This window comes from Cibotium barometz, chromosome 49 (genome assembly GCF_041138505.1).
Source record: "Cibotium barometz isolate CiBa-2024 chromosome 49, ASM4113850v1, whole genome shotgun sequence".
Taxonomy (NCBI): domain Eukaryota; kingdom Viridiplantae; phylum Streptophyta; class Polypodiopsida; order Cyatheales; family Cibotiaceae; genus Cibotium; species Cibotium barometz.
Genome location: NC_141094.1, coordinates 45478055 through 45550143, shown reverse-complemented (window position 1 = coordinate 45550143; position 72089 = coordinate 45478055). Strand labels below are relative to the sequence as shown.

The 72089-nt window shown below is 44.0% G+C and overlaps 1 protein-coding gene across 1 annotated transcript; it reads left to right on the top strand.

Annotated features, from left to right (window-relative positions):
- The first annotated feature begins 19302 nt into the window (after positions 1-19302).
- LOC147610638 (mitochondrial import receptor subunit TOM20-like) lies at positions 19303-63391 on the top strand. The gene is made up of 7 exons (XM_086786154.1): positions 19303-19443; positions 19524-19656; positions 20899-20977; positions 47299-47468; positions 48386-48433; positions 62292-62387; positions 62933-63391. The coding sequence occupies exons 2-7, from the start codon at positions 19546-19548 to the stop codon at positions 63059-63061; spliced, it is 633 nt and encodes a 210-aa protein (XP_086642280.1). The 5' UTR covers positions 19303-19443; positions 19524-19545; the 3' UTR covers positions 63062-63391.
- The last annotated feature ends 8698 nt before the right edge of the window (positions 63392-72089 follow it).

Genomic DNA, 72089 nt, shown 5'->3' with positions numbered 1-72089 from the left:
AGAAAAGTTATGCATAATTTTTCCCTCATTGCTTTACCTTTGACCTTGCTTCACAAGAAGTGCATAGTTTTTTTTGGGGTGATGCTTAACAAATATCTTTTGATCATCTTAAATACCTCTTGACTAGTGCCCCTGTCCTCTTGATCTTTCTTCTTAGTTGTCACAAGTACTAGTGGATTGGGCATAGGAGCTGTTTTAATGCAAGATGACCGCCCCATAGATTTTGAAAGTAGAAAGTTAAAACCTGTTGAGCTTAATTATAGCACCTATGATAAAGATCTTATGGCGGCCGTACATGCACTTTACATTTAGAAGCACTACCTCATGGGGGTTCTGAATTTTTGATCAAGACGGACCAACAAAGCATAAAGCATTTTCTTAGTCAGCCTTTGATCTCAGACCACCATATTTAATATTCAAAGCTTCCACCCTATGCTCCAGACAACATGCCCGTGCTAATGTTGTTGCTGATGCTTTGAGTCATAAGCTTGTTGTTGTTAATAACATTTCTATTGTTCAATCACTTCTTTTGATGAGATGCGTGATACTTGCATTGATGATCTTGATTTCTCTACTTCCTCGGCCGTTTTAATGCATAATAGTTGGTTCACTTTGAATGGTTATTCTTACGTTGATGGTTTCCTATATCATGCACTCAATTATGCATAACTGCACCATTTAGGCAAATAGCTTTGCAAGAAACGCATGCACTTGCATAAATGGGACATTGTGGCATTGTATCCATGTTACCTACTTGTCAAGAGTACTTCTTTTGGCCCACACTTTAAAAGGATGTCACATACTTTGTTTCCATTTGTATTATATGTTAGCGCATTAAGCATCATCATGGTAAAGCACAACGTTTATTGATGTCCCTACCAATTCCAAATGGTTCTTGGGAGGATATCTCAATGGATTTCATCACAGGATTGCCAACTACCTCATCACATAATCACATGATTTAGACAATTGTGGATAGATTTAGCAAGCAAGCATGTAAGAAGACCTTGAATGCTCCTTTTGGCTACCAAATTATTTATAAAAACTATTTCCACTCACCATGGCTTTCCAAAAGTTATCATTTTTTATAGAGACTCTCGCTTTTATAGTTACTTTTGGGTAGCATTATTCTCAAATCTTGGATGTAAAATGGACTTTCGTTCTGCATTTCATCCTAAGAGCAATGGCTAACTAGAGGCTACCGATAGCACTATCATGGATCTTTTAAGATCTTCTACTATAGACAGACCTTCAAATTGGGATGAGCATTTGCATATTTTGCAATTTTCTTACAACAATAACACTCCTCATTCGGCCACAAGAAAAGATTCACTCAAGATTGTCTATGGTAAGAAGTTGCCTACCTGTGCCTCTAAAATTGGTAGTGAAGTTCGGCGATGGCTCAAAATCACACACAAATACTCACTAAGTAATTACTGCTATTCAACAAGCTCAAGAAAGATACACAAAGCAAGCCAACAAAAAACCAACCAATGCATTTTAAGGAGAATGATTTTGTCCTATTAAGAGTTAAAAACGTAGACTAAAGAATGTTGAAAAACACCCCAAAGTCAAGCTTGTTCCACACTTTTATAGGCCTTTCAAGATAGTACATAAGATCAATGATAATGCATTTCGTTTAGACCTACCTGCCCATTGGCGCATACATAATTCCTTCTACATCAGTTTATTATGCCCTTTCAAGGGTACCCCCTTGCTTCACCTATTATAGATGACCCTCCTCTTTTTGAGGAAGACTCCAAAATTTTAATTTTAAAAACAATGATTGACCATAACCAAACCACCACTGGGTGAGGACATGTTTACCATCGATACAAGTACAAGAATCACTGAGTTGTTGAAGAATTACAATGGATGCCTGAGTCATTACTAGCTGCTTACCCTACCCTGATTACTGCATATCATAATCATTCACATTGATTTTATTCATAGTTGTTTACTACATAAGGTGATATATGTGGTGTAGATTCGCCGCTTGAGGCAACACACAATCCTCACTATGGTGTAGATTTGCTACTTGAGGCAACACGTGAACAGCCTGTGTAGATCGTTCCTTGAGGCAACACACTTGTACTTCATGTTGATTTGCCGCTTGAGGCAACACGATTGCTTATATCATTAGTAAATGTCGATCGTTGCCTGAGGCAACACACTTCTACTTCGTATCAATTCACTGCTTGAGATAACATGATTGGTTATATCATTAGTATGTGTTGATGTCGCCACTTGAGGCAACACACTTCTACTTCATGTCGATCCGTCACTTCACAATCTTTGAAATTTATGAACAATTGAGGGCAGTTGCTCCTTAACCCCAAGGCATGTTATGGATTTATTTTTATGGAGATATATTTTAAATGATTATTTGGATTGATTTGTTCATATATGGATTTAAAATATATCTCCATATATGAACAATTTATGGAGATATATTTTAAATAGGGCAGGATCCCGTGTGGAACCATTGAACAATTTATGGAGATATATGAGTGTGCAAACATAGTTGTATATGGATTAAAAATATACATGTTTCTATGACAACTGTGTTTGCACACTTATGTAACAATTGTCCATACTATATTGTAAATCCCGTCATTTGATGAGAAAAATGCACTAAAGATCCTCCCGAGTCTTGAGCTTCAAAGGATAGACAAGAGGATCTCGGCTAATTGGCTAAACCATAAAAAAAAGCCCTATAACTATGTTCCGAGTACCTCGGGTCACTTACTCCCGGGCGAGCCTAGTGCGAAAAGGCTTGGAACCATAAAAGCCAATTTCTCTTGTTTGCAACTCATTCTCCAATTTATGTAATAGAATTGGAGTGTTCATACTATATTTGTTCATATATGGATTTAAAATATATTTGTTCATATATGGATTTAAAATATACATGTTTCTATGACAACTGTGTTTGCACACTTATGTAACGATTGTCCATACTATATTGTAAATCCCGTCATTTGATGAGAAAAATGCCCTAAAGATCCTCCCAAGTCTTGAGTTTCAAAGGATAGACAAGAGGATCTCGGCTAATTGGCTAAACCATAAAGAAAAGCCTTATAACTATGTTCCGAGCGCCTTGGGTCACTTACTCTCGGGCGGGGCCTAGTGGGAAAAGGCTTGGAACCATAAAAGCCAATTTCTCTTGTTTGCAACTCATTCTCCAATTTATGTAATAGAATTGGAGTGTTCTCTCTCCCTCTCTCTTGTAACTCTAATCTAACATGTGTAGTATGCTTATGATTAGGGTTTGGGTGTGATTAGCACTAATCGTTCGTTCTCTCATGCTTCCCTCCTGCTTCTTCTCTCCCTCTTTCTTAAGTGATTAGGCTATCACCGTGATTGGCTTCCGCAGAGATCCCACATGATCTTCGCAAGAGTGGTTGCACCACCCCCTTAGTATTAGGAACCACCTCGGTGTGATAATGAGTGTGGGAGGATCAAGACGACGAGTGTCTATCCACACACGATGGTGGAGCTCTTGAGCATGGCTCAAGCTCAGCGGATTGGCAACTTCCCATGACAAGTTTTGGTTAGGTTACCATCTTTGGCGCTGCTATGGGGAGCTCCAATTCGCTTCTTATCAAAGCTTTCCTAGTTCGAATATGACGGAGTCTCCATGCCCAATGTCAAGTAAGTAATTATGACATTTGGTTTTGGGTTGTTTGATTTGTTTTATTGATTATTTTGGTTATTTTTTATTTTTATTTTTGATTTTGTGCATTGCTAATCCACCTATCAAATCCCCATCTCAAAACTCGTTATCATTAAGGAGTAATTAGAGAGCAAAGAAAGAGGGTTAAAGGGTGGTTAATAGTGAGATTAGGCTGGATTAAATTTTAGTCAAGTAAGAGAATCTCTAGATACCACTAATTTGAAGTCGACCTCTAACTTTAGCCTCTTATCACCTATTTGTCATTAAGAGGGAATCTTACTTGCCCCCCACTCAAAAATTCACCACCTCTCAATTCAAAATTGTGTGGCCGTTCACTCCTAAGCGTGCAGACGTACCTACCTAAGAGTATGGATGTACCTACCCAAAAAAATCTTTTAAAAAAACATTCACTCATAAGAGTACGGACGTACCTACCCTTTAAAAAAATGTTCAGTCACAAAGCCACGACCATTTGTTCACAAAGACACACGACTACATTGCACACATTAAGTATCTCGATTCGCGTTACGAAAAAAGGGAAAGATTGAGTGACAAGCAATTAATGGACCGTTTCCTCTTGGGTTTGCACAATCCAAAGCTTCATGACCATCAGCTAACCTTTGATCAAGCTTGCAAATGGGTGATCTTTTTCGATGACTATATGCGAGATATTGGTAACCAAGCCAATGACAACCCAAAAGCTCATTTGTAACATTACCCTTATCTCCTCTTGGGCACCATGCATTAATGGTGGTGGCACTGCCCCCAACCCCTCACTCGCACACATAGAGCCACTACAACCATCTACAATGCCCATCTTTCCATTCCAACCATCTACAATGCCCATCTTTCCATTCCAACCATTGTCTCTAAGAGCAAACCCCATTGATCATGGAAAGATCAAAACTTGGTCCATTGCCAAGCCCATGGAGCCCATGCACTCTGACACCTCTGAGGCACCCATAACACGTCATCTTCCTTTGCTTGTACCTCACATGGACCCTAAACCAATTGTGGACACCATAGGTGTGCCCACATGGAGACCACCTCTTCAGTGTTTCCTTTGCCATAGGCCCCATAGAGTGTCTAACTACCCTCACAAGAAAAGCTTGCCATTGGACACCACAATGTCACGGCTGTGGGATCGACCATTACTTTAGGGATTGCCCTTTGCAATCCATTTCTAACTCCATGGTCGAAGGCATGCCAGCGTGTTGAGCGTTCAACATGGGAAGATATCCACTATCCCAATGAATGTAATCACACGGTTGTTTTTGCAGGCCAAACTCAACACTGTTGGTTTGTTGGACTTTTCTTTTGTCAAAGTTCAAGACTAGGTTTGCAAGCTATGCAACTGAGGACAACTACTTTCTTAACCGGGAGGACTATTATGTGAGTGAACTTTCTCGATCAAATTAGAGTTAGAGATGAGAGTATATGAATATCTCTAAATAATTAGAAAAATCTAAAGAAAATAAATTTGTGATAAAAATAGCATCTTTATGATAGAGATCCCCAAAAGAAGGCCGGCTTTTGCATTCAATGAAATTTAGTAAAACAGCCCACATTGAGTTGTGGACTAGGTCTATTCCCGTAATTTTTAGTACCAACTCCATTATATTCTAGCAAAAAACCAAACAGTTACAGTGGATGCAAGTTGCAGGCCTATATCTATATACAAGGAGTCCGGAGACAGGCTGAGATAAGCAAACGTCTACAAGGAGTATTAGTTTCTCTTATTGTTTCCCTTATATGGTTTAATCATTTTATGAGTGTGTGTTTGAAAGAGAGAGATATTAAACATGGTTTGTAAGAATTGCAGGTTCCTTGGATGAAGCTCTGTTTTCTTTCCATCTTCTCTATATCAAATTACTTCATACCTTAATAAATCATCGAAATACTCATATGTGAGACTGTGGGTCTCACATATGGGGGGGAGGATTAGACCTAATGCTTTTGTCTTGTGTTGATAAATATTTTTTCATTTAAGTTTTTCCTTCAATTTTTCTACTAAGGTTGATGTATTAATTTGTAGTTAATTTATTTAAAGCAGTTGTAAAATTTGTTTAAAGCAGTTGTAAAATTTGTAGTTAATTTATTTAAAGCAGTTGTAAAATTTGTAGTTAATTTATTTAAAGCAGTTGTAAAATTTGTTGAAAGCTTGTACTTGGAGAAAAGGTCCTATAACATCCCCACCTCGCCACTTGCTTACTAACATCGTTGTTTTACTAACTCCTCGTCAACACCACCACCCACCACTTGGATATTGGTCATTAAGTATTCTGTGCTAGTCTACTCATTCAAGTACTCTGATTCCTTCGATGAGGATGTTAAAGCCACAAAGGTGACAAAAAAGATAACAACAAAAATAAAATAATGATTACTATTGGGCATATACAAGAAAGCAAAATTCATAAGAGCCCATACGACTCGATGGATACTGCACCACTCGTAGGATTAGGAGCCATCTCAGTGTGATAATGAGTGCAGGAGGATCGTGACGACGACGAGTAGCTATCCACACACAACGGTGGAGCTCTTGAGCACAGGTCGAGCTCGGCTTCCCATGATAAGTTTTGGTTAGGTTACCAACACCCTTGTGTTCTTCTCATTGAGCATTGTGTGTGTGTGAGTTCAGCTCTATTGTGAGCTAATAATGTTATTATTGCTGCTCATTTGTACTTTCTTCTTTGTACTTGCAGAGGGCTTCATCTCTCTCCCCTTTGAGCTAACCATTCTCTTTCACACTCTACACCACCTGGGAGATTATTCCTAGTGCCACGACATCGTATATCTGGAAGGCCAAATGCTCAGAGGCCATTGAGGGAGTTCAGGTTTATGATACCCAGTGTATACTCTTTTGACTACTTGGGTCCACATACAAGAATCTTCTAGACAAGTGCAACACATTTCTCAGAACCATAATATTTTCTTCTTTTTAAAAAAAGAGAAAAAAAAATTATGACCACTAGAAGGGAGCAACATACTCCGTTGAGGACCCCTCATATCCTCTACAAAGTGAAGGCAAGGTAACAATCAGGTGTCTAGCCGGGGATCAAACCTAGTACCTCTAGGTTACAAGCCACCCCCTTTAACCACCCACTAGAAAAAGCCCCCAATGTTATTTTCTTCTAATGCCTTTGATTGGCTAAGATCTCCTTCTTGCCTTCACATTTAATAGAAGTCTCCTTTGAGAGAGAATGAGTGGTGGCAATCTTCGATAGTTTTTTCCTCCTCCACGTGGACTGTAGCTCGCTTCTGACCATTGCACATGCTGTTCATGGGCGATGGAGGGATTGCGCCTGAAAGCCTTTGACACCATCTGTCTCTCCTCCTGCTGTGCCCAGAGGCTCGATCCCTCTGTGTACCCTCTTCACTCTCCACAGCACCCCCCCTCAGGTGCATGGGCACCAAGTGGAGGGGAGCCCCTACTCTGCTCAGAGAACAGGGAACTTGCTTTGGGAATACTAAGTCCTCTCAGCCTGTTAAGAACACACAAGCAGCTTTTCAGCAGTTCCTACAATGGCCCCCGGCCATGGATGGCAACAGAGAAACCGTGCTAAAGTATGAGCAGGTGTTAGAAGACTTCATGGACACCAAAAAATAGTTGGAAGATTCTAGAGCTCGAGTGGAAGAGCTAAATCTGATGTTGTTGCAGAAACAAGTCGAAGAAGAGGTTCAAATCAACAAGCAAGCTCCAGCAAAGGTAATGGACACATCAGGTAATCCCTCTTCCATTAATCCTGTGGTGGCAGAGCTGGTTCATTCGTTGGAAATTGATTACACAGCCCGCTGTTTAGTTGGGTTAATGTTCGGGCCAAGCCCACCAGTAGATTTCCTTAGGGGGTGGGTCAAAGACAACTAGATTTCCATAGGTATCGAGGTAGAGATCATCCAAGCCTTCCCAAATGGGTACTACCTCTTTCTATTCAAGGACCCAATATATGGCTCTTAAGGTCCTAGGTTCAGGGCAATCGATGTACAGGAACATCCCCTTCTGTCTCTTCAGTTGTCCCAAGGACTTTAACCCTGAAGGTCCAAAACCCTCAGCCTGCCCTGTGTGGGTTGAGCTTCCTAACCTGCCCTTTTACTTGTACCCTTGGCTCAAAAAATTTGTTTCCCCCATAGGGAAAGTGCTAGGCATGAGACCCAAGAATGACTACAAACCGGCTTGGCATCCTCATGTCCTTGTGGAAGTGGATCTAGATAGGCCCCTTATTAATGAGATTGAAATCAATTGTGGTGAGTATAACATCCAGCAAAGCATTCTATGCAAACACCTGCCCAACGCATGCTTCCACTGTGGAAAGCAAGGGCATGCTATCAGAGAGTGTCCTTCCAAATACCCCAATTTGAGTGCCACTAGTGCCCCTAATCTTCCATCAGCCACCAACAACCAAGTTGGATGGAATAAGAATATGACTGTGCCTTCTCCCCTTGTTCCCTCTACCTCAAAGACAAGGGAGAAAAGTTTACAGTACCCAATAGGAAGAAAATCTTTAGACAGAATAGGGGGGAAACTAGAGGGCATTTGCCAACTCCTTCGCCTTACTGGACAGCATCTCGGACCTGATGATTCGGTTGACTCCCAAGAGATCAGTCACTCCACGCCTTTGGATAGATCTAGAATTCTGGCCGAAACTAACCAAATGGACCATGACCAAGTGCTCCCACCCCACGCAATGATGGTTGGCTCGTTTGGGAGATGAGCAAGATAGGGCTGAGCAGTCTCTATCTGATACAGAAAATGGTTTGCCCAAAGAAATGGAGATAGTCAAGGAATTAAAAAGAATGTATGCTCAGGTTGGATCCACCACACCTCAATCTGCATCCAAAGTGGGACCTAAAAAGGTCAACTCCCAGAAAAAGGGCAAATGAGATGCACCACTTTGAATGTTAAGGGGTTCACTGACCTATCAAAAGTCCAACTAGTGAAACAATGGCTAAGGAAACAAGGTAGATTTGACTTCATAGCTCTAACTGAAGTCAAAGTTAGCGAGGATGAGCTTGAAAAAAGGTTGCTCAACATCTCTAAAGAGCACATCTAGATCTACACAACCCACTGTCAAGTTTTGGAGGAGTGGTTGTGGGTATGCATGTGGACCATCAGAATGAGCTGAAAGACGTGAGGATTGATACATTTGATCAATGGGCTACATTTGAAATGACAAACTTCTCCTTCATTGGTATTTATGCTGGAGGTCCTCAAGCGATCAGAATCAGAACCTGGGGTACCCTGAGTAGCGTTTGATCAATGGGTTGCTGTTAGATATCCGTAACGCCGCTACGGGCGTTACCACGAGAGGGGACGGCCTCTGGCTCACCACCCAGCCATAGAGGAAGAATGAGGATTGCCCCTCATCCCCCAGGCTATATAGTGTGTGGCCTGCCGTCCACACTAGCCTGGCCGCCCATGACTCCGCATGGGCATCCTCTCCCACTGAACCCCGGATATGGCCATCCGGTCTGCCGTCGGTCACAGGCATTACAGCCTACGTGACATTACCCCCCCCTTAAGAAGAGTTTTCGTCCTCGAAAACAAACTGGGGAAACCTTTTGGACATTGCACTACGGCGTTCCCAGGTAGCTACCTCCTCATCCCTATCTGTCCATTTAACAAGTACCTCCTGGTACACTTTATGTCGGGTCTGTCTATCACGATACTGTAGAATCTTTTTAGGTTCATGTGGTATCTTTGGTGGCTCTATCAAGTCCACCAAAATCTCTGGAGAAACTGTGTTCTCTAACCCGTGAACTGATTTCTTTAGTTTACTGACATGGAAGACAGGATGGACTTGAGAACTCTCCGGTAACTCAAGTTTATATGCTACGTCCCCAATCTTCTTAAGGATTTTAAAAGGACCACAATATCTCGGAGAAAGTTTATCACACTTTTCCGTTTTCATGGTTTCTGACTGCGCAGGAACCTTGAGGAATACAAAGTCACCTTCTGCAAAGGTCACCTTTCTTCGTCCTTTATCCGCATAAGTTTTAGCGCGATCCTGAGCGCTACGAATGCTCTCACGTGCGGCTCTGAGCATATCATTCATATCTTCAAGGAAATCCTTGACAGAATGAATCTTCTCCTTTTCTAGGCCTACAGCCATTGGAGATCTCGGCTGGAATCCATACATTAACATGAATGGTGTAAATCCAGTTGCTGAGTGTTTGGAGCTGTTATAGACAAACTCCAGTAAGGGTAAGTACTCTTCCCAATTAGATTGCTTCTTACTAACATAAGAACGCAACATATCCTCTAGAATTTGGTTAACTCTTTCAGTTTGACCATCAGACTTCGGATGATCTGCCGTACTCATACTCAGAGTAGTATCCAGCTTTTTGAAGACTTCCCTCCAAAAATGACTGTTGAACTTTCTATCTCTATCCGACACTATATCTGCGGGCAGGCCATATAGCTTGTAGAGATGTTCAATAAAGAGTTTTGCCAACTCTGGCGTTTTAACAGTTTTCTTCGTGGCAATAAACTTTGCCATTTTAGTTAACCTGTCCACTACCACCCACACCGAGTCATTCCCTCGACTCGTCTTGGGTAAACCAGTAATGAAATCCATGGAAATGCTTTCCCATCTCCCTTGAGGAATCTCCAGCGGATGGAGTAGTCCTCCAACCTTAAGACGTTCATGTTTATTGACCTGGCACTTATTGCATTTCAGCACATAAGTCTGGACGTCCTTAAACAAACTAGGCCAATAAAACTGTCTTTTTACTATTGCATAGGTCTTCTGAATCCCGGGATGACCCGCACTTGGACTATCATGACTTTCTTTAAGAATTTGGGCCCGAAAGTCACCAATAGTTGGTACACATATTCTACCCTTGTAGAGTAAGTACCCGTCGTCAATGGAGTAATTAGCATATTTCTCCCCCCGACGAAGTTTATCACTCCCCTTTGAAGCCGTGGCAGTCAAAGGTGATGAAGGGCCTACATCAGAACTCTCCGGTTCCAAACTATACCCAGAAGACACGGCTAGTCTCTCCGGACTAACTCTCACTTCCCTTCCCGTTGCACCTTCGGCCAGTCTCTCCGGACTAGCAATACGTGCCAACGAGGGAGGTGGTCGCGTCTGTGAAGAAGTGCGTACGCGTACAGCGCGCCAGACCTCTGTAAAAGATGGATCGTGCTCACATAAACCACGTAGGGACTTCAAGAAATCATTCTTGAAGACTGTGAAACTAAGTTCATTAATCTGTGGCATGCGACTAAGTGCATCTGCCACCACGTTATACTTACCTTTCTGGTAGCGTATTTGAAGGTCAAACTCCTGTAGAATCTCCGCCCACCGAGCTTTTCTACCCTTCAGTTCATTTTGACTTGAAAGCCATTTCAGACTTTCATGGTCCGTCTGGACCTCAAAAGTGGCACCGTATAAATAGTGTCTCCACTTTTTCAGTGCATGAACTATCGCTAGTAACTCTCGCTCGTAAGCCGAGTAGTTACGCTGCGCACGATCTAACTTTTTACTTTCAAATGCAATTGGGCGTCCCCTTTGCATTAGTACGGCCCCAATGGCCTCATTACTAGCGTCTGTTTCCAAAACAAACGGCTCAATTGGATCGACAATTGTCAAAACAGGTGCAGCTGCTACGGTCACCTTGAGCTTGTCAAAGCTCTTCTGTTGGGCGTCCCCACAACTAATGTTTTTTGTTTTTGATCGTAACTGGTCAATCAACGGGACTGCAATCTTCGCGTAGTCCTTCACATACTGTCGGTAGAACCCCGACATGCCAAGAAAAATCTGCAGTTCCTCGAGATTCTTCGGCGCTGGCCATTTAAGAATAGCCTCTACTTTTTCTGGCTCCATCCGCGTACCATCGGCGGATATAATATGGCCAAGGTAGTGAATTTCTGTTTCAAAAAATTCACATTTGCTTTTCTTTGCAAATAATTTGTGCTCTCGCAACAACTTGAACACTAGACGCAAATGCTCTATGTGTTCTTTCTGTGTCTTACTGTACACAAGAATATCATCTAGGAAAACTACTACGAATTTTCCCAGATATGGACGTAAAATACTGTCCATCAGCGTCATAAACGTCGCTGGAGCATTGGTTAGCCCAAATGGCATAACCAAAAACTCAAAATGCCCGAAACGGGTCCTAAATGCTGTCTTCGCAACATCTTCTTGTTTAATTCTAACCTGATGATACCCAGATCTCAGGTCTATTTTTGTGAAGTATCTCGATCCATAGAGTTGATCAAACAACTCATCCATGCGTGGCATCGGATACTTGTTCTTAATCGTTATCTGATTAAGAGCCCTATAGTCTATGCACATCCGCATAGATCCGTCTTTCTTCTTTACGAGAAGAATAGGCGATGCCCTAGGCCGAATAAAGCCTTTGTTCAAATATTCCGTTAATTGTTTTTCCACCTCCTGTGCCTCGGAGTGGCTTAATCTATAAGCAGGTTTGCTTATAGGTTTTGATCCTGGCATAACTTCGATGCCATGGTCTACTTCCCTAGATGGTGGTAAACCATCTGGTAAATCATCAGGAAAAACATCCTGAAATTCTTCTAATAAATTCGTTAAAGTATCTACGTACTTTTTCTTTAATGTCTCATTCACCTTGGATTTTTTCTTGTTTGAATCACATGCATGCCAAACAGGGTTTTCAAACAGTGGGTCTCATCCAAGGTTATTTTGTTTTTCTTGTTTGTCTACGCAAACATCAGTTATCGTTTCATCTACGGAAACAGAATTCAAAAGAGGGTAACAAGCATATACCTCTGCTATCTGGTCTCTGCGGACCGCTGTACACAACTCCATGGAGGAAATAAGTGGTGTGGCAGGGACAGTACGGTCGCCCTGCAGGGTGATGATTCTACCTCCATGCTCAAAACATAGCGTATTATGTAAGTAATTCCGAGCTAGACTAGGGCCCAAGCCATACAACCACTCCCTGCCTAGATATACGTCTGCTCTGGCTAAGTGCATGACCTGAAAGTCAAGCGGAGCCTTGTAGTCTTACATAGATAATGGGACCCCCAATACTACGGTATTCCATACCGTTTTGTCATATCCGTTGGCTAGGCCAACAGTATACTCATGATCACTCCGGGTCTCAGTCAATCCCAATTTCTTGACTAACGAGTAGTTCAAGAAGTTGTGACTAGCTCCATCATCAATAAAAACTGTGACTCTACGGCCACCTATGGTGCCATACATGCGCACCATGTCATGCGGACCTACAGTAGGCTGCCACATCACTGGTGTCACTGAACAAGCGTGATGCTCATCACAATGACACACTGTCACCTCTCTGAACTCTGCGGAACTGAGAGGGAGTCTCTGCACTGTATGCAACTGCCTAGAAGATTTACCATCTTTTTTGGGCTCGTTGCCACTCGTGCTGGCTTTAGGCTTTGGACACTCAGCCTTCGTGTGTCCTACTTCATTGCAATTAAAGCAGCGATTTTCCTTTCGCGCTTTAATATATTGCTCTTTCTTTTGGTTTTCGGTGTCTCTTTTTTTTCTGGATGGTCGCGGTTTTTTAGACCAATGACCACCCTGTCCTTCCTGGTCCGTCCTATCCCCTTGTTTCTCACTGCGGAACCCTTTTCTTTTGAGGCCTGACCTCCTCTTTTCACTACCCTCGGCCCTGCTAGAACCACCACGCGCACTACGGCGCTTGATGTCATCGAATATCTGTGCATATTGAATTGCCTCTGCTAAGTCTTTAGGCTGTAGGGGTTCTACGTACTCAAGGTAATCATCTTTGAGGCCTCTTTTAAAGCCTCGCAATGTCTGGAATGCATTGATTCCCTTTAACTTGAGTACTATCTCCCTGTAGTTTGAGATGTACCGAGTTAGGGATTTGTTCTCCATCGAGCACTTGTCCCATAACTCCCAGCTTCTCTCTACCTTATTAACAGGCAAAAATTCTTTTCGAAACATTGTTTCAAATTCCGTCCAAGTGGCAGGGCGAGTTGTCAGACTCATCCACCACTTGTACGCTTTGCCGGTTAAAGAGAGGCTAGCCTCTACGGACTGTATACGGCTAGGCTGCTGTCGCAGCGCGTGCAAATCTGACCACTTCGCTAGAAACATATTGACTGAGTCCTTGTTTCTCTCCTTTTCCTCGCCACCAAAACTAGGCGGCTTTAAGTCTTTTAACAACGACGAAGCTGTCGCTAACGGACGGCCCCGCAGGCGCATCGGCCTGTACTCCTGCAACCACTGGCGAGGCTACGCTCACCCGTGCTGTAGGAGCTCGGCTACCACGAGGAGTCGGAGTATTAGCCGAGGCGGCTGTCAGTGCATCTAACCGTGTGGAGATGCTCTGTAGCATCGTGACTAAATCAGCCTGGACTTTACCCATAGTATTCAATTTCGCATTAAGATATTTAAACAGTCCACTAGAGAGCTCCGTCTCTGTCAGGACAATAGCAGGGTCTAGTAGGTCATAGTCATCGTCGTCATAATCCAAGAGGTCCTCCTCGGTCCCCTCGGCGACGTCAGTGTTCATGTCCTCTGGCTCATCGGCCAGAAAGGGGTCATCAGCCAATGCGGCCGCTGCGGGCTCGCTGGGTCCTAAGACGGGGTCAATAGACGAGGAGGGCGCTGGCGGATCACGAGTGATCGATAAGCGCGCTCCGGACCGAACAACGGTCGGGCATGTACGGCCTGACAATTCGGTCGGGGTCAAACCCGTGACCGAGGACAAGAGACTGGAAAAACCTAGAGAAGTAGAAGGCGGTGGGGACACACTACGCCTTGCAGACATTTTAATTCTTGCAAAAAATAATGCGAGAACTCGGAAATTACTAAAAAAAACGCTAATAAAAATGAGCAATGGTGGAGAGAGAATAATAGTCACCCCCCTTTACGGTCGCCTGTCGATTTGTTGCGTTGCGAGCCTCTACAAGGACGCTTCCGGGATGCTCCGATCCACGAGAAAATATGCCTGCAACTCATAACAAAAATTAACTCCGGAAACACTTATCCCTTGCCGGGATTATTTCTTGCGGGAATGATTCTCCTTCCCAGCCGAGAGAGAGGGTTCCTTGAATTTTTCATTTTTAATTTTTTCAAATTGAATAATGAAAAAAATATATATATATAAAAACTAATGGTTTTTTTTTCCTCTGGTTGTCTGGCCGCTGGTGGGCGTCCGCGCTGGCTTTGATTTGGTTGGCCGCCGCCGCCGCCTGGGTGGCCGCAATGGCTGGCCGCCGCTGGCTGGCCGGCGCCGCCACTTGGGTGGCCGCCGCTGGGCTGGCCGGCGCCGCCGCCCATGGCTGGCCGCCTGGGTACTTTCAGACGCTGGCCTCAACACATTCTACGGCGCTGCCAGTCATTTTTGGAGGCTACTGAAGCGCGCGACCCACACATATAACGGGATTTCAGCTTCAACGCTGCCAGGGGCTGCTGTTCGCACGGGATTTCAGCTTCAACGCTGCCAGGGGCTGCTGTTCGCCCGCCCCCCTCCCCCCACACACAACATAATCTAATGTCGTGGGACTCGCTTTTTAGCTCTACTTTGAAACGCCATAGCCACGGCGCATCGAAAGCAGACATAAAAAGCTTGAGAGGTGTGAGCTGAGAATGTTCGCCCCCCCCTCTTCATTAACCTATACGTTGGACTGGCCGGCTGGTTTTCGCCGCCCCACCCCCACACACACAGGTTTCGTGGGGTTGGTCTGCGCCCCCCCATGTCGACACACACGATTTTTTTTTTTGGAAAACCTTCAACGCAGAGCTTTCAAAGCGATTCAACGCAAAAAAAAATGAAAAACAAACACATTTTGCTTACCTCAATGCTGTGTGTGACGGGGAGAGAGAATGAGAGAGAGAGAGAAAGAGTTCTTCCCTTCAAGAGTCTTGGCCCTCCTTCCTCCACACATTCCCTTGTGGAGATAAGGGTGAGGAGATTGTGGATGAAAACCACCGAGTGGGCTCCGGTCCCCCGTTCGCGCGCGGACTCTCACGATCCCTTCGAACCATGCTCTGATACCAGTGTTAGATATCCGTAATGCCGCTACGGGCGTTACCACGAGAGGGGACGGCCTCTGGCTCACCACCCAGCCATAGAGGAAGAATGAGGATTGCCCCTCATCCCCCAGGCTATATAGTGTGTGGCCTACCGTCCACACTAGCCTGGCCGCCCATGACTCCGCATGGGCGTCCTCTCCCACTGAACCCCGGATATGGCCATCCGGTCTGCCGTCGGTCACAGGCATTACAGCCTACGTGACAGTTGCATTTGAAATGACAACCTTCTCCTTCATTGGTATTTATGCTGGAGGTCCTCAGGCGATCAGAATCAGAAGCTGGGGTACCCTGAGTAGCGTCCTTGATCCTATCTTTCTAATGGGAGACTTCAATATGGTGGAAGCCAAAAATGACAGGTTAAGAGGGCTGGGGACAATTCATAAAAGGGGCAGAGCTCCTAGCCTGGCAGCGCACTGCTGATCACTTTGAGCTATGTAAGAGACTACACGTGGCATAACTATGTAGGGAATATGGAAGACTACACGTGGTAGAACTATGCTCATGGGGAATCGACCAAGAAAGCAAGATTGGACAGAGGATACATTAGCAAAACCTTCGGTAACTCTTACATCAGATGTGAATGTAGAACTGACATTTCTACTTGCCTCTCAGATCACTACCCCGTTATATTAGTGTTGGACAACCATGACAAAAAGGTCTTTAATCAATGGTTCCACATGGATCCTGCCCTATTTAAAATGCCTATTGTTCAGGAGGAAGTCAAAAGAATCTGGACTGAATTCTTGAGCTGTGGTATTACCCCGGCGAGGGCATGGAGTCTGGCCATCAAATCTACCCAACCTCTTTTGATTTGCATTAGGAAACAGGTAACTAGAATCAGGAAAAACAGAAGAGACCTGCTCTATCTGAAACTAAAAGAATTGGAAGTGATAGCCAATAAGGAAGATCCGACTATTCAAGAAGTTGTTCTTGGTACTAGGGCTGAAATTAGGAGAGAAGAGGAGGTATCCTAGAAGCACGCCCTTCTATTCTTTAGAGATTGGAAGTGATAGCCAATAAGGAAGATTATTCAAGAAGTTGTTCTTGGTACTAGGGCTGAAATTAGGAGAGAAGAGGAGGTATCCTAGAAGCACGCCCTTCTATTCTTTAGAGATTGGTGGGCTAGGAAAGTTGACCTTCCCACTCCGAGATGTTCAAAATGTTAAAAGTCAAACAATGTAAGGATGCAATCCCTACATTGCATGATCCTAACTCTCCGGATAACTCCTCTGAGGAAGGGAATAGAACAAGAGTCTTCAAGCACTTTAACAACATATTTAATAAAGGGGGAGGGGTGACCAATGACCAACTCAAATGCATTGCACTCATAGGGCAGGCCAGGAAGCCAACCATACTTGACACACTTGCTAAAGAGCTAGAAAACAATATCTCTAAAGAAGAGATTGGCAAGGCCATAGACTGCCTAAAGGTGAGGAAAAGCCCAGGTATAGATGGCATGCTGCTGAATTCTACAACACATTCAAGGATCTCTTGCTATCTCCCTTACTGGTGGTGTGGTAGGAGGCAGTCTCTTTTGGGGCGTTGCCTCACCCGATCAATGAAGGGTGGATAAAACTTATCCATAAGAAAGGGGAGAAGAATGACTTGAGCAATTGGAGACCTATTACCATGTTAAACTATGCTTACAAAATATTTGCCAAGGCCTTAGCTGTGAGACTGTCCAGTCATCTAAAGAATTGGATTAGACAGGAGCAGAAGGGATTCATCAAAGGAAGGTACATTCTGGATGCCATTATCACATTGTGGGAGGGTATGGAGTATGTAGAAGAATCTGAATAGGACTACATCTTTTTCAAAATTGACTTTGATAAAGCCTATGATAGGCTTTGTTGGCATTATGTTCTAGAATCCCTTAAACACATGGGTGTAGATCAGCACTCTTTTTGGGAATGCCACAGCTAGGGTGAACGTCAACGGTGTGCTCTCTGGCACTTTCTCAAGGTCACCCTTAAGCAAAGATGGCTGTGGGTGCTAAACAAGGTGGAAGAGAAACTTACCAGATGGCAGAAAATGCATCTAAACCTGGGGGGTAGAAAGATGGTAATCAACCACTTCATTATCCCTTCTATCATCTACTTTCTTAGCTGCTAGAGACCTCCAGACTCTGATCTATTGCATTTCATAAGGCTATGCAGGAACTATCTATGGGGAGGGGACCCCTGGATTAGGAAAATCCCTTAAGTCAGGTGGGAATGGTGTTGCTTGGAAACAGGTAAAGGGGGCCTTGGAATCAAAGACGTGTCCAATTTGGCTAATAGAATAGCTGCCAAGTGGGTGCTGAGAAGCTTTCTCTACCCCTTTGCAGACTGGGCTTGGTTGATTACCAGAAATCTTGAACAATTCCAGCTCAAACAATTCTCCAAGTGGAAGAAGCTCCTCCCGCTCACAATTATGGCTAGCAAATACTTGGTGAAACCGGTTGGCACCCAACTGGCCCATTCGCTTTGGTCGGCTTGGAATGCTATCAAGACTGACCTTATCCTTTTTGAGAAGCCTAGTTACACATGGGGTATACATGGGAGAGACTCCATCTGCTGGCCAAGCATTCCCCTCCACCCAATTGATAATGCCCAAGCTGAAGCGGCTTCGAGGATGCATAGGAAAGGAATTTGCTGCTGTTGGTGGGATATTTGGGATAGAGACATCAATTCTTGGATGTCCAGAGCTGATCTGATTAGAGAATATAATGTCTCATATGCAGAATTAGACCTTATTGGGGTAAGAATCAGCTTATGGCACCAATCGGACACCTCGCTGCTATCGATTAAAGATATGCCAGCTCACAAAGCTTTCCAATGGAAGAATCAAAAAGGACTTCTCCCTATTCCCCCCAAACAGAGGACTGATCCTATCCATTGCACTCTAAACAAGAGATGGGGAATCCTTCTGGACAAATCACAATGGTATTTTCTGTTTGATAAGCTATGGAATAAATATGTGGAACCAAAAAAATTGTGCCTAGCTTGGTTGGTTATGTTCAGAGCTATTTGGACCTAGCTTAAAGCCCTCATACTTAACATAGGGGATGGGAAGTGCCACAACTGCTGCAAGGAGGTGGAGGATGACCTGCACATTTTCATGCACTGCCCTATTGCAAAGAAATGTTTCGAGTCATTGGCCAATTGCATTCCTCTATGGAATGGCTACACCCTTGGCTAAAAAAACTTGTTACTTGGAGAAGGCATCGGTTGCACCTTGGAACTATGGGTTGTCTTGAGAACTGAACTGTTATGGTGCTTGTGGTTACATAGACTTGATTCCATTTTTAATAGTATGCCTACTAATAGTTTCAGGCCGAAAGAGAACTTGATACATGTAGGTGAAAAATGCATACAAAGACGGTTGAAAGACCTGGACACCAAGCTTCATGGTCTGCAGAAAAAAGCTAAAGGAAAACAAGTGGACCAGATGACACAAAAAATTCAGGAACTGTTGAAGATGAGAGAGTCCGTCATCTCCAAGGATGTGTTGCTCATCAAAGCACTCTATGTTTTTTGAAAGTCACACTGAGGAAAAGAGGGAAAAGCTAAATACACAGCTAGAGAAACTTCTCAATAATGTCAAAGGCACGCTCAGGGCCTGCATTTCAGGAACTCTATGTCATGTGCATGGACATTGTACTCATTAGAGCTCTCAACATGTTGTAACCTGTCTCTTTCTAGCCTCTTAATATAAGCAGGCGTTTTTTGAGAATGAGTGGCGGCATATTCTACTCGTCCGTAGCCTGGACAGGTAGGCTAGCAGAAGGCGTGTGTTTTTTTTGTAGAGGAGATATTGCACACACTAAAGAGAGAGAGAGCTCGTTTCTGCAGCGACAACAGCAGGTAAGGAGCCATGGATCCCAACTCGCTTCTTCCTCGCCATGAGATAGAGCGCTACTTCTCCATCGAGAATGCGCGGGACAAGGCCGCTGCCGAGTACGCTCGCTCCCCCCTCGACGCAGAGGTGCCATCTCTCTCTGTCTCTCTAGCTGGCCTTAATCTCCAATTGTCTGGCGTTCTCTCTCTCGCTTTTAAGCTTTCATCAATGGCCGTTAATAGCTTTTTTACTGATGGCCTTATTACTTTCTGGCCTTTGTATGCCATGGCCTTCATGTCCTTTGCTTGCTTTACTCATGACCTTGCCGTGCTATGGCCATCTCTCTCTCCCCAAGCTGTCTTCAATCGCCTTGTGTTAGGGACTTCGTCATGGTATGGCCTCCAAGCTTTCTGTGTGTGTGAGAGAGAGAGAGAGAGAGAGAGAGAGAGAGAGTTATATTAACGTCTTCAAAAGACCGGACCAGAAGTGATGATTTAGGTAACACATGCCAATAGAAAAAGGGATGAAATCAAAGGCCAAACATGAGAGAAGAGAACAAAGGCCATCACCAAGGCTATGATGTGCAAGCAAACTTGTCAGATGACAATTCTTCAGAAGTACTAGGGATAAAGGAAGGCCATCAAATGATGCAGCGGAGATCAAAGGGCAATATAAGGGTCTATAGCATACAATACCTTCTTTCACTTGGTGTTCTCTCTAGGACTAAGGAAGGTGCAGAAGACAAAACATAGCCAATGGTGGGTCTACGGCAAGACGAGCTAGCGGCTAGCTTATAGCAAGCATATAAATGCAACGTGGCAATTGTTGGCCACCACTTGTTGCCGAGAGGGATTTTATCATATGAAGGCCATAACACGACAACAGGAACCAAAGGCTAAAACATGGGGCCATCATATGGAATGAAGCAGTAAAACAAAGGCCATAAAATGAAAAACACACACGTGGTATCTATGCAACACTTTTTGGTCTCATAGATCCATTGGGTAGCTAATAGAATCTTTCTTTCTTCTCCCTCATCTCTCTACACACACACACACACACACACACACACACACTCACTCACTCATAACATTGACACATAAACTCGTATGTCCATGTGTGTGTGTGGGGTTTCCCCATTCACTTTTTTTTTTTGGGTGTCTTACCACCATTCTATGCTTCTCTTTATACTCCTTTCTTGTTCCATAATTTCTAGTCTCCTTTGAGAAGTTTTTCCTTTTCCAACTATTAATGTAGATGTTTAATTCACAAAAATTTAGGTCGCGCTTTTATTGCTGTCTTTTTGTTTTACAAGTATGATGTTGGTGTCAAGCCATTCTACAAATTTTTAGGTCTCAAGATGTCTCTTATGCTTTTTCAACTTTGCAGAACCTGACAAAGTGGGGTGGGTTGCTGCTGGAATTGGCCCAGTTTCGGCAAGGACAGTCAGCCCTAGATATGGTTCAAGGTTGGACTGCCTTGCCCAAATGCACCTTCTTTACCATGGTTTTGTCAGTTGTGTTTCTCTATGGTCATAACCATGTAATGCTCCTTTTCAAATTCTATGGAAACCTGCAAGTCCAGCTCAAGAGAAAAACACTTGCTGTTCAAATATTTTTTCTTGAATGACATAGAGGAGGTCTAGATATTTTGGAAGGAGGGTGGTCATATCATAGGGCTGGTTAGTAGCTTTCTTTACATATGCAACTCAATGGCATCTTGAAATGTAGGTAAAAAGAGCTGTTGGCACAATTAGCAAGAACCTTGCATTTGAAGACTCTTAAGTGTAATTTAAAAGAGGTGGGCATGGGTAGTGTAAGGTCAATCAAGAAGCATAGGAGGCTTTGATATATGCATGGATGCTAGTCCTTGCAAGTTTCACAACTCTTGAGAGAAGAAAAGAGGGGTTGTAGACCTCTTGTGCCTATGTTCTAGGGTTTTCAGAATAGAGAGAAAAGAGAGAAGCAAAACTTAAACACACAGTACACACAATAGCCTTAAACTAATGCATTGTATTAAGTGCTCTACTTGCTCTATAATGAGCTACCATTTCTAGTAACGTGTTGTCTATCATTTGTTGACTTCACACATACATTTGGCACCACGAGACTCCGACCTTTAGATCTTTCTTCACCGACATCATGCTATGATGAGGCAACATATTCATGTCATCTATGGATATATGAGCTTGAAGGTTTATTACCTAGTCAGTTCAGACATCTACTCAATGAGAGAAAAGATATATTAACGTCCATAGAAGGCCAGATTAGCCTATGAGACAAATCTGTATACCCAACAAGTCCATGTCTTGAGTATCATGGAAAGAAAAACTGAAATGAAAAGCTAATCCTAGTCATATGCAGCTCACTATGCAGTCGCTGTCTAGCATGCTATAGATGTACAATCATGATAGGTGGTATACTATGGTGGGGTGTAGTACATCATACACGGGACATGGGGCGAGGAGGACTCTCACATCTGTTGTGCCTTGGTGTAGCCTCTAGACTCTCCTCCATAGCTCTGCGGTATCGTGCTTGGATCTGGGCAGACTAGGCCTGACGGAGTAGCGGTGGTCCACATTCGGGTAGTCGCGGTCTCCTAGCAGCTCTGATCTCCGAGGCTCTCTGTAGTGTGAGCCCTCCTCGGGAGGTAGATGATACAGGCGAAGGGAGATGTGGCTCGCTGATAGGCATGAAGAAGCTGGTGATCTTTGGCTGGGGTCTCTGGCTCTGCACCTGTAGCCTCTCTCTATGTCGGTGTAGCTCAAGGAGGAAAAGGCCTTAGCATCTCTGATTAGGATACTCCATCACCCGGCTAAGTGGGCCAAAACCCTCTCTCAACAAGCAGCGGTACCTCCCTTTAATCTCATAATATACAGGGCATCTGCATATGTAATGCTCCTCTATCTCTACCTCCTTGTGGCATAATCTGCATACTCTCGTCTCTAGGGGTTTGTGCTGCCCTCCCTGCCTCAATCTCCAAAGTGAGAGGAAACTCTGATCTGACCAAGTCACCCTCATAGCGTGAGACATGTGTACATCCATATAGCATGAGCGTCTGACAAATCCATCCTCTGTGAATCTAAGGAAATGATCTTTGTAGTATTGCATCTTGGTGGGAAGGGGACCTGACCAAGTCTCCTTGGTGTGCATTTGGATTAAATCCTGTCTTAGAACTCTATTCCTCTCCTCTTGGGAGAGTGTAAAGTATGGGGAGTCATCATTATACTGGAAGGGCGGTAATCTATCCATGTCGAGCCCATGTGCTGAGAACCACTCATCTACTGCAGCATATCATGATGGGTGATGGCCCTCTATGGCAATACTCTGTGAGGACTCCATGGCCAAGCGGGGTAGTCTCTCTGGACCCATGCCTTTGATGTGTCTGATGTAGGCTATGGTTTGAAATAGAGCCTCTAAAATCATGGGGAGCACTGCAAGCTCTGCTCTGACGATCTCATGTGGTACTGATGGTTTGTTGCGAATCATCCTAGAGATCATGAGGATTTGCGGTCTCTCCATCCGACGCCAATCATATGTGGAGAGGTTAGGGGCCCATACCGGTGCTGCATACATCATAGCTGGGGTGACTAAGGTGTCAAATAGCCATTCTTTGGTGGGAGGCTCCTGGAAGTGAGCTTGATGACATTGTTGCTCCATCAATGCAAGGGCAGCATAACCTTGGGTGAGCCTGTCCTGTGATGCCTGTCTCATGGAGAAACGACTCCCATTACTAGTGAGAGCTATATGTGCTAGATGGTGCTCCACACTTGGTGATTTTCTTGTTGACTTATGTGGTTATCTTGACACGAACGGTTCAACATTGTTCGCTTGGGATGATGCACGTGGAGACTTGAGCGAATGCCCTGCACTCGTGAGTCATTATGATCATGTCCCTCATCATGTGGACTATTCAGATGATGATGATGTATCACACCCACATACCTATGATGATGTATCTCATACACATACACATACACATACACATGATGATGTATTGCACACACACTTACGATGATATTGATACATGAGCACATGATGATACACATGCACATGATGATGTATGTGATAGTGGTAGTGATAGTGATGTGTGTGAGTTGGATCATGATTGTGTGGTTATATGTGATGGGGAACATGCCTTGGTTGAGTCACGAGATGACTCCTGCTTTGAGGACATGGGTTTACCTATAGGTAGGCATGATACATCAGCTCTTGATCCAGGCATTGACTTGGATTATGAGGCATTCTTTTGTGATGCTTGTGGATGCCTACCACCTTTCGACAGTGGGGCGGCATTACTTACGTTTGATCTAGGCGGCCATTGCACACTCGTGGCTAGCTGTGATACTGTTAGGAGTCATGTCCTGACTGTATATTTACACCAGGGCCTCTGTTGTGGGTGTGCCCGCACCGATTTAGGTGTTTTCTCATTTTTCCCACTTTCCATATTTTTTCCTATTTTTCCCATTTCATTTTGGGTGTGGGAGTGCTTTCGGCTACCTCTGTATGTTGGCCGACTGGTGGATTCTCTCTCGATTGTTGTCCCAGCACCTGGCCGACTGCCCTTGTAGTGGCCGACTGCACCCTGTGCTGGTCGAGGACATTTATTGGTCCTGTCAGCTGTTTATTGCTGGCCGACCAGCAGCATGAGGCCATGTATAATGGCCCCTTTCCCCCTACACTCTACATATTGTATTCGGGATTTCTTGTGTATTTACTATTTAGCTGAGTTACATGCTTCTCTCTCTCTCTCTCTCTCTCTCTCTCTCTCTAAGTTCTGCGTTTTTGTGCTGTGCACTTGCTCTTGGTGTTTTCAGATCTTGTCTTCATTTCCACTGCATATTCTGACATGGTATCAGAACACTAGGCTCTTGGAAGATCGTGGGAATTGTGTGAGCAAGAGGGGGGCTGTTTGTAGTGCTGATTGGAGGACTGTTTTGGGCCGTATGGGAAGAGGAGAAGCAAGCGAAAGGCGGGCCGTGTTGCTGGACCGCCACTTGCAGGTTTAGTTCTTCATTTTTTCCCACCCACCCTCCCTTTTCAGTTACACCCTTGCAATGGCAGATTTACTTGAGATGGCAGAGAAGCACGTGAAGATCCCGACACTCCCCACATTCCCGGTGGACCATCAGGTGGACGGAAATAACTACGGCATATGGAAGGTAATGATGGAATCTGTTTTGGAGTCTTATGACTTGGCTGATTTCATTGTTGTTGGGGTTCCACGGTCCGAGTTAGAGGAAGGGGAGTTATCCTCTATTCGGAAGGAACGAGAGGCACAGGCACAGTTATGGGATCGTGTCAATGCCAGAGTCCGTTCTTTTATCTTTCTCAATTGCACACCACATGTAATCAATCATATAAAGCATATGACGTTGGCCAGAGGTATTTGGCAGCATTTGGCTTCTCTCTACAACATGGTATCACCCATGAAGAGAATCTCCTTGGAAGTTCAGATGCGGGTGATGAATCCTGCAAAGTCGTCGACGATGCGGGAGCACATCAACAAGTTGCAGGCTCTTCAGCAAGAAGTTCTCCAGGTAGGGAAAGAGATATTGTCAGAGGATATGGCCATAACGTTGCTGTCACATTTGCCCTCTCAGTACTCAGCCTTTTACTCTTCGTTGATTACCAGTGGCAGCCTTAACACCATCACATGGGAGGAGCTTGTGCCCACGGTCTTAGACCAGGAAGAGCAATTCACGAACCCTCCACAGGGCGGACGTTCTGAGGCCTTAACTGGCCAATGGTCGAAAGGCCGTAATAACAACAAGAAGGGCGAAGGGAAGGTTTCATCGGAGAAGTCGTCTGAGAAGAAGCCCAACTCAGACCGAGAGAAATTGAAGGCTGAGAGTACCTGTAATGATTGTGGCGAGAAAGGCCACTATTGGAGGAAGTGTCCCAAGCGGACTGGAAAGAGTGTTGATTCTTTAGCTTCAGCTGCAAAGACTCCAGCCTTTGTGCACTTAGAGATGATGGATACGGATGCTTCATCTTCTTCGAGCGAGGAGGTAGTTGGCTTCACCGCAAAGGATACTCGGGAATGGATTCTTGATAGTGGTGCTTCCAGGCACATGACTCCCTTCCGTGAGTTTTTTCAAGATCTTAAATGGCAGTCAGGTCATTTTCATTGGCGACAATTCCACCATACCGATACACAGTGAGGGCCGGATGGAGATCATTCTCGATGGCAGAGGGGGGAAGCATTCCTCTCGTGTTCTTTATGTCCCCACACTTGGTTTTCATCTGTTGTCGGTGCATGAGGTGTGCAAGACTGGCTTTCGGGTGAAGTTTGAGGAGCATTCTGTTGCTCTACGGGACCACGAGATTGGCTAGGTTGTTTGGGAAGACGGCGTGGAGAATGGATACAAACTCTCCGCACTCTCCTCTTTGACAGGTTCTCAGATTGGTGACTTGTGGCACTTTCGGTTTGGCCACTTGAATGTGGATGCGTTGAGGTGAGCTTTTCGGGACCAGATGGTGGTTGGCTTGCCAGATGTTGGCAGCAGGCAAGGATGCTGCAGTTCTTGCATTCGTGGTAAGCAGCACAGGGAATCTTTTCTGAAGCAGGCTTTCAGGCGGGCTTCGAAACCATTGGAGTTGGTACACATTGACTTGTGTGGACCCATGCAGACAGCATCCTTGGGAGGTTCTTTGTACCTTATGTTGTTGATGATTGTTCCTCCATATTCACATGGGTTTATTTCCTTTCACAGAAGGACCAAGCTTTTGCTCGGTTCAAGGAGTGGCATGTAATGGTGGAGAAAGAGTCTAGCTTGCAGGTGAAGACTCTTCAGGTTGACGAAGGAGGTGAATTTTCTTCCAATGCTTTCGTGAGATTTTGTGCAGAACATGGCATCAAGAGGTAGCTGGCCAATACAGGGTTGCCGTCAGAGAATGGAGTAGTTGAACGTAAGAACATGACTCTGGTGGAGATGGCGAGGACGATGCTGGAGCATCGTGATCTTCCTCGTCAACTGCGGCTGCGGCTGCGGCTGTCCATATCCTCAACCGGTCTCTGATGACTTCAATACCGAACATGACTCCCTTTGAGGCATATTTTGGCGGGAAACGTGATGTCTCCCATTTCCGTGTGCTTGGGAGCGATGCATATGTTCACATTCCGAAGAAGCAGAGGGGGAAGCTCGACTCAAAGTCCCAAAAGCTTATCTTTGTGGGTTATAAATCTCTTTCCAAGGGATATAGGTTACATGCATAGTTGACAGGTACGATACTGTATGGTTCGTACGATACGATACCGTACGAGAAAATAAGGTACGATATAAATTTTTTTTCTTGGCATACGATAAAATACGGTATTTTAAAAAAATACTTATAAACTTAGATATTTCCAAGTCCAAATATGGAGTATTTTAGAAAGGAGGGAAGCATCATAATATAGAGGAAGCTCAAACAGCCATAGATAAGCAAAAAAAAAGACCAATATCTCCCCAAAAAAAAAAAAATTTAAAGAAAAAAATTATTTTTGAAAATTTCTTTTTTGAATTCCTTATTTTGAAAAATATCTGTACGAACCCGTACGGTATCATACCGTGCGGTATTCTGTATGATAAGCCATCGTACGCCGTACGAAAACAACCCTGGTTACATGATCCAGAGAGGAACGAGGTTGTTGTTAGCAGGGATGTGGTTTTTGATGAGCATGTTGCGGTTTCCACTGTTAATGAGCCGCCACTTCTTGGAGACCTAGAGGATTCTGATGACGATTCCCAGTTGATTGTTCCAGCTCGACAACCTGAGTCAGTTCAGGAGGTTGAGCCCGCAGCTAGAAATGAGCCCCCGCAGCAGCAGTAGGAGGCTCCGCGTTCTGTTCGAGTACCCAGGTGGTTGGTGGACACCCTTCAGGAATCGGGTGTCACGGAGCTTCCCTCGGAATGGACCACAGAGGACGGACCTTGAAGATCACACAGAGTCCGTGATAAAAGTCATTCAGCGGAGCTTTTACAGGTAAACTATGCTTTGATGTCTCGTATCATGTAGGACAAAGAGCCCACTTCTGTCAAGGAAGCCCTTGCACAGGATACTTGTAGGAAAGCCATGCAGGTGAAACTGGATGCCATTGAGAACAATAACACTTGGGAGTTGGTACTGAGGCCGTCGAAACGGTCTGTCATTGGTGTCAAGTGGGTCTTTAAGACCAAGTATACGTCAGATGGGTCTTTAAGACCAAGTATACGTCAGATGGGTCGGTGGACAAACACAAAGCTAGACTTGTGGCTAAGGGTTATGCTAAGCGACCTGGCATCGACTATGAGAATACCTTTGTTAAACAGCATCCCCTTCTTGCTGGCTTCCTGTTTGGTGTCCTATTTTAGCCTCTAGGGCTGATCATGTTAGTCTGAGGGACTGGTCACCCCTCACATATAGTTTACCCATATTTATTCCCCATTTTATGGTCCTGGGTATTTTTCCCAGTCATGGAGGCATCTTACCAATCGGCTGCCTTCATGTAGGCATTTATATAGCCGGCATGCCTCCCTCATATTTTCATTGCTTGCCTAGCTTGTCTAGTTGCAGTCCCTCACATATGAGGTTCTCCCCTCTTGCTCGGGACATGTATTCCTTTTGGTGATGATATTGAGAGCAGGTTCTCACCTGTGTTTCCTCTCCATCTCTTTCTCTCACTCTCTCTCCTGTGTTTCCACTCTCTCTTCTTCCGCTGCACATTCTATCAACCTTTGCACCGACAGCGAGGATGACCATGATTCGGACCGTTCTCACCCTTGCTTCTCCTCATCGGTGGCCCATATATCAGATGGATGTTAAATCTGCGTTCCTTAATGGTGACCTGCAGGAGGAGGTATATGTTGAGCAACCTCTAGGCTTTGAGGTTCCAAGATCACAGGGGATGGTTTACAGGTTACAGAAGGCCTTGTATGGTCCTAAACAGGCTCCTAGGGCTTTGAATCAGAAGATTGATTCCTTCTTTCTACGGGTTGGATTTCAGAGATCGGTTGCAGATCCCAACCTATATCTCTTTCGGGAACGCGGCATGGTCACGCTGGTCATCCTTTATGTGGATGACCTTATTCTCACTGGCGGTCATATGGAGCACATTGTAGTGACGAAGGTTGCCTTGTCAAAGGAGTTTGAGATGATCGATTTAGGCTTACTCCATTTCTTCTTGGGATTGGAGATCTGGCAGACCCAGAGGGGGTTCTTTGTCTCTTAGCAGCGGTATGTTCATGAGTTGCTTGAGGCCTTTGGAATGGAGAATTGCAAGCCTATCACGTCGCCGATGGACCCGAACATGAAGCTTACAGTGAATGATCCTTGTGAGCTAGTTGATGCCTCTCTATACCGGAAGCTGGTTGGTTCATTGATCTGGTTGCTGAACACCAGATTGGACTTGAGCTTTTCTGTGGGGCTGTTGAGCTCATTCATGCAGACGCCGTTGAAGTCTCTTTGGGACGCAGGATTGCGGATCTTGCGGTATCTGCAGGGTACGAAGGATCTTGGACTCTTTTACACAGGAGGGGGATTGATGGATGGAGTCAGACTCCAAGGTTGGAGTGACTCAAATTAGGCAAGAGATCCAGACACGAGGAGATCCACATCGGGCTATAGTTTTTCCCTCGGCTCAGGAGTGGTTTCATGGAGCAGTAAGAGGCAGCCAACTATTGCCTTGTCATCGATAGAGGTGGAGTACCGGGCTGCTTGTGGTGTTGCTTGCAAGGTTGTGTGGATGTGGAGGTTGCTTGGCGAGATTGGGTTCCACAGAAGGAGCCCACGGTCATCTAGTGCGATAACTAGAGCTGTATAGCTATTGCTCGGAACCCGGTCTTTCATGCCCGAACCAAGCACATAGAGATATAATATCACTTTGTTCGTGAGAAGATCTTGGCTGGTGACATCTTGCTTCTTTATTGTTCGACGGAGGACAATGCGGCGGACCTCTTGACAAAGTCTCTACCTCAGGCTATGCTCCGGCGGCACTCCAGCTCACTGGGGTTGGTTCCACATCGAGGAGCTGAGAGGGGGTGTTAAACAGTCATCTCCTGTCTGTGTATATTTACACCAGGGCCTCTGTTGTGGGTGTGCCTACCCGATTTAGGTGTTTTCTCATTTTTCCCGACTTTCCATATTCTTCCCATTTCATTCTGGGTGTCAGAGGGCTATCGGCTACCTCTGTGTGCTGGCCGATTGGTGGATTCTCTCCCGACTGCTGTCCAGCACTTGGCCGATTGCCCTGTCGGCTGTTTATTGCTAGCCGACCAGCAGCTTGGGGCCATATATAATGGCCCCTTTTCCCCCACACTCTACATATTGTATTCGGGATTTCTTTGTGTATATAGCTGAGTTACACTCTTCTCTCTCTCTCTCTCTCTCTCTCAGTTGTGCGTTTTTATGCTGTGCACTTGCTCTTGGTGTTTTCAGATCTTGTCTTCATTTCCGCTGCATATTCTGACAGATACAACTTACCCTTTCGATCTAGGTGGCACGAAGTCTATGGCGTTGATCGTGCGACTCTTTGGTTTCCCATTTGATCGAGGAGGTCCTTACAGCATTCGAGTCGCATTTGAGTGTATCCGGACTATATGTTGGAGTTTTTTGGCTTTTGTATATAGCCTTTGTATGTGCCTTTTGTGCATGACCACCCTTTGATTTTGAGAACGAAATCATTGTAGGAGGGGATGGTTTGTAACAAAGGGATTTTAGGCTTGCACATGCACATGGGGGATGGGCCTAGGCACATGGGGCTTAGGGACATTTATACGTGGTGTTAGGGCATGAGTGTTAAATAATAGTGATTAATGTGGGAATAAACACTAGGTGGTTGATGTTGGAGCTGAAGCACGGTTTGTGATGAAGGCTCGCGTCGATGTGTGGCGAAGGTACTCCATGAGGTGGTTGGTGTTGAAGGCTCTCGTTAGTGGATGCAGAGGCACTCCGAGGTGGTAGTGGGCAGCAACGAAAGGTGAAGTGATGCAGACTTGGTGATAGGGTGCTACAGCACCAGACCCTGCACCACTCGAGACGGCAGCCCTCTCTGCTCTTCATCACTCCTCAGGTATCGTAGCACCCTTGTCACTAGAGTCTACATCACTTCACTTCCGCTGCCCACTACCACCTCGGAGTGCTACATCATCCACTGACGAGAGCCTTCGACACCGACCACCTCATGGAGTGCCTTCGCCTCACATCGATGCGAGTCTTCGTCACAGACTGTGCTTCAGCTCCGACATCATCCTTGCTTTTGCACTGGTCTTCTTTACCGAGTCTCCTCACATCAGAGGACCTCTTGTACATATTTTCACTCACCATCATATATACACTCACTCATCTATTTCATGCTGTGTTGATTTGCGCGGATCTCTCGTATATCTGGTCCTTTCGTCCTTTTTCCCTCACATGGTATCAGAGCTATCGTGAGCTCAGGGATTGAAGACCTTGAGAGCACACATCATGGATCGTCTACCCGCACTCCCCGAGGACCAATTTTTCTCTCCAATAGTTGATTCTCCAAACTCGGACCACACAAGGAATGGGACTTCTTACTCAGAGGAGAGTCCCATTCAAGATCTTACTTTGGAAGATGATCAACCCATCTACATCAACTCATGTTCACTACCTTTGCCATCATGATCTCCCTCTCTGACTTTATCACACTTTGCTTCGAGAGTGTGACATCCAAGGGATTGATCGTAGTAAAACAACCTTAGCCTTAACTAAACTTCACATAGAAACGCTTAAGAGAAATAGAATGGTTTCAATGCAAATGCAATGCAGCTATATTAAATGCAATGGTTACAATGAGGTCTATGCCTGTCCTAAATGAGTATCCTTCTTGGGAAGAGAGATGCTGAATGATGATGATGACTGACTGTTCCTTTCTCCAATGCTGAGGTCCACCATTTGGATGTTGGTTTTCCTCTATGTAGGAGGCAAGAGATGAACTGAATGCTTAATGCTGACTATGCTGCTGATTCCCCTTGCTCCATAGGCTAGAAACGCTGAGAAGAAGGAAGATATCTGAACTGAATGATGCGCTTTTCTATATATATGGATTTATGCTGCTGGTCGGCCAGAATACTACTGTCGGCCTGTTTGATTGGATCCTCCACGACCACATAAATGCCCAAAAGCCTCTTTATCTGCTGTCATTTGGTTCCATAGGCCCCGACCTGTTGTGATGCATGCCCTAAATGCTATGAATGCTTTATGTACTATTGTAGGTGCGGTAACAGCCCCATACAATGCTGCACATGTTGTACTTGTGTGACATGTGGGAGCTTAAGACCGTAGTAAACTCAACCTTAGTCTGACTTAACTGCACTTAATGATGTTTAAGAGACAAACAGATATGTGTCAATGCAATGCAGCTATATTAGATGAATGAATGCGGTTACAAAGAGATCCAAATGGATCTATAATGCTGAATATGCTGCCTATATGCTGAATATGCGGGATGAACTGCTGTCCACTCTTTCCCTTGTCTCCTGGGAGGGAAACGCTGAAGGTTTGGAACAGAGGCTGAATGCTGACCTGATGATGAAACGCAGCACTGATGGGCTGGACTGAACTGAATGGGGCTGCGTTTGCTGAAGATGAATGCTGATGAAGATGCGTTACTGATATGCTGATGCGTTGGCTGGTTCTGCTGCTCCCAAGGCTTCCTGGGTGTGATGCGTTGGAGAGCACATTGCTGAATGCTGCTATGATCAACCTGCCATGCTGAATGGAGAGGCTCTTCTATTTATATGCATGAGGGCTGCTGGTCGGCCAGCATTAATGCAGTCGGCCAGCTACTGAATGTCCACGACTGAGCATAAATACCATAAATGCCAGTCGGCTGGTCATAAAATACCTGAAAAATGCCTGTAAAATGCTGATTAAATGCCTGATGACTACTGATGATGCTAATGAAGCCATAATGATGCCATGTCACTGTACACTTGACTGGTGTGCACGTGACATTCCCCGTTGCTAAACTGTTGCTGGGTGATAAACCTGGCAACCTTCGACTCTTCTCCGATCCTTCTCCTCCGAACCACTGCCCCCTCTGTCTTCTGCTGGGACTGAGGCCGTCTGCAAGAGTGAAATCCTTGAGCCAAGATGCTATGTACTGCGGGAACTGAATGGCAAATACCTGAGTCACCCCTGACCTGTTCCTGGAAACCTTTCACCTACCATCTCCGTCGTACCTGAAGCTCTGAACCTCCTGAGGCGATGTTGGAGCAAACTTCCGTCTTCTGTGGAAGAGAAACTCCCTGCTGCTGCTGCCAGTTGAAGCCAAAACTTATGTCCTTCTTTGATGATGGATGTCCTTCTTCCCTGAGAGTTCATGGGCAACATGTATGCAAGACTGACTGCTAAGATGACTGCTAAGATGACTGTCTGCTATGCAAGCCATGTGCAACCCTAGATGCTGTGCAAGAATGCAGATGGATGGGTTACTGATGCAGACCTAAGGGAAAATCCCTAAGGGTGGCTTGCAAAATTTTGAGAACTGGGTTTAACTGTGCGGAAGCGATAAAAATGATGACTGACTGAATGACTGATGAACTGAACATGATCTAAGGCTGGTTACCCTGTAACGCTCTGATACCAATGTGACATGTGAGAGCTTAAGACCGTAGTAAACTCAACCTTAGTCTGACTTAACTGCACTTAATGATGTTTAAGAGACAAACAGATATGTGTCAATGCAATGCAGCTATATTAGATGAACAAAGAGATCCAAATGGATCTATAATGCTGAATATGCTGCCTATATGCTGAATATGCGGGATGAACTGCTGTCCACTCTTTCCCTTGTCTCCTGGGAGGGAAACGCTGAAGGGAGGCTTTGGAACAGAGGCTGAATGCTGACCTGATGATGAAACGCAGCACTGATGGGCTGGACTGAACTGAATGGGGCTGCGTTTGCTGAAGATGAATGCTGATGAAGATGCGTTACTGATATGCTGATGCGTTGGCTGGTTCTGCTGCTCCCAAGGCTTCCTGGGTGTGATGCGTTGGAGAGCACATTGCTGAATGCTGCTATGATCAACCTGCCATGCTGAATGGAGAGGCTCTTCTATTTATATGCATGAGGGCTGCTGGTCGGCCAGCATTAATGCAGTCGGCCAGCTATACTGAATGTCCACGACTGAGCATAAATACCATAAATGCCAGTCGGCTGGTCATAAAATACCTGAAAAATGCATGTAAAATGCTGATTAAATGCGTGATGACTACTGATGATGCTAATGATGCCATGTCACTGTACACCTGACTGGTGTGCACGTGACAACTTGCTGGTTAACATTGATTTGACTGCTGTAAATGCTTGAATGCCCTGCTTAATGCGTATGAATGCTCTGCTTAATGCTTATGAATGCCTTGAATGCCATGTTACCTGTACACCAACTAGGTGTGCATGCGACATTCCCCTCTGTTGCTAGGTGGTACACCTGACAACCCTTGGACTCCTCTGCTGATCCTCCCAGCCCTAAAGGGGTTTTTAAGGTTTTATTTCATGTTTTGTGGGTCTTTGCTGCTTGCCGACACCCTTTGGCCTGGCTGACCAGCAGCCCCATACACTATATATAGCCTTGCCTCATCTCTTCACCACGTGTACCACTTCATAGTCATATCCGGTACCACTTCCGGGGACATCAGCGTTTTACCTGTAGCAGAGAGTGGGCTGCTGTCCCAAGCCATGTGCTACCCTATATGCTATGCAAGAATGCAAATGAATGGGTTACTGATGCATGCCTAAGGGGAAAACCCTAAGTATGGCCTGCAAGATCTCGAGGACTGGAGTTAACTGAGTGGAAGTGACTGTCATGATGCTTTGCTGAATGACTTAAGGGATGAAGTAAGGCTGGTTACCTGCTCTGTTACCAATGTGACATGCGAGGGATTGATCGTAGTAAAACAACCTTGCCACTACATTCTTCTTTCCCCGAGTATGTATGATTTGAAAATGGAACATAGAAAGGAAATTTGCCATTCTCATTTGCTTCTCTGAGAGCTTTGTTTGAGATAGAAAGTACCTCAAGCTTTGATGAGCTGTCTTGACTACAAATTCAGTCCCAAGAAGATAATGCTGCCATATTTTTAAGACATGAATTACAGCCAAGAGCTCTTTTTCATAAATATCCATATAGATCTCGGCATCATGCAATCGACAGCTCTCATAAGCAACTGCATGACCCTCTTGATTTAGGACAGCCCCTATACAATTTCCACATGCATCACATTCCACCGTGAATGGCTTTTGCAAGTTGGAAACAATCAACACGAGCCCACAAATGATAGCATTTTTGAGTTGCAAAAAGGCATCTTGCTCATTGGAAGTCCATTTGAAGGTGGCTTTCTTCTTTGTAAGATCATGTAATGGCGAGGCAATCTTAGCGAAATGCCTTATGAATCGCCTATAGTATGAACCTAACCCAAGAAAGCTACGCACTTCATGTACCTTTTGTAACTCTGGCCAATTCCAAATGGTTTCAATCTTAGTAGGATCCATTCTTACACCCTCTTTGGATACAATGTGTTCCAAATAGTGTATCTCTAAGAGGAAGAACTCACTTTTCTTAGCATTTATGAAGAGTTTATGCTTTTGCCAACTCTTCAAACACTGTAGCCAAATGAGTCTTATGCTCCTCCTCATTCTTGGAGAAAACCAAGATATCATCAGAGAATACACCTGTGAATTTACGATGGGGTCAAAATATCCTGTCCATCATATGGTTGAATGTTGCAAGGGCATTGGTAAGGCCAAAAGACTTTGATACCATGTAACCGCTTCCTACAGGAGGCCTTCAAATCAAAAGATAAAATACACATTTTTAGATCACTTACCTAATACAAACAATAGAACAATACTAGCGACATTAAAATTGGAAATGACAAAGAACACTTGACACCATCATTGGGGCCAGAAAGGGCTGGCTTCCCCCTCAATACAGTGTGTATTTCTTGGAGTATTTATATGTATAAGTGTTCAAGGGCCCCAAGGCCAGATTTCTCTATACATGGAGTGAATACAACTGAAAACAATAAAATTTCTGTCAATGAAGAACCGGTTGTTGGAGTAGACCAAATCACAGGCAGTCTCCCACCTTCATTGAGTGAACACCACCCCCTCACTGGTCTTCCGGGATCGTGCACCAATAGGCACGCTCGTACTAACACCTGGTAGGGTGAGGCACCACGGAGGGAGTGATACCTGGTGCTCCCAAGTAAGCTTTGCTTCTAGTTTCCCTCAAATCCCATTGACCTTCACTGGCTCCTCTGAATGTAAGTGTGCGGTGAGGGGAAAAGATCACTATCCCAGTGGCCTTCCATGGTGAAGGAAACTGGTAGTGATGCTTGCCTACACAAGACTTGGAAAAAAAACAACATTTAAATTTAATATTATTTGAATTTGAAATACAGAAACAAGTACTTGATAAAGGTTCAAATTGGGATGTAAGGTGAGTAGACTGTCCTCCCCTTTAATGTAGTCGTGGTTGGTGCAGACAGCCGTAGTCGGCGTGTATTGATGACGAACACAAGGACAACAATAGCCAATAGGTTGGATGGCAGGTAATGTTGCAGCCGGCAGGTGTTGTAGGTAGATACAGGGCAGCAGCCAGCACCAGGTATTGTAGGCGGGTAGAGGGAAGTAGCCAGCATCAAGTACTGTAGGCGAGTACAGGGGTGGCCACCACAGGCGGGTGCAAGGGTAGCAACAACTGGCGAGTACCCCAACAAACAGCAACTAGGCGGGCTGGAGTTGGAGGCGGGTATAGAGCTAGCAGCCGGTGGGTACATAAGACAGCAACAACAGGCGGGTACAAGGCAACAGGCGGGCTGGAGCTGGAGGCGGGTACAGAGCAGCAGTAGCAGGGCCGGTGGGTTGGAGGCGGGTATAAGACAGCATGCCGGCTAGAGCTAGAGGCGGGTACAGAGCAGCAGCAACAGCTGGTGGGTTGAAGGCGGGTACAGGGTAGCAGCCGGGTGTGTGAAAAACCATTCCCTTCTCTCTATACAGGAGGTGCCCCTTTCCTTCAACCACCCCCTTCCACCATCCACGTGTGGAGAGAATTCTCCCCATGCAATCCTTGTTTTAAATATTATTAAACCTTATTAATGATTAATCCTTGGGCACCCACATTGAAAGGTGTCCAGTCAATATTTTAAATGTGTGAACACCCAACCTTATAAATATTAAGGTTTACATGACTTTATAGATTTTACATTTGAAAAGGCCAAAAGGGCAATACTTACCACCTGTTCACATGCCACAACAACTCGTCAGCAAACAGCACACCCATGGTACACTGGGGGCGTCACCGTCCAGTGTACTGGCACGTCATAGCAGGCAAACACACGAAAACAAGTCATGTGAAAACAAGTTTATGCATGCAAACATGAATGCATGTGCACATGTAATGGACGAAATCTCCCTTTCATGAAACTTGTACAAGAATTTCTTGTCGGGCACAAAACTGGCGCGATAGAAATATGAAGTCCTGTTCTTCCTATGGAGTGACAGTCCCATAGGCAAAACACAAATCCTGGCATGGGCCTTCCTATGGAGTGACAATCCCATAGATAGCTCGGCACAAATATCAGTCCTTCCATGGAGTGACAGTCCCATAGGTAAGACGCAATCCTGGTCATACATGGGTGGCAGCAAACAGGCTCCCGTCCATATGGCACAATATTGGTCACACAGGGGTGGCACAAAACTGGTTCCTGTCCATGTGACAGAAGATGACTGACCCTTTCACGTGGGACATTGGCTTGGCCACATGTGAACATGGTACAAATCTGGCCGCTCTATGGAGTGACAGTCCCATAGAACTGGCTCCAAAAATGGATATGGACCAAATGGTGACACTATACACAGCATAGCTTCTTCATTCAGTAGTTTGTACCACATCATCGACCACATTAGGTACCATTCCTCATCTGCTGCTGTTGCTGCTGCTGCCAGCACCTACACTACATCTCCTTCATCATCTTCGCCTGTCAGCTCCAGCACACCAGCGTTTTACTTCAGTACATCATTGGGACAGCAGGGCTCTCTGCTACATATCATCGGCGTTTACATCAGCATATCGTCTTTTTTTACATCAGCATATCATCAGCGCATCATCAGCGTTTACATCAGCATATGATCAGCGTTTTACTTCAGTATATCACCAGCGTTTTTACCTCAGCTCATGGGACATCAGCCCTCTCTGCTACATTGAGCACACCAGCGTTTTACATTTGCTCATGGGACAACAGCCCTCTTTGCTACATAGAGCACACCTGCGTTTTACATGCGTTTTACATTAGCTAATGGGTGAGTGAGTGATGGTGAGTGAAAATAGCTATGTTGTTTTGCTTTGATCTCTTGTACATCTGGTCCTTTTGTCCCTTTGCCCTCACCAATCAGGCTGTCTACTCTGCTGCTGCCAGCGCATGCTACACATCAGAACTTTCAGCAGTCTGCGTTTTTTCTCCAGCAACACCGACTCATCATCGTTTTGCTGCTGTTGCTGCTGCTACCTTGTACCTTCAGCAGCCATCATGTCCCTTCTTTACATCTGCAGCAAAGTATACAGAAGCTCACGACTTCCCTCTCTGTACCTGCAGCAGCAGATCACATCTTTGGGACATCAGCCCTCTCTGCTACAAGACATCTTTGGGACAACAGCCCTCTCTGCTACAGCATATTTTGGGATGGCAGCCCTCTCTGCTCTTCATTCGACATCGGGATGGCAGCCCTCTCTGCTCATTTGACACCGATCGTGGTTCAGCTCCGACCTCGCCTTTGGTTCTTTGACAGTCTTCTACTCAGAGTCTCCTCACTTCAGAGGGTCTCTTGTACTGGATTTCATTCATCATTATACATACACTCACTCATCTGTTCATGTTGTGTTGATTTGCTCTGATCTCTCATATATTTGGTCCTTTCGTCCTTTTGCCGTCATAGCTACTGTAGCTAGTATTGGCAAGGAAGATGTAGCTAGTATTGGCAGGGAAGATGCAGTGGAATGGACCAGGTGGCTGTCGGCCAGCAGACAAAGAGAAGGATCATGTGTCGGTTGCAGCAAAAAGGATTTTTTTGGTTGATGATATTGAGAGCAGGTCTATACCTGTGTTTCCTCTCCATCCCTCTCTCTCACTCTCTCTCCTATGTTTCCACTTTCCCTTCTTCCACTGCGCATTCTATCACTTGTTGGGGGTGATAGGTCTTAAACTAGGTTTAGACTAGGGTCTTCAACCTTTTTGATGGGGCAGCCTATTTCTAGCCAGAGTGTACTTCCTTTTTGTACACTGTGAATATACTGAAACTCAGCTATCTCTCTCTCTTCTTTCCATCTCTTGCTTGTGTTTTGCATCAAGTTGTTCCAGGACAGGTGTTTAGGGCTGAAAGAAGACTCTTGGAGCTTCCACATGTGACAACTTTCTTCTTCTCAGCTTCCTTTGAGGCTTTCTATTTCTCAACCTTCTTTATTCTCTTCAGGTTTTTGGCATGCAGCTCCTTATGTTCTTTTTCTACGACTTTTGTTTCTTTCTTTCTTTTCTTTTAGTCTCTGACCTTCTTAGCCATCACGGCTCCTATCTTTGTAGCTTCTTTGAATAAATGAATCTCCTGGAGTGTTTGAAGCCTTTCCTTGACGAGATTCTCTCACACATTGTCATGTGCACACCCGTGCCATGGCTAATCCTCGGCATGAACACCATTAATCCCTTATCAAGTCAGCATTTAGCATTAGTTGCATCATCTTCATTACCATTAGTAGCATCAGCATCAGCCATAGCATCATCATCATCATCAGCAGCATCACCATCATTAGCATCAACCTCATCATCTTTAGTAGCATAACTTGTCACCAGCGTGGACATTTCCCAATATGAAAGGGGTCTTGTGGACTCCAGGATGTCTAAATATTTGGAAAGTACAAGCTTTGGGAATGGGGGATTATCCTAGAATACAAAGGACCACACTCCTAAAATTTAGGAGAGTTGCTATTTTTGGCTTGACTCTGATGGAAATTCTGTTCGCGTGGAATTGAGCAGATACCAACAGTTGGCAAAGTGCCTATGACAGAATGTCTACTAGTTGGGATATTTTTAGAGGTAAAGATTATGGGAGAACCCATGTCGTAGATTGGGACATGTTGCAAGAAAGTGGATCAAAGTGAGACAAGTGGCTTTGACACTCGTTAGAAAGTGGATCAAAGTGAGACAAGTGGCCTCACACTTGTCACTTCAGCTATTGTGTGGCTCTCCACTTGTCATTGTAGCCTTCTCTTGCCATTTTAGCTCATGGGAGGCCCAAATCTATAAATTGGAGCCCTCTCTCTTCATTAATAGAGGCTCTCTTGCTGCACACTAGCCTCTACCACCGTTACAGGCTGCCCTAATGATGGCTACTCTCTTTCTCTCTCTCTTGAAGGCTGCCCATGAAGAATACCGGCTGTTGGGGACTGTTTTGGAGGCTTCCATCGCAAAGAAATACTGAAGGCAAGGGTATTTAATCATTTATTATGATTTCTAGCCATTGTACTTGTAGGCATATGCTCACTTATGGTAGCGCTATGTGTGAACAGGGCTTAACCAAGGGCACTTTTTCCCATATGGTTTTTCCCCTTGGACATCAAGTGTGAAAGGACACTCTTAACATATAATATTTTGTACTTCTATATTATATGGATGTGGCACACATGCAAGTGTTGACTTGCATTTTGTGGATACCACACTTTTGGCTCTCTCTCTCTCTCTCTCTCTCTCATTTCTGTGTGTGAGCTTCTCTACCCTGCACCTAACCCTAATGTGCACGTTTGTGTGTGTGAGTGTGTGAGTTCAACACCCAACAATTGGTATCAGAGCTGGGAGCTGGCCCTGAAATTCTGCTGCTGGAAGAAATCTTGTGAAATTCCGTCGACGTTGCGAACTTCCGTCGCCGTCCGACGTTTCCGTCTCGCTGCTCCACCGTCCAGCCACCAGAAACAGGCGGTGCTAGTGGGGAGCCCACACCGCCGCCCAGCTCGCGGGCGGCTCTTCCTCTCCAGCCAGCACCCAGTACCGCCGCCGCCCAGCTCGCGGGCGGCTCTTCCCTCTCCAGCCGGCACCCAGTACCGCCGCCGCCCAGCTCCGTCACGGTTCCGGCGACCCTTGTCGTCAGCGCTCCCATCCGGTCGCCCAGAGCCACGTGTTCTGTTCCATTCCGGCTTTCGTCGCCGTCGCCCAGCGTCGACTCCCCGTTCTGCTCCGTCGATGTGTTTCGTTCCGGTTGCTGCTCTGTTCGTCGGTCTGTTCTGCTCCGATCCCTGAACGCAGCACCCACGCCTCCGCCATCGGCTCTGACCTCCGCATGCAGCCAGCCCGTTCTAGGTCTCGTTGCGCCCTTCGTGCTAGTCCAAGGCCGCCGGCGGGTCCTGCTCGACACCAGCGACCGCCTCTGACAGCGCCTAGCGCGTGCCACCTGGCCCGCCCGTCCTGTGATCCGCCACAATCGGGACCCTGGCGCCGCCCCGCCTCGTCAGCTGTATACGCCCACATTGACGCCTGCAGCTCCTCGACATTATGCACGCCTTGGCCAGCCTGCTGGCCTGTTACCTCTACTCGACTGTCTGCTCACCGCCAAGCACCTGGTTCCTCACAAGTGCTGCCAAAGGTATTTTTTGTACAAATTTTTGGTCAAACACAAATACAAAATTTGCAGCCATTCCAGTGCAGGTCATATGCAGATTTTGCAGACACTTCTGTGCAAGTCAGATTGAAAGGAAAATTGCAGGTGCAATTTGAGGGATTTCTCAATTTGAGGCAAAATTGAAAATTGCAATTTGGGGGTTTTCGAAATTGAGGTCAAAATCAGCAAATTGAACCTCTTTCATTTGCAGAAATTTGGGGCTTTTGTGAAAATTGGCCAATTAGATGCACATTGAAGCTGCGATTTGTCGCGTATTTATACACATTGTGTGTAATTGGACAATTTGGTGCAGGTTTACACTTGCTTTGATTTGCAGGCATACATTTGCACAGGACATTTGGGTGCCTGGCAGTGCACATTGGTGCTTGGTTTGCTTGCAGGTATATTTTGTTGACATGGCACAGAATGCTACAGATGTATTTGGTGTGCTCACCCAGGAGGACAAGCTGGATGGATCTAACTACTCTCTCTGGAGTTTCATGATCCGTAATTTGCTGGTAGCCAAAGGGCTTTGGGGCATTGTGTGTGGTGATGACACACACCCACTTACCATTCAGCCAGCCACGCCTCAAAGGGGAGGTGCTCAAAGAGCTCTTGATGTAGAACCTGCTCCCACACAAGAGCAGAAGAGATGGGACTCTAGAGATGCACAGGCCATGTCATTGATAGCCCTTTCAGTGAAAAGGACTATTATTCTGCACATTCGTTCATGCAAGACATCGAAGCTTGCATGGGACACATTGGAAGCAATAAAGAGGTAGTTGGATTTTCTTTCTATGGATGAGGGTGACTCCATCGCAGATCATCTCACCAAAGTGAAAGATTTGCAGGAATAATTGCTCAACATTGATGAGGTTATCCCAGACAGACAGATGGTCACCAACACTCTTCATTCTTTACCGCCTTCCTACTTGGGCTTTCACACCTCTCTCAACCTCTCAATGAGAGGAGGTGCTGATCCCGTCACTTTTGAAGAGCTCGTGGGTTTACTCTTGCAGGAAGAGCAAACAAGAGCAAACTTATTGAGCAACCGTGGTGGAGACAAAGCATTTACAGCCAAGGATAAGGGTAAAGCAAAGAGCTTTAGGCATGGGGGACAACAGACTAGCAAGGCTGCTCATGGACAGCCCTCTTCTGGTGGTGAAAAGTCTGACAAAGGGGATGCAAACAAGCCCAAAAAGAAGGGCAAATGTCACTACTGCCATAAGCCTGGACACTACATCAGTGAATGTAGGAAGCAGATTGCAAAAGAGAAAAGGAAAGAAGCAGGCAATGCAGTAGCAGACTCTTCGGATGACAAAGCACAGCAATCAGCTAATGTAATCCAGGAAGAGTACACTTTTTTGGTCACATGCACTAGTGACACACCAAGTGCTTCAAACACTGATATGTCTTGCATTGCATCTGACAGACAGAATGCATCATGGTATTTTGATAGTGGTGCTCCGAGCCACATCACTTCATGCAAAGATGTATTTCAGCACTTGGTTTATGCTTCAAATGACCGCACTGTATCATGTGCAGATCATACCACATATCCAGTAAAGGGAATTGGTAATGTCATACTTATTGCAGCCAATGGTGCCAATATATGTATGAAAAATGTATTGTATGTTCCAAGGATAAAGAAAAATCTGCTCTCCGTCTCAGCCATAAACGACCAAGGTTTAAAGGTTGAATTTGAAGACAGGAAGTGTTTGGTTAAAGACCCATCAAAGGGTTATGAAATAGTCACTTCTGGAACACGATACAAAGGCTTGTATAAGCTGGACAGCTATGACAAGCGCAATTATGATGCAAATACAGTGGCTGCCCACACTCCTGCTATGCATGATGCAGAGCTATGGCATGCTCGTTTTGGGCATGTAAATTTTCAGAGTTTGATGCTTTTGCAGAAGCATCATATGGTTGATAATATGCCGCCTCTTGAGTCTCCACCAAGACATGTATGTGAGGGGTGTATTTTGGGAAAGATGCAAAGAAAACCATTCCCCAAAGATGGAGCTGTTAGAGCTGAAAGTAAATTATAGCTCATACATAGTGATGTATGTGGTCCAATGCGGACACCATCCATAGGGGGGCATCTTTACTTTGTTACATTCATTGATGACTACTCCAGGTTTGCTTGGGCTTACCCCTTGAAAGCGAAAGTAGATGTGTTTACATGCTTTCAACACTTTGTAGCAATGGCTGAAAATATGTGTGGATGTAAAGTCCAAACACTCCGCTCAGATAGAGGTGGAGAATACATGTCAAATGCATTCAAGGATTATATGCTTCAAAAGGGCATCAAACACCAATGTACTGTGCCTTATACACCGCAGTAAAATGGTGTAGCTGAAAGGAAAAGTAGATCTCTCATGGAGATGGCAAGATGCATGGTGAAAGCACAAAAGTTGCCTCACAAATTTTGGATGGAAGCTATAATGTGTGCAGCTCATGTGTTGAACAGGTGTCCAACAAAAGCTTTGAAAACCATAACACCATTTGAGGCTTGGTATAGCCAAAAGCCAACAGTGGATTATATGCGTACATTTGGGTATTTGGCATATGCACATGTGCCAGAACAACTCCGAACAAAGCTAGATGACAAAGCAATTAAATGCATTTTTGTGGGCTACAGCAATGAGAGCAAAGGATACCGTCTTTATAATCCAACTACACGAAGGATTTTTGTCAGTAGAGATGTGGTATTTGCTGAAAATTCAGAACAGCCCATGTACAGCTTGTATAAAAGCAATGATATAGGCATACAGGACATGTTTGATGGACTTTTACCCATTGCAATTAGGGGGGATTCACATCAGCCAGCCCCTACACAAGAAAATCCTCATGTAGAACATGTGGAACAGCCAGCCATTCAGCCCCCTTCTATGGAAGAAGTGGAAGATCTTGTCAGGGAAGAGCAAACAGCCATAGACACAGCCAAGTCAGTGCCAAGAAGGTTGCTGAAAACTTTGCAAGAAAGCAAACTTGCAGCTCCACTCACAGGTAGAACAAGGGCTAGTTCCAGCCATGCTTTGAATATACATCGTGGGGAGTCTGCATTAGCAATGGTGGTCTCTTTGATTCAGAAGAGCCTTCTTCTTATGAAGAAGCACATGAGAATGAGCATTGGTTGCAAGCTATGCAAGCTGAAATTTCTTCTATAATGAAGAACAATACATGGGATCTTGTGGAATTGCCTAAAGGCAAGCATGTCATTGGAACAAAGTGGGTGTACAAAGTCAAAAGAAAGTCTGATGGTACTATTGACAGGTACAAAGCAAGACTTGTGGCTAAAGGCTACTCCCAGAAAAAGGGAATAGATTATGAAGAGACTTTTGCTCTTACTTCGAGAATGACCACAATAAGATCAGTGATTGCATTGGCTGCACATAAAGGATGGAAAGTGCATGAATTGGACATCAAAACTGCATTCTTAAATGGGGATTTAGAGGAGGAAGTATATGTAAATCAACCCATTGGTTTTGTAGTTCATGGTGAGGAACATAAAGTATGCAGGTTACGCAAAGCATTCTATGGGTTAAAGCAAGCTCCAAGAGCTTGGTATGATAAGATACATGCTCATCTAACCAGCCAAGGTTATGAGAATAGTCCAGCTGATTGGCTTTCTTTTCCCTTTGGTGCTCGAGTAACATACGTTCTCGATCGAGCTCTCGTTGGTGCTCCTGAGCGGCGAGTTCAGCCTGACACCGGTCTTCTTCGATCCTGCGTTGGGCTTCCTCATAGTCCCGTCTATCTGCTTTTTCTTGCTGCTTTCTTACTTCAGCTTCTGTTTTTTCTCCTCTCCGTCTAGCCTTGTCTTCTCTTCTTTGTTGTTCCATTTGAAAGAAGAGGGAGATGTAGTGGGGGGTTGCTGGAGGCAGAGAAGGACGTGTTGCTGTTGCCTCCAAGAGTTGGAGGCTCTCCATGAGAAGCTGGTTCTGAGCTTTGAGTAGAGCTATGGTGTCTGCTATAGTCGGAAGAGCAAGGTCTCCTTCGGGGGAGACATCTTCCGGCTGATGGGTACTCTCCCTCTGCTGAAGTCGGTGGTCGTGCCGGAACGCAATTTGACCATCCAAGGATGCTCTCATGCTAGGATACGGGGTGTGTGGACAAAGCTGAATCTGATACCATGCAAATTTGAGGCTGAGAGAAGGGGCTGCTGAATGCTGTAGATGCTGCGTTTTACTGCATAGAGGCTGAATTGCTCAAGCGTTGATGCTCTTAGATGCTGATGAGGAAAACGCTGAGGTATGAGGTGCTGAATTCTGCAATCGCTTTATGCTCCTTGTGCTGAAGGCTCCAAGCGATGAGAACTTCAATGCTAATTATGATATGAATGAATAAATGGATGATATGCTGAGCTATTTATACGGACATGGGGTGCTGGTCGGCTGGCTACAGGGCTGGCCGACTGCACTTGTCCAAGAAAAATGTATAAATGATGTAAAAAATGCCCAATAAATGTTGAAAAATATGGGAATAATATTGGATAAATACTGATGATTGCCAGATGATATCTGAAGGCTTCTGCAATGGTCTAGATGGCCTACATGCATATGGAATGAATGCTATGCATAAATGCACACATGTCCTGATGCAAACTCTAAGGATTCTACTGACTCTACGTGCATGAATGCATCTCTTCAAGTGGGTTAAGGGACTTGGAGTGACTGACTAACTGTCTAAGGCTGAGAATGACCTACGTAGCTTGTGCCTGACTTATCCTGGACTAAGGATTACAATGGGGTCACGGCGTACGACAATTATCATCTTGAAAAGGTACTAATAATGTACAATGTAGCAGTGATGATGATGAGCCATCTTGCACTACAGTGCAGAGTGCATGTGACACCCACTATTGGGCACTGATGTCGTTAGTGGGGATGTCGTAGTATGTAGTCCATACTATGCATGATGGAGTTGATGGTTTATTGTCTTGTGGATGACTACCATGAGGTTATAAATTGCACATCCTTATAAGGTGAATTTGGACATGTTCCTGGATTCATCTAGGTATATATAAATGACCTTTAATATATCTTTCTTTCTTTCTTTTCTTTCCCCTCGCTATTAGTTGCTCTTTTTTTTTGCTCTCTTCTCTTGCTGGCTTGTAGGTGCACCTAATTTCCTAAGCCCATTGTTCTATTCTGGCAATGCAGTTATGGTTTCATAAGCTACATCCGCTTGTAAACTTGATAATTTCTTAGACTAACTAAATCTATCAGCGTGTTCCTAAGGATTTCAAGTTCATGAGTAAAGCTTTTGTAATATTCTAATAGTTCTAGAATCCCCTTCACTTCTCTAAGTGTATGGAGTGGACCTTGCATAGCGAGTAAGCTTCGTGAGTAGTTGGATGATTGGTTTCCTTGTAGGATGGCCAAATATGGATGTTTGGGTTTTATCCCTTGTGGATACCTAAGATACTTTCGGTAAGCGCCTTAGGTATCGCCAGCCTCGGAAAAGTAATAGTTGTGGACTACTACTACTACTACTACTTGTAAGTGGATCGCGTTAGTGCGAGTCCACCTTCCTAATAATTGTTGCGGAGTAAAAGGGAATCAAAGGGACCGGGATCTCGCCATGTAGGGTCCGGTTTGCCAGGTAGCTTGCAGCTACCTTCTAGAGCAGGCTCTAGAGCACTATGCTCGCACACGACAATTCCTACAGACGAGTAAGACTCCTATCAAAATGTGAAGAACATAGTTTGATTCCATAGCTGTCTGTACTCATATTGGAGTATTACAAGAGAGAGTGCTTCCAAGTGATATTGCTTGAATACTTTGCAAAACACAAGTGACGGATAAGAATCACACTACAATTGACAATAACAACATCCCATATTAATAGGTCATGCCCTTTTTATAGGCTTTATAGAGGGTGGCAGATGTCCCTGGACTTCCATGTTTTCCTGGTTGGAGACCCTTATATTCTAGAGAGTTGAGACTATGTGTTCACACTTGGAAGTTTAAGCCAGATGGCATTGCCCAATGGTGGCAATGCGATCCTTGCTTCCACCATTCGCATGTGATACTCACAGAACATGCCATGGGTATCCTTCTAGCTACCAGTGTAGACATTTTTGGATTCATTTGCTGCTTATGTGTATCTAATTGCATTTGCCAACATCAAATATGTCTTGAGTCTTAAATGCAGAGGCGGTATCAAAGTTTGAGGAGGCCTTAAAGCTTGAGCCAAGAAAGCATTACACTAGATGGTGCTTGGGAAATGCCTATACTTCTGAAGGGTTCCTTGTGACAGATGGCACCAAAGCTTATGCTCTTTTCAAACAGGCTACTCAGTGCTTCCAACAGGCTCTAGATGAGGTAAGCATCACCACACACTTAATTTTTCTGATTTGTACATATAGTTTCGTGTGGAATTAGGCTTGAACAGTTGTCCTGCTTTATACTTACCATGAAAAAGTCAACTGTGTTGTAGTATACAGTTAGAAGTGTGATAGGCCCATTTGAAGTAAACCATTGGGATTGCCTGACGCCAAGCGTGTAGCTCATACAGACTTGATAGGCTCATTTGGAGTAAACCATCTGGATCATTTGATGCTAAGCATGCAGCTCATACACACCCTAAGGTGCCACTAGAAGCCCTAGAGTGAGCTCATGGAGCTGGGTGTAGTACCTTTGAGATTCAACAGCTTTTGCACCTCTGTGATGTAAGTATCTGTGTTTGGTACAACGCTGACTGTAGTAGCATGCTTTCACTGGATCCACCTGCAAAGGCTAGATGTAGCAGTAAAGGCTTTGCTCATGTGTGTCCACTATGAGCACCTCCAGGTCAACTGAGGTTCAGGTGATGTGGTATGTTGTCTTCTGATGTTGTTGCCTTGTGTACTTATCACTGGACATCCAACCCTGGGTATGAAACTCTTTTTCTCAACTTTCAATCACCCAAGCAGCTGTCTCCCTTCCAACCTCAGAAGGTGGCCAGGGTGCCATTGCAAAGAAAGCCTCCAAAAGACGTGCTAGAAGGCTGTCCACGGAAATCCTGGGAGTAACCTGAGGGTCCAGAACGTAGTTATCTTTTCTCCATTTCTTGTTGTTTCCCAGTTGGTATGGATGAGGGTTTGTAGCTGGTCTGGATGCTGTTCATTTCTTATTAGCTCAAGCCTCATCATTGAGCTCTCTAGTCTCAGGGAGGAGGAGACTTAGACATCTCTGATCAAGATTCTAACTGATTTGACTTGATAATTTATTTGGTGACTTCTCCTTTTTTTTTTCCCCAGGATCAGGACAATGGGCAATATTTAAGAGCTCTAGAAATGTCACTGAAGGTAATCATTTTTCTTGTCTTCCGATGTTTATACATTTTGATTAAGTTTTAAGATTCTTTGTCATGCCTTACCATAGCTAGTGTGTAGTGTGCTTATTGATTCTCGTAATGTGCTTGCTATTTTTTTAAAGGCTAGCATTTGTGTATTTGTGCACATCTGAAAAATACGCATGTGTCGTGCATCCACGAGACCAAAGTGATGCAAAAATGTCCATGGCATATCTCATCATGGAACGGGCCGGTTTCCCACTGACTTCGGTAGACAAGCAGGTTGAGGCATTTAGCACATGAATGACCATGAGTATCAAGTTTGAGGCCCGTAGTGCTAAGGTAGTCATCTAGGGCACTACGTTTTCGCGAGATTTCATGGTTTCTCCTCTTGTAGGAGCAAATATAATTAGGGATTTGTTGGTTTCACAAGTTTCAGCCAGACGTTGACTGGGAACACACTTTCTAGATGCTCCGGAACGTGTCCAAGGCTCCTGTCATCATCAAATGTGAGCCAAGGATTCCTAACTTTCCTCTCATAAGCCACATGTAGGCTAAAAGAGAAATGAGGAAAGGCGCACAATGGCGGTGATCTATGTTTAGACCGCCATGACCGTTACCAATGTTTCAGAGAATTCTAGGCCCTACATGACCAATTCCAAAAGATTTTCCTTTGGAACAATCTCCCTCTCAAGTTCCCCCCCCGTCTAGACCGGAGGATCACAGAATTGATCTCCTTTGAGGCTTGGAACCCCTCGAGTAAGTTTCCGTATCACCTGAGCAATGGGAGTTGGATTGTCAACCCCAAGAATTGTTGCAATCAGGGTTCATACGATCCAGTGTGTCCCCTTTTGCAGCACCAATCCTTTTTTTCAAGAAAAAGGATGGATCTTCCAGACTGTGTGTGGATTATCGTACTCTGAACAAGATGACAGTTAAGAGCAAGTTCCCAATGTCTCATATTGATTATATCCTAGAGAGGCTAAATTTAGCCAAGGTGTTTTTGAAGCTTGGCCTAAAAAGTGGATACCATCAGGTACGGATTGTTAAATGGGACATCTTGAAGACAACCTTGCGCACTAAACGGGCCCATTACAAGTTTGTGGTCATGCCCTTCGGCCTGACAAACACCCCGGTGACATTTAATCGTATGATGATGCGTGTATTTAGAGGCTTGATCGCAAAGTGTGTTTTCATTTTCTTGGATGACATACTAGTTTTTTCAGCTACAGTTGAGCTATATGACATTGACGTCAAAAAAAGTGATGAAGTTAGTGGGAAGCAACAAACGAGCTTTATGTCAGTGAAAAGAAATCGAAGTCTTATTTGTTCAAGGTTCATTACCTTGGATGCATAATTAGTGCCAAAGTCATCAGATTAAACCACAACCTTGCGCACTAAATGGGCCCATTACGAGTTTGTGGTCATGCCCTTCGGCCTGACAAACACCCCGGTGACATTTAATCGTATGATGATGCGTGTGTTTAGAGGCTTGATCGCAAAGTGTGTTTTCATTTTCTTGGATAACATACTAGTTTTTTCAGCTACAGATGAGCAATATGACATTGACGTCAAAAAAAGTGATGAAGTTAGTGGGAAGCAACAAACGAGCTTTATGTCAGTGAAAAGAAATCGAAGTCTTATTTGTTCAAGGTTCATTACCTTGGATGCATAATTAGTGCCGCAGGCATCCGATTAGACCACGCCAAAGTGGTAAAAATTTTGAATTGGGAGATTCTGGAAACAACATATGATATACAGTCCTTTGTGGAGATTTGCCAGTTAAATGAAAGTGTGTTTTCATTTTCTTGGATGACATACTAGTTTTTTTAGCTATAGTCAAGCAACACGACATTGGCGTCAAAAAAAGTGATGAAGTTGCTGGATTTATGTAAATGAAAAGAAATTGGAGTTTCATTTGTTTGAGGTTCTTGCCTTGGATACATAATTAGTGATGAAGGTATCCGATTAGATCCCGCCAAAGTGGCAAAAATTCTGAATTGGGAGATTCTAGAAACAGCATACGATGTACGGTCATTTGTGGGGATTTTCCAAGTAGCTCTCACAAGTTTACTCAAGGGTGTCAAGATCGTACGCAACACATCCACATGACCCCATGTGGACTAGAAGCTTGCAAGGATCTCAAGGTTGCTTCATTAGAGGCTCCTTGTTTAGCGCTTGTCTCGTGGGATGATCCAGTCCAAGTAATCACTGATGCGAGTAACATCGCCATTGGAGCTTTGCTACAATAGAATGGTCATCTAGTAGCTTACATGTCTCGTTAGCTGATTCGTGTAGAGAGGAATTACTCGGTCTATGATCATAAACTCCTAGCCGTGACTTAGACTTTAAAGCATTGGAAACATCTTCTATATGGGCTCGATTTTTTGGTTCGCATTGATCATTAGGCTTTGTATTGGCTTCAGAAGATGATGCCAAGTGCGCAATGGAGTGACCGGCGGCACCACTTGAGCCAGATCTTCCAACAATTTGGTGGCATGATTGAGTATCTTCCAAGCAAGGCCAACCTAGTGTCGGATGCATTAAGCATGAAAGTGTTGGGTATTTCAGATCTTCATGTGTGTGTACCATCCTGTGTGTGTCCATCATGTTTGTGTACCCACTTGTGTCTGTGTGTGAACAACCCCTAAAAGAGTTGTTTGTGTGAGTAATCTTATTTATGTGTATGTGTGTGAACACATGCTTAAGTGTGAACACACTCTTAAATTTGGATAAGTTGCCACATGTCATTAGGTTTGTATGTGTATGACACGTGTCCTATGTATGTATCAAAATATAAGGCTAGTTTTTGGCCTACCAAAAGCATTGTATTTTGTAAATTTCAACACAATTAATCAAGCTTTATTGAGTCGTGCGATTAGTTGTTTTGCTCTTGTCATTGTTGACTCTCTTTCTCTCTACAACAGCTCACCTTTCTCTCTCTCCACCATGGAGTTTCTCTTTACAGTTCACCATGGAGATCCGCTTGATCCTAATAATTATAGGACGATTATCATTGGCCACACATTGTCCAACTCTATGGATCGATGCTGGAGGTGGAGCTCAGTTCATTTGCAAAGAGACAGGGATGTAGAGCCTTAGGACAGGCAGGCTTTCGAAGGAGCTACTCTACCCTTGACCACATCTTGACCCTTCGTGCCATCATTGAGGATGGTAGAGCACGACATTAGAGGATTTACTATTGCTTTGTGGATTTCCGCAAAGCTTTTGATACTGTACCCCGAGCCCGCCTCCTACACCATCTACAGGAGATAGGAGTCCCATCTAACATGGTTTGGAGCGTCATCGCCCTCTATGATTCTATCACTCGACAAGTGAGAGCCCCAAGAGGTTACATCGCAAGAGATTTCCAGCACTATTGGGGTAAAACAGGGCTGCCCTTTATCACCCACTCTTTTTGGCCTCTACATTGATGAGATCTCGAGGTTCATTGACGGGGCTGGTCCCACACTTGCAGCCATATTGATCCCCATACTACTTTATGCAGATGACATCATCGTCCTCTCAGATTCAGCGGAGGGGCTTCAGAGACAGTCGAATGCCTTACAGGACTTCTACACTTAGTGGGACCTCTCTGTTAACCTTGGTAAAACCAAGGTAATGGTCTTTAATACTTCCCGCCCCTTCACATCCAGATTGAGCTTCACATATAGAGGGGATCCTGTGGAGATTGTCTCATCCTATGTTTACCTTGGTGTCACTTTCAGTGACCCACGCTTCACCATACTTCCCATAGCACATGCCAGAGTGACATGGGGAGCGGCAGTGCTTCTAGGCACATTTCCAAGAGCATAGGACGAAGGGTTGGCTTTTTGACACCCTCGTCATGCTAGCCTTGATGTACAGAGCACCATTCTGGGGGCAAGATTTATCCGATGAGGATTGGCAGTGTGTTCAGAGGCCCTAGGTCATGATGTTCTCTCGTATGATCCGTAGCAAACCATTAGTCGGCTCCGCAGACACAGGGACATTTTCTTGAGAGAGCTTCGTCCCCAGCCACCCCTAGCCCTCCCTCGTCAATCAACCATCACTAGTATCTTCCGGACCCAGGACAGTGGATCCTGTGGACCCAGCTCGGGCTGATCCGTACCCACCTTGACGGAGAGGAGTTACCGCGGACCAGGGCCTCCGCATTCCAGCGTGCGCAACGCCCCCGACCCCCCGGACGTCGGCCATGATCCCTTCATTAGCTCCAGATCCAGGAGATGCTCCACTGCCATCGAACTACCTTTCCGCGTGACGTATCTGAGGGAGACGTCTCAGCCATACTCATTAGCCGCATGCTTGATATTTTGGAGAGTGGTATACCATCTATTGGGGGCCGATGCTCCTCTAATATTTCATGTTCTTGGTATGCCATGATGAGTTTCCATGGACAATTTTGTATCACCCCAGTAAGATAGCTATGGTGTCTTTCTGTTTTATTTTCCATTCCATGATGAGATATGCCATGGACATGATTGTATCACTTTGGTCTCATAGGTCCATTGGGTCTTTAGTAGACGCTTAATATTTGCTCATGTACCTAGATCAGATTTTAAAGTTCTAGATTTTTGTTATCTTTCTTTATTACTATTTTGTACCCAGGATTATGTACCTCATGGATATGATGTAACCTTTTGGTCTCATAGGTCATTTTGGCCTTTTGAAGACGTTAATACAACTTTCTTTCTTTCTTCTTCTCTCTCTCTCCACCATAAAGTTTCACTCGCCATAGCCATGGGTTGTCCAAAACCCTAACCTACCCTGTGTACTACAGTCTGCAGCACTACAGCTTCTTCATAAAGGAACCATTTCCTTCATCCAATCCACACGGATGGAGCTCGCTAGTGCAGGACTAGACGAGATGAAGCACAGTACACGGATTCTGATGAATTCGGTACCCAGTGGGAACATGCATTGGATGCCAGAGGACCATGTCATTTCTTGATACGGGACGGTTGGCCTTTCTACAAAATTTGACTTTGTGTCATGAAGCGGTTTAGGGTAACTATTGTCCATGATGCGCATGAAGAGGCTTAGGAGTCCACGAGACCAAGGGATGATGACAATCATCCCAGGTCAAAGGTTGGAATCCCGTCATCAAGTTTAGGAGGAGGGGATGTCATGTGCACACATAGACATGTCTCATCTCAAGGCTAATTTCCCTTAAGTCGATAGTAGCTAAAACAATAGTTTAGGGCAACGGAAGGCCTTATCTTGGACTAGGACCAGGTTGGTGTAACATGCGGAAGCTTCGGAGAAGATCGGTAACTTCAATGCTCAGAAATCAGCACTCTTTTCGCGACAGAATTAACACACAAAAATTGAAGGAAGATGTGCAGAAAATAGAGAGAGAGAGGGAGAGATGGAGAGGACACAGTATTGGGTCCCAAATACCCTTTGTAGGGCCCCCACCACGGATGGTGTATTTGCTTTATTAGAATGATGTAAATCTGAAAAGAAAATACAGAAATCTTGACCTTTCTTGGCTAAGAAAACTCTGCCCTTGACCTGCAGTCCTTCACCCCTTTGCTTTAGCAACTCCTTGGCTTGTCTAGCCCTTGTTTGCCTTGGTTCTTGGTGAAAAATGAGATGAAACAATGGGATTGTGGGCTCCTCTATTTATACTACTCTGAGCAGTTGTCCAGCTTAATTTAAGTCTAGGCGGCCAGTTCCCTTTCTGCCCACGACTACAAAATCAGCATTAAATGCTGAAAATAACACATCATAATCTGCGCTTCATTCCCTAGATGGCTGGGCTTTATGCGCATGACTCCTTAGGGGCTGGGGATAGTCTTTAGGCTGTTTGGGGACTGGGCAGCCTGTATGGGCTCCCCCATACTTGCCCTTACAGCCATATAATTGCGTCATGTACTGTCGGCTGCCCCTGGGGCTGTCCTACAGCCCCTAGATCATCACAAATCACCAGCAGATACCCTCGAGGCAGTTCACTTCACCTTGGAGGAGCTTGTCTTCATGCTTCAGCGATCTATGAGGGATTTCATCCACTGAGGGCTCATCTATACCCTCACACATTCATGAGCCTCACATTCCCAGAGATGTCTCTGTGTGGACACTTTCGTCCCCTCTTAGTAGCTTCCCATGTTTCCCATTTTCCCATGTTACTCTTGATCTCTAGAGCTATAGATCTTTTCTCACTTTTTTCTGTTACACACCATTGACATTCGTACTTCATCTGACTAGATTATTGTAACTTTTGGTTTCATTGGTCATTTTGGTCTTTCAAAGACGTTAATAGAGATTTCATTTTCGTTTCATTTGTGTGTGTGTGTGTGTGTGTGTCTTTGTTGATGTCTTGCATCAAGGTTCTTATTCAATTACGTAGGGCTGGAAGAAGACACATAGAGCTTCCGTGCATGTAACATGTTACATAGGTAACAAAGCCAGAGTCGACAAAACCCAAGGGAATGGCAATCTTGAGGGTCACATGCCATTTGGGGCATACCAAGGAAGGCTCTCGGGAAAACGGTTCCAAGGGGGATGGAGCAGGGATGCCATGATTAGCCTCAGGAAGGAGACCATTATAGTGTTTAGGGACAAGGCATGAAGGTAAGGGGACAAAGTGGAATAGGTGCACACATGTCAACACCAGATTTGGAGTGAAATTAGAGACATGGCAAGGTTTCAGTGAAAAGGTTGCCAGGAAGGAAGGATGATAGGTTTGGGAGTCCATGAAGAGAGAAAGGGATGATGACAGTCATCCAATGTCAAAGGTTGGAATCCTGTCATCAAGTTTAGCAGGAGGGGATGTCATGTGCACACATGGACATGTCTCATGTCAAGGCTAATATCCCTGAAGTTGGCAGTAGCTAAAACAATAGTTTAGGGCATCGGAAGGCATTCTCTTGGACCAGGATTGCATTGCCCAGGCATAGAAGGTGTTGGCGGCATTTATGCATCTTATTTGTCCAATGGAACTGGCCAATCAGCAGATAGGAATGGCTTCCAAGGGGCCTATAAAAAGGCTAGGCGTTGAGTCATTGTATTCATGTGACCCCCTTTTTTGGGCAGGTCAAGAGTCAAGTATTAGGTCTTTAGATTCCCCTTTTAGACATATTGACACTTTTTGTACTATACATTATATTGAAAAGAGAGCTCGCTCTCTTCACTCTCTTATCTTTGTTGGTGACTTGCATCAAGGTTCCTATTCAATTACTTAGGGCTTGAAGAAGACACAAAAAACTTATGCGCATGTGATATGGCCTCAGTGGGTTTCTTGCTGTATGAGTTGCTTTGAGACTTATTGTGCTTACTGTTTTTACTATTTTGAGTACCCTTACGAGGTTGGGATGAAGCCTTTTGCTGTCGCTCGGGTTTGGGGCTTGACTGGACCTGCGTGGGCTTGCCTTGTTCAACATCATTTCCTGATTTTGAGCCAAAGTAAGAGCCCGTTCGTACGATTGAGGCTCGAAATTCTGTACAAGAAACTGAATGTTCGTATCCAACCCCTTGAGAAACTGTTTCAGCTTCTTGTCTTCCGACTTCCTCGATTGTTGTACCATGGTAATGACCTTGTTGGAATAGGTTGGAACTAGAGACCCATTCTGGGAGAGTTTGTAAAACTCATTCTCCAAATTGGTCAAATATTGGGGTGGAGGGAACCTAGCTTTGAGGTCAGACACAAAAGTATCCTTTATGTAATGAGTTGTTCTTGTGGTTGGATCTATATGAAGATCCAACCAATGCTGCCACCAAGTCACGACTTCTCCATTGAGGTGTGGAGCGGTTAGATGGACTTTGTCTTGAGGATGTGCAACTTTAGCCAAAGGAAAATATGCAAGAAATTGATGTATAAATTGCATGAGTGCATCACACTTACTATCATACTTACTGAAGTTCGGTTGAGCTCAAATGACGTTGGTGGAGGAACTAGGACCAGCAATGTTATAAGTAATTGCTGATGTTGGAGTGGATTCCTCTTGGGATCCATTGAAAAGCCTCAAGTGGACGCCAAGTCAGGGCATGCGATGAGCCAACCCAAAATCCATACGACTTGTGCCAATTGATCTATGCTCCGAATGCATGACAAAAAAATCTCAATTGCCTTGGTGAATCTCTAGAGGTTCCTCTCGGTCCCCAACAGGTATGTTGATGTGTCATCGGCGAACCCGGAATCAAGAAGCTCGTCTTGCATTCAGATGGGGAGACACAGTCCTTGGAGTCCGGTCTCCTGGGTTGAGAGAAATTTGCACATGGCCTTAGTGTGACGAACAGGAAGAGATAAGGTGCTAGAGGGCACCCTTGCCGGACTAAGCATGAAAGGGGAAATCTACACCGCTAACATCCTGAATAAGAACCTGGCTATGAGTAGCCGAGTAGAGTCTCGATACACCTTGGACCCACTCCTTCGGGAAACCCATCCTACACATCGTCCCCTCCAGAAAGCCCCAATCTACTCTATCAATAGGCTTTCTTGAAATTGAGAAGAAGCACAATCAGGTCCTGTTGCCGCATCCTAGCCTGCGCGGTCGCCTCCCAGATTGTGAAGATGTTGTCCAAATACTTCGATCATGAACGAAACCGGTTTGTGTATCATGAATCAAGTCGGGAGGAAGGGCTGCAATCTCCGGCTGATTGCCTTGGCGAGAATTTTGTAGGCTGTCCCTAGGAGGGTGATGGGTCTCCACTGCTGGATCTCCAATTTGTCACCACCCTCCTTGGGAATCAAGTGGATTGAACCCTCCGACCTCCTCTCCGGCATGGCTCCTGTAACCATTATCTTGTTGAAGGCAGCCATGAAGTTACCTTCCATGAGATCCCAATGCCGCAGAAAAATAGAGGTTGGAAGACCGTGCTTCCTCGGACATTTTCTCCTAGGTAATGCCATCAAAGTCTCTACCAACTCCTCAGATGTGAAGGAGGTCAGGAGGAAAGTCCTGAGAGCGTGAGGGACCACCTCTCTTGTGTGTCGCCACACCTGCATACGCACATCCAACACTTGTGAGGAAACGGTGGCACCGGTGAGAAGAGTGCCAAAGAAATCTATGGTAATGGTTCTCACACGAGGGGGGTCTGTAACAATGGATCCATCCGGGCCACACAACGTGCAGATTCTCTCTCTCCGTCTGTGGGACTGCAATCTCAAAGTGACCCTACCTCCCGCCTGTGTCCAAAAAGAGGCTCTAGCATGGTATTTGTACTCCACCCGCCGCTCCTCTATGGATCTGAGCTCTATACAGGCAGCAACCAGCTGACTGTCAATCAACGGGCTATCTGGTGCACTCTCTTGAAGCCGTTGTAGAGAGGCAAGGCCCCTGTGAATACTCCACTCTTGCTCTCGGAAGAAGCTAGCCAAAATGCTCTGCGCTGCCTCGTGTAAAAGACTGCTAATCACGTCAAGACCTACATCCAAGGCTCTTGCGCAACTGCTCCTGAGTGAAAATCAAGCCTCTCCCAAATCCCCTCTATCATGTTGCAGATCTTTGGGTCCTGAATGAGGCTATTTGGAATCTGGGTTCAATGAATGACGAACTGCACTCCAGAAGGACAAACTGCACTCCAGAAGGCGGCGTTGCTTGCTGTCGCGCTTAGCATGAGTTGACAGAATTGAATATTTGGAGACAATATACAAGTGTTGTCAATGGGGATCATGACAAAATATGCTTCATAATCATTCATCCAAATCTTTGACCATTCGTCTTTAGGTTTGTTGTTGACGATCTGGAGCAATGCATCAAATAAGTGTGAATTGCGTTCGGTTATAGAGGCGAGTTGGAGACATTCCTCCATAAGTCGAAGGAGTTTGGATGCTTGACAGGGATTGTGAGGAGATGGAAGAGTCATTGTGTTGCGTACCTAAATATTCTAGCAAAAAGAAAGTCGGTCTTGAAAAGAAATAATAGATAATATTACCTTAATTCAAACCAACATGCGTAAGTGGTTGAAAACGTGGCTAATTTGCTGCAAAATCTCCAGGGGATTTTTAAAAATTTATTTGGTATTTTTCTATAATTTTAAAGTAATTTTAGGAAATTTTTGGGTTTGAACAGGGAAATTTTGGGCAAAAGCAAGATTTTTGGAAGGATAAAAGCAATCTATAATTTTTGAGAACTGAAAAATTTCCAAAATTTTCTGTGGGGTAGAGGGCAGAGATCTAATTTTAAAAAAAAAGGAGAATTTGAATGGGTTTGAAAGGTTTTTAGAAAAGCTTAAGTAAGCTGTTTAAACATTAAGCTTTAGAAAGCTTATAGCCTGAAGCGTTTAAAGCTTTATGTTATATAAAGCTTAACCATAGCTTCTAACTGGCAGAATTGGGCAGTGTGCATGTGATAAGAAAAGATAATTAAGGAGGAATTTTGCACGCCCAATGCCGTTGATGGAAGGGGAGAGGTGAAGTTAAGCCGGACACAAAGGAAAAGTGGTTTAGGGGCCTCCGAGATGGGAGAAAAGCATCAGTGGTGGCCAATTGGAGAGGGTTGGAATTTAGAAAAACCACTTTGGATTTCTGGGTGGTTTTGTGTGTGGCATATTGATCCCCATACTACTTTGCAGATGACATCGTCCTTCTCTCAGATTCAGCCAAGGGGCTTACAGTTGGATGCCTTATAGGACTTCTACACTTAGTGGGACCTCTCTGTTTAACCTTGGTAAAACCAAGGTAATGGTCTTCAGTGCTTCCCGCCCCTTCACATCCAGATTGAGCTTCACATACAGAGGGGATCCTGTGGAGATTGTCTCATCCTATGTCTAACTTGCTGTCGCTTTCAGTGGCCCATGCTTCACGTAGCACATGCCCAAGTGACACAGGGATATGCTACATGAGTGGTAGTGCTACCAGACACATTTCCGGGAGCCCAAGATGAAGGGTTGGCTTTTTGACACCCTTGTCACATCAGCCTTGATGTATGGAGCAGCTTTCTGGGGGTCAGATTTATCCGATGAGGATTGGCAACGAGTTGAGAGGCCCCAAGGCATGATGTTCTCCCGTATGATCTATAGCAAACCATCAGTCCAACACTAGATTATCGAGGCAGAGTTCGCTGCAGCCCCGATGGTACTGGATGCACTCTTCCAAACAGTTACATACCTCCATCACATCAGTCACATGGATCCCCACAAGTACGTGAGGCTTTCCCTGGAGTCCTCAAGACAACTAGCACTCGAGGGCCACTTTGGAGTATGGTATGCCTTAGTTTCCACTTGGTTCTCAGTATATGAGCTCCGCATGGACCGCCTACCACACCTTCAATATAGTTGGACTCCCCTTTTCTCTGGCTCTCTCATGAGGACACCAACAGGGTCATCCGGTTAGATCTTCTTAGCCTCTACACCCATTACATATGGATCACACCTTTGGAGCTCCCAACGAAGATGGAGTTCTACACACAGAGGTCGCTTGCTTATGTTCACTGAGGATGGATTCATCCAGCAACTGGGATACCTGAGTGTTCACATGTCCCATGCCATCCAGATTGTGATTGGCCAGATATGGGTTTCATCCCATCGCCTCAGAGTGGAGATAGGTAGAGCTGAGCGCGTCTGCAGAGCGAAGGAGCTCATACAGAGACCCAGAGAGGAGAGGATTTGCCGATTATGCCACACAGAGGTTGAGACAAAGGAGCATTACATATACCGTTCCCCAGTATACTATGAGATCCACAGGAGGTTTCACTATCTGTTTCATGAGGGATTTGGTCCACTCTCTAGGATCATTGACTTCTCGGACCAGCGTTGCCTAGGGCTCTTCCTGCTTGAGCTTTGCGGGCACAGGGACACTTTCTTGAGAGCGCTCCGGCCCCAGGCACCCCTACCCTTCCCTCGCTAACCAACCATCACGAGTTTCTTCCGGACCCAGGAGGTGGACACCCATACAGTGGATCCTATAGACCCACCTCGGGCTGCTCCGGACCCACCTCACTCTAAGAGGGCCTCCGCATTCCAGTGTGCCCGACGCCCCGAGATTCCCTCATCAGCTCGAAATCCAAGACATGCTCCGCCGCCATTGAGATACCTTTCCACGTGATGTAGCTAAGGGAGACCTCTCAATCATACTCATTAGCCCTATGCTTGATATTTTGGAGAGTGGTATATTATCTATTGGGGGCTGATGCTCCTCTCATGTTCCATGTTCTTGGTATTTCATGGACAGTTTTGTATCACCGCAGTGAGATAGTTGTGTTTTGTCTATATTTTATTTTCCTTTTCATGACGAGATATGCCATGGACATTATTGTATCACTTTGGTCTCATAGGCCCATTGGGTCTTTAGTAGACGCTTAATATATCTTTCTTTCTTTCTCACATGCACAGGAGACATGGTGGTGAAGGCTATACAAAGGCTTCAGAACGACCGATCACAGGATCAAGTGGGGCTTATGTTGGCTGAGCGCCTCCTAGCCCATATGTTTAATAGAGTCCTCTCAGAGGGCTTTCCCCCCACTTGGTCATCACACACTATTGCGCCTATCCATAAGCTGGGAGACCCCCTGGATCCTAATAACTACAGAACCAGTATGATTGGCCATATCTTGGCCAAGCTTTATGGATCTATACTTGAGTCTGAGCTCAGCACACTAGCAGAAATGAAATGTTATATTAACGTCTTCAAAAGGCCAAAGTGACCTATGAGACCAAAGTTACAACCATGTGACATCTGATACAATGTCTGGAAAAGAAAAGAAAGAACTGAAGGTAAGTATCTAGCCCTACAATACATCATAGGTCACCAGGGTAGGTAGGATTCAGGAGGACCTTACTCATTAGCCCCATGCTTGATATTTTGGAGAGTGGTATACCATCTATTGGGGGCTAATGCTTCTCTCACGTTTCATGTTCTTGGTATTCCATGATGAGAGATTTCCATGGACAGTTTTGTATCATTCCAGTGTTTTTATTTTATTTTCCGTTCCATGATGAGAATTTTTGTATCACTCCAGTGAGATAGTTTTGTTTTGTTTTTATTTTATTTTCCGTTCCATGATGAGATATGCCATGGACGTTATTGTATCACTTTGGTCTCATAGGCCCATTGGGTCTTTAGTAGATGCTTAATATATCTTTCTTTCTACCTCTACACACATGCTTTAGCTTGGACCCTGCAGCTGTGAAAGAGTGGCTTCAACCCCAAGAATGTACATGAAGTGCATATCTTCTTGGGGTTATGCTTGTACTACAGTAGGTTAATCTGGCATTTTTCTCATTTGGCCTGGTCTTTACATGTCGTGAAGGTTGCCCATTGTAAATATTAGCCCACACACTGGCTCAAACTACAATAGACAGTGGCGGCCTTGATTATGCTGTGACCATCAGAAACTCTTGCTGTCCTGGTCTCCTTGTGCTCAATATCTGGAAGTCTTACTGCATCTCTTTTTAGTTAAGAAACTTGATGTGTTGATTTGCAATTCCAGTAGTGGAATCCCCCGATTGACTGTCATGTCCCTGCTGTGAAAAGTCTATATAGTCCTTGCCTTGTTGATAGAAGGGGATGCACCATTTTTGATGTCCTTGCTTTGATAGGGACAACTTGATTTTAACTGTCTCTACCTTCTCAAATGCCCAGAAACGAAGTCCAGAAGCTGTGATCTAAAGAGCATAGAAACACAACACAACCAACAAACCCCCCCCCCCCCCCTCCCCCCCAACACACACACACACACACACACACACACACAAAAAAAAAAAAACCTCCAAACACAGAAAAAACCCCCAAAAAAAAAACTGTGCATGTGTGTTACATTGAATGATAACCTGAAAACTGTGCATGTGTGTTACATTGAATGATAACCTGAAAAATGCTGTTAAACCAAGTGCACTGGGTGCTAATGCTAATGTTTAGCTATCTAGACTCTCGGGTTTTGCCCTCCTGAATGCCATGCCTTAATGCTTTGTAATTTTTTATCCTATTCTAGGCACCCTCTTTGTATCATGAACTTCAGAAACAGATGTCTCCGCAGAAGGGCACGAGTGGCTCTGGATCAAGGTCTACAAGGGGTGAATCTTTAAAGGTGATCTTTTGGTGGTTTTGATTTGCTAACATTTGATGGAGCTTGGATGAACCACTTTTGCACATATGCATCTTTCAAGTTAAGCTTTTTTTTCTCAAAACATTCTCATGGGCTGTAAGGGTTCAGGGGACACACTCAGCATGCCCCATGCGTCTTTTTTTTTTTGGCCAGTTTGGCCTTTTGTGAATGTTGATACATTTCTCTCTTTCTCTCCCTCCCTCTCTCCCTTTTTGGTGTAGTCTCATGTTTTGCTGACATTTAGTCTACTCATGGATCACATGTACTACTTTTTGGTTGGTCTCATAGACCTTTGGGTCTTTTGTAGACGTTAATTAACTTGTTTTCTTTCCATCTTTTCATTCTTCTCTCTCTCTCTCAGAGAGTTTGGGTTCAAGTCCTGTTGAGTACCATCATATGGATCTACTGGCTTGGCTATGGTGTCAAAAGAATCTCTCTCTCTCTCTCTCTCTCTCTCTCTCTCTCAAATAGAGGACTTTGCAAGCTGTTTTTCTAATGCTTCCTGCACCTTTTTTATTGAAATTCAGGGAGCAAAGAAGAAAATGCTTTCAAGTGGTTTTAAGTATGACCTATTTGGATGGGTTGCCCTTGCCTTGGGAATCGCAGCTTGGATTCGGATGGCCAAGTCAGGGTTCTCAACTCCTCCTGTCACATGAAAACAGTGATGAACATTGGCTTCCTATTGTTGCAGGCAAAAAAGTAATTAATGAGTTTTGCGTGGTGTTTGGGCTGCATGATGAGGTAGGGAATATCATAAAGGGAGGAGTGCAAACTGTAGTCACATATGTCTTGGGTAAGTGTTCATTGGCCATCTACCCTCTTGTTGAATATTTTTGTAAGTTGTATACATAGACAGACATGATCTACTGCCACCACGAGCATTGCAGTCGTCTTGGAGGTCTCCCATTGTATGCCACTGGCAAGTCTTCACAATTAGAACAATTTAGTGGAGTTTTTTATATATGATTGAAGTACGTGTGAGTGAAGGCATTTGTTTTTGATGCGAGTTAAAAAAACTGGGTGGTCTTTGTTTTGGGACCATTTAGTTTGTGCATAAATCACAAGTCTATGTATCTGGATGGATTGTGGTTGTGTATTTTTTAAATTTTTTGAGTGTTCAGAAAAAAAGTGGACCACAAACACTCTCACCCCTTTGTGGGGTGAGCGATGGGCTAGAATCAAAACCATGTTTGGGAGGTGAAAGGACACCACCTTAACCACCCAGGTATCTCGTGTAGGTGCATATTTTATACTAACGAGTGGGATACCCACATTCATGTAGGTGCATTCTGTGTATATTAAAAACCTGCATATTGTAGCAATTTAACATAGCAATAGTAGATAGTTAAGAGGTTTTTCCATCCTTGTCTTGTGGAACTTCTTGTTTCGAAGAGTGCTTATATGCAGGATTCACATATGCCAAACATACCATATAACTAACTGTATAGAAGAGTTCCTTTTCAGTAAAGAGAGTTGAAGAAGAAATCAATTTAATTTTATGGTGCTCATGATTTAGATATAGATGCGTTAAATTTTTAAAACAATAACAAAACAATATTTATAACAATAGGAAGATTCAGATGTACTAAAAGGAAATATTTTTGCGAATCAAATTTTGATACTAGATCTCGTTGATGTCTTTAGCTTCTCACGACCTAATTTAGAGAAAGTCGTGTTGTTAACCACTCCATAGGTTAACATTGTTTGACCGCTTGGACCTATTGTAAGGTGCTTTGCCATCTTACTTGCACTTATCTTTTGTAAGATAGCATTGGAAAGCGCCCTTACCTTGTGCTTTATATCAAACAAGTAAAGTTTAAGGATTTTGTGTACATACTTGAGATTGGTAGCAAAGGTCACACCATTTTTAAGTTTTGTCAGTCTAGTGAGAAAACTAGTCACCTGTATGTAAGTGATTTTTGATACACGATCATTCTCTTGCAATAGAATACTTGTGAGCTATTGCATTTGTTCATGCTAGATGCATGTTCACTTGAATAGGTTTGCTTCTAGGTTTCTCTTCCATTAGCTTTCTCTTGTTCCCCCTCCTTTTGTGAGAGAGACATCATCTCTATTTGTCTCTATCTAGGGGATGAGAGCTCTCTCTTCACTCCATTGATAAGGAGTATCTCAGTGTGAATGGAGTGAGGATGTGATGGATAAGCTAGCGTACTCACATAAGTTGCAATTGTGGCTCTAAGGCAAGACCCAACGACACATGCTTCGGCAAGACTAAAGGTAAGCTCTTAACTTTGAATATATTTGATGTTGTTGATGGAGACTAGTCTAGGACTTAGCTCTGTTCATCCATTCATTCTGAGCTATGGAGATCACCTAATATTGCTTGGTGTTGATTAGGAGGTTACACTACAAAAAACATACGGTTTTGGAGCCTTGGATTTTTATTTTTTTATTTTTCGATTTGTAGTTTATTCACATTAGAAATAGCTTAGAAATTAAAATTAGAAGTGAAATGCACTCCAAAAATAGCTTTATTAGGTGTAGATTAGAGTGGAATATGTAAGATCATCAAATCTCTCTCTCTCTCTCTAAGCGCACACACACACACACATATACGTGTACATTTGTGAATGTATGTATGTATCTATATAAGTGTACATGTGCATGTGTATGCATAAGTACAATATGCCTAAACTTTGAGTAAAACTACATTCATCCATGAATAATATTTGATTGAAACACATAGCAAATATTGATTAGTGCTAATCACAATAATTTACAACTTATCTATTCATAAATTTGAAGTTCATATATACACATTTACATAAAGGTTACCACCACAAATATACTTTAAATTGATTTTGATAAAGCTTAATATATTCTTGTCTCAAGAGAAAAGCTTATACAAAACTCGTGTATCAAACTAAGAAAGTCTATCCTACTACTTGACGTAATGATGGGCCATGTACATATATGTCACTAAAGTAGATTACGTCGATACAAAGTGAAAAAAATCCAAAAGAGAGTCTTTATAGCATCTCACAAGCTAGGCACTGATAACTCATTCTAGTCATTATAACTTTTAGCTCGCCCAAATTGACTTTAAGAGTTAACACCATGGTGTGTAAGAGGGTAACTTGCTCCTTTAAGGCATTGATTTGTAGCCTATACCCTTTGTTACATATGATTGAGTCTTCGTCACTTTTTCATATAAGATGTTGCATGTACTTATACATGTTCCTTACATCATGTTCTATTTGAGCAGTGCTAGAGGATGTTTCCATGTCCTTTCTCAATGTTATCCTCGTATCATCCAAACCCATTCCATGGATCTAGCTCCATAGATATAGCAGTGCTAGCAATTAGAGTTTTGGAGGATGTTTCCATGTCCTTTCTCAATGTTGTCGTCGTATCATCCAAACCCATTCCATGGATCTAGCTCCATAGATATAGCAGTGCTAGCAATTAGAGTTTTGGAGGATCTTTCCATGTTCTTTCTCAATGTTGTCCTCATACCATAAAAACTCATTCCATGGATCTAATTCCATAGATGGTTTAAATATCTTGTCCTCATACCATAAAAACTCATTCCATGGATCTAGCTCCATAGATAGTTTAAATATCTTGTATATATGGTATGCTTGCCTTTAGTGCGCTTGCATATCTCTTGAATGGACTTTGTAATGTTAATAGCATTTCTCTTGGAAGAAGGCGAGAGACACTTAGGTGGTTGCTTTTGGTGGCATGTCTTACAACCATTTTCCTTTGCAAACTGTTTAATTGTACGGAGACTACGGCGTTCTCATTAGGAGGAGAATATGAAATCTGAAATGACGTCTTCTTCATTTGGAATAACCACTTTGTTGTTATTAGAAGTCATCTCCTTAACTATGTCACACACAAAATTAATAACAACTTTGTTATTATTAGAAGTCATCTTCTTAATTATCTCACATAAAATTATAAATCATATCATTTACTCTTTTTTCATAATTTTTAAATATTTTATTTTGTCACTTTGCTTTATTTTTGTACAATCTACTATTCACACACACACACACACACACACACACACACACACACACACCCCGATGGGAAGCCCTCGCGCCATGAAAAGAATGCATGGAACAATCCTATATCATGGGGCTTTGCCCAACTGCACTTGGGAGCACAAACAGCACGATCGAGAAACCAGTATGTCGTGGCCTAGCGCAAAAATGGAAAATTGGGGTTCGTCACTAACCTTGTGAAAGTAGGTTGCCTGAGATTCTCATAGGTAGCGTTCTTGCCACGCAAAAGCACCCGAGAGCTCCACTCCGTCATCATCATCGCACAGCAATGGAAGCTTGACTTTCCTCACAACTCAATCTTAGACACTCACTCTCTCACATACATGCAAGCAAGCACATAAAAGCTCAACAAGCAAGAGGCAAGTAAGAAAGCAATCAATTCTTGTGATACCTACATGAAATATGATTGAACCAATAAAATGTTCCTTGTAAAAAATAACATGAAATACGATTGAACCAATAAAATGTTCCTTGTAAAAAATAACATGAAACATAGATTTGAAAAACACATATGCATGCATGTTCGTTTGTTGGTTATGATTGGGTGAACTTAACTTATGCTATGAAGAGGAAAGATGAGGCCAATTCAACTTAGAGGTTAGTAATAAGCCTATCTATGGTTATGGTTTAGTCTCAAGATACTCAGACCCTTATGTACTTAGTGTAAGAGTGAAGGTGATTAGACTTTCTTTTTCTTTTTCTTTTTTCAATAAGTAAAGATAAATAGAGATAAGGCACTAACCCGTAGAGACCATTAGCAATGGCCCATAGATCTCCGCCAACAGTATCTAAGCACCACCACCAAGAATCTCTTGATTACAGCATGGCTTAGCCTTTTCCTTTTATTAGTTTATTAGCAACACAAGGTCCTATTTCATGAGAACCAAGGCATCGGCCTCAAGGTACCACCATAAGTAACCAGGATCTTATATGGAAATAATTATCTTCTTGGTCTCTATTTTCTTTTTTTTCTTCTTTTAAAAAAAAAGTACTATTTTTTAAATCTACAACTCACCTAAAGTTCACTAAAGGCTGAGCGAGAGTACTTGGCATACTTTATGGGCATATTATAAGCTCAGTCGTGGTCGGATAGGGACATTATGAAGTCTAAGAAATAATATGGCCTTAGAGTTTCTCCAAGCAATAAGTAGAAAGTAGTTCATTCCCATCCTAAAGTCATTTAGTTCCGTGAATGCAAGTTTATGAAGTAAAGAAACAATTTTGAAGTTAAAGTTAAATTAGGGTACACATGAGCAAGTGGAAGAATTCGGTCCATATCAAGGTTGCGTGTACTCGTCGTGCTGCATGGGTTCTTCAAGTCATAGAATTTGTGAATAAGCAAGCTCTAATTGGACATCGCTTAGTTGATCTTCCCCCTTGCTTGGGTTTCCTAAAACATAACCTTCTAGTGGGGAAGAGTAGGCAATGGCCGTAGTGTATCCTAGCTATGGAAGGGCATAGGTGCTATAGGTAAGTTGGTCAAGCATCTGACTCCTTGCAAAATAAACTCACCTAGTGCTACCCAGAATGGACGTAGTGTTAGTAATAGCATCTCATAAAGTGGTGGGGTGAGTGAAAGGTAATGCAAATTGCCCTGATTTCTTCCTCTTGGGGTGTTCTTTCTTGGTTAGGTCTATTGATCGTGTATAGAACACTTAGGTCATCATGCCTTACGGCATCACTGCTAGCATGGATTGGAATAAAGCAGTCCCATAGCATCGAAAATATATCCTACATTGCCAACATTGTTTACATACATGGAATGGAGGTCTATTGATCGTGTATAGAACACTTAGGTCATCATGCCTTACGGCATCACTGCTACCATGGATTGGAATAAAGCCAGTCCCATAGCATCGAAAATATGTCCTACATTGCCAACATTGTTTACATACATGGAATGGAGGAGTGGGATAAGGTTGTAATAAAAATAAATCAATGAATTTTTTTCCATAACAAGTCGCTCCCAAAGATGCATAAAAGTAACGAGATTAGGTCTGGAAAGGTGGTATGCTAGCCACTCTCTGCCTGATAATACCATTCTTGACAATCTGGATCCAAAATAGGTGCACTAGTGTTGCGCCAAGTGAAATCCATTACTCGAGACTTGTAGGTTAGGTAAAGAAGTAATGACAAGCTCATTTGCTATATTTTAAGCATTCTCTTTTTCTTAGATGTGAGCTCAATTCTGTCTTTTTGGGCTTTTTTTAAGTTAATGTTTCATGTTTGTTGGTAAAAGTGCTATTTTATTGTACGTGGGAGTTACTTTTTTTTCCAATAGGTTCTTGCTTTGTGTGAATGTAAGTTGTCAAGGAACAAAATAGTATTGGGGGGTACAAATATAGATTTTGGTTGTCTGTCGCCCTTCCTTTTTCCCATCATCCATGGACTTCTCGAAGGGTGATGTATGCCTTTTGAATCCAATTTTTCCATTTTTCTTGATAATGAGGTAGGTGTGAAGAAGAACACTTTGGTACCATAAGAATGTTGGCGTAAGGGTGGCAAGGGACTCTTAAGACTGCATGAGGCTTATTGGTTCTTCCTTTTCTTGATAATGAGGTAGGTGTGAAGAAGAACACTTTGGTACCATAAGAATGTTGGCGTAAGGGTGGCAAGGGACTCTTAAGACTGCATGAGGCTTATTGGTTCTTCCTCTGTGGAAGAGATGTGGAAAGTATCATTTTGGGTGAGACATGATGCATCTCCAACATACTAGATTTTATGTGAGAGGCTTGTTGAGATAAGGGTGATCTTGATGAAGGAACTACATGTGAAGCTTCTCTTATTGAAGTAAAAGCGATTGATGTAGAAGCATGCTCAGTTTTCCACCTTCCTGAGATAGAGTCTAATGTTTGAAGGTTTTGGGGAATCCAATTTTTTTGAGGAAGGGATGGCAAAGATTCCATCATGACCTGCCTTGTTTTCTTTTAAACTATTGGAGTCGGTAGCTATTTGTGAGGCTTGTATGTTGGTGTCACTTGGAATGATTGGATAACACTTTGAAACCCAAATCTAGTTGTTACCAAGGTGGAAGCATTAAGCTTGACGAAGCACTTTGGTATTTTTGGTGCTCGTATCTTCTACTCTCGAGTTTGTTTTTTCAAGTTAAGGTTTACCCAGCTGATTTCATGTAGTAAAAGAGAGTAAATTATGACACTAGCACTTGTGTCAAGTAGTGCATTATAGAAAACCTTACAATAAGGGCTAGGTAATTCAATCGGTGTCCTGAGGGGTAGAGTATGATCCTCCTTATCATCTACTACCTCTCCAATATATGCTTGTGCAGCAAACATGTTTGATATTTGCTTCCCGACATTGTTAAAGTTTGATTTTGTCGCTCTTGTGCTTCCTTTTGGGCTTGTATATTTTTTAGTGCAACAAGTTCCTTGGTAGCTAATTTGCCATGAGAAGCACATAAGTCATCTTTGGTGAAAAGACCATAGTATTTCTTAAATTTACTACCATCAAGAGAACCAATGGTTTCAACTCCATTAAGAGTCTCAATACATTTAGTACCTTGTGGCGTAACTTCATAAACTTTAAATGGTCATTTTCTCGTGTGCTTGAGCTTTTTCTTCTCATTTTAAATGGTCATTTTCCCATGTACTTAAGCTTTTTCTTCTCATTACAGACCCCATACATAAGTACAAGATCTCCTACCTTGATCTCTTTGTCTTTGATGTTTTGGTCGAACCACATTTTCTCTGGTCTTTCTTAGTTAGCATATTCTGCACGACGAGTTGTCTTTCCTCCTTGAGTTGTTCCAAAACCAACAACCATTCAGCCAGCTCATTACCATCAAGCTTTTCATTCATAGCCACTCTCAGGCTGGGAATCATGAACCCCCAAGGAATTACTGCCTCTCCAGTCTCCATACACCATCTTAAAGGGTGTACATCCAATTACAACCTTATATGAGGTGCAAAGCTATGGTGAGCTTAGACTCCCAATTAGTGCGTCAAGCCTCTATAATCTTAGTTAAGATTGAAATAAGAACCTTGTTGGTGCTCTCCACTTGACCATTTGCTTGTAGGTAGTATGGAGTGAACTTGCGGTGTAAGATCATAGTGAGATGTTGGATTATGTCATTTATAAAATGTTTCCCATGGTCACTCACCAACTCGAAAGGACAACCAAAGCAGGTAATGATATCCTTATAAAGAAACTTAGCTATAGCCACAACAGCTACTTTTCTTGAAGCTCTTGCTTTGGTCCATTTTGTGACATGTACCTTACCTGGGTGCTATGAGTAGCTAGATTGATAGGTCCCACAAAATCAATGCCCCATTTCATAAAGTATTCTAGAACTTTAACAGGATGTAAGGGTATCATGTCCTTTTGTGGTTTAGTGCATCATTGGCACTCTTACATCATCTGACAAATAGTGCACAATCTTTGAAGAGCATGGACCACCAATACCTTGATTGGAGTATTTTCCTTGTAGTAATATCTGTTGAAAAGTATCCACTAGCTTCCCCTTGGTATTCTTGCTCTCGATGATGTATAAGTATTTATCCTCCCTGGGCCTACATCTCAATATGTCATCCTTACCTCTTCTATAAGAGTTCTAGCAATTAATTGTAAGGTTCTGCTTCCTTAAGCAATCTCCTTGCTAGATCTTGCCAAAACTTCTTTCTAGAAGGTTAACAATTTTCTCGTTCCATTGTGGAGGCATGGCCTCTACCTTGAATAGTGTAGCATCTGGTAGATCATCATCGACTCTTATGTTGGTGGTTCACCATTATGTATGCGAGATAAATGATCAGCCATGACTTCACAACCATTGTAAAATCAAATTCAAGAAGAATCAATAATCATTTGGTGATTCTTCCTGTGGAACATGGTTTGTTCATAAGATACAACAAGGCTTGATCAACCTAAAATACAAATTTTTTAGTAAGAAGGTCACGCCAAAATTTCTTTACAACATAAACCGTTGCTAACTTTTCACTCTCAGTAGTAGTAAGAAGGTCATGCCAAAATTTCTTTACAACATAAACCGTTGCTAACTTTTCACTCTCAGTAGTAGTATAATTTATTTCAGCCTCGTAAAGTTGCCGACTTGCAAAACTAATAGGATAGTGTGTTCTCGCGGTGGCTATGCTAGGATGCATCCAATTGCAAAGTTTGAGACATTAATGTGCACATGGAAGATAGCGTCCCAGTCAAGTGCTCGCAAGATTAGAGCACTTGTCAAGGCTTGCTTTAGTGTGTTGTAAGCTTGTTGACACTCATTGGTCCATACAAATATAACCAATAGCTTTTACAAATGACAAGCTATCTTTGCATAGAAGAGAATAAATTGACGGTAGTAGCCGACATGGTCTATGAGGCATTAGCATCCTAGTCAAGTGCTCGCAAGATTGGAGCACTTGTCAAGGCTTACTTTAGTGTGTTGTAAGCTTGTTGTTTGACACTCATTGGTCCACACAAGTATAACCAATAGCTTGTACAAATGACAAGCTATCTTTGCATAGAAGAGAATAAATTAACGGTAGTAGCCGACATGGTCCATGAGGCATTAATGTGCACATGGAAGATAGCGTCCCAGTCAAGGGCTTGCAAGATTAGAGCACTTGTCAAGGCTTGCTCTTTAGTGTGTTGTAAGCTTGTTGACACTCATCATTAGTCCATACAAATATAACCAATAGCT

Excerpts from the sequence above, each read along its gene's own strand:
- LOC147610638 (XM_086786154.1), top strand. The coding sequence starts at position 19,546 with ATGGATCCCAACTCGCTTCTTCCTCGCCATGAGATAGAGCGCTACTTC. Across the intron at positions 19,657-20,898 it reads GCTCCCCCCTCGACGCAGAG|AACCTGACAAAGTGGGGTGG; the intron begins GTGCCATCTCTC and ends TCAACTTTGCAG. Across the intron at positions 20,978-47,298 it reads AGCCCTAGATATGGTTCAAG|AGGCGGTATCAAAGTTTGAG; the intron begins GTTGGACTGCCT and ends TCTTAAATGCAG.